The 51,024-nt window shown below is 39.4% G+C and overlaps 2 protein-coding genes across 11 annotated transcripts in view; one reads left to right on the top strand and one right to left on the bottom strand.

Moving 5' to 3' along the window:
* The first annotated feature begins 11,457 nt into the window (after positions 1 to 11,457).
* On the top strand, positions 11,458 to 38,457 carry LOC129764887 (uncharacterized). 6 transcript variants are annotated; one of them, XM_055764453.1, is made up of 6 exons: positions 11,517 to 11,713; positions 11,990 to 12,094; positions 17,201 to 17,964; positions 18,017 to 18,645; positions 18,706 to 18,818; positions 37,697 to 38,457. In XM_055764453.1, exons 2-6 carry the CDS (start codon positions 11,992 to 11,994, stop codon positions 37,930 to 37,932), a joined length of 1,845 nt encoding a protein of 614 aa, XP_055620428.1. In that variant the 5' UTR covers positions 11,517 to 11,713; positions 11,990 to 11,991; the 3' UTR covers positions 37,933 to 38,457. The 6 variants fall into 6 exon arrangements, 4 of the variants coding, with proteins under 4 accessions (XP_055620431.1, XP_055620428.1, XP_055620429.1 ...); XR_008741276.1 differs by lacking the exons at positions 11,517 to 11,713; positions 11,990 to 12,094 and adding exons at positions 16,146 to 17,094; positions 18,998 to 19,118 and having other exon boundaries at positions 37,697 to 37,835; XM_055764456.1 differs by lacking the exons at positions 11,517 to 11,713; positions 11,990 to 12,094 and adding an exon at positions 11,458 to 11,509.
* A 9,956-nt stretch (positions 38,458 to 48,413) lies between these two features.
* LOC129769560 (uncharacterized) overlaps positions 48,414 to 51,024 on the bottom strand; it is a 21,207-nt gene continuing 18,596 nt past the window's right edge. For all 5 annotated transcript variants that reach the window (XM_055771908.1, XM_055771907.1, XM_055771911.1 and 2 more), the window contains one exon: positions 48,414 to 50,064. In XM_055771908.1, the coding sequence (XP_055627883.1) occupies positions 49,008 to 50,054 (1,047 nt within the window). In that variant the 5' untranslated portion in view covers positions 50,055 to 50,064 and the 3' untranslated portion in view covers positions 48,414 to 49,007. The remainder of the gene's footprint in view (positions 50,065 to 51,024) is intronic.

Below are 51,024 nucleotides of genomic sequence, written 5' to 3'. Positions count from 1 at the left end.
TAACGTCAATGTGTATGACTCGCCTTGTTTCTTCTCGTTCAGCCATCGCAATCGCTCCTTGGTTGTCTTCATAAATCGGTACCGGAAACAGTAGTCCATCTTGTTGGAGGTCGGTAATCAAACTAGTCAACCAGATCGTCTCACTTACGCAGGAACTCATGGCAACGTACTCTGCTTCAGTAGAAGACATCGCTACTGTAGGCTGTTTCTTTGATGACCAGGCAACAATGTTCCCGTGAACCTTCAGCAAAAATTCGGAAACACACTTGCAGTCTGATTCACCACTTGCATCAACGTAGGCAGATAATGTCGCTTCCTTCGGTAAACTAATTCCAATTGCTTCGTTGCTTGTTGATATCGTAGGACTCGTTTTGCATGTTTCCAATGCTCATCTCCAGCAGCGTTCTGCAACCTTGCCAAATATCCAACGATGAAACATATGTCCGGTCGTGAACCCATCATGATATACATTAAGCTACCGATGAGCTCACGGTAAGGGTGTGCACATTTTGTATCTTCCCGCTTCAACTGCAGTCTTGATTCGGCGAGCGTATCAACAGGATTGCAGTTCTCCATGCCGAATCGCGAAAGTATTTTATCGATCTGTCCTGTCTGAGACAGTCTCGTCGTTCCACGATCCAGATCCCTGTTGATTTTGATTCCAAGAAAGTGGTGTAGCTGCTTCATATCTGTCATCTCGAATTCTCGCATCAGCTTGTTCTTCACACGTTCTATATCGTCTTCATTCCCAGCAGCAATCAGAAGGTCATCTACATATACCACGATGTATATCTTACTGTCTCCACGAGCTCGAACATACAAGCAATAATCGTGCTTTGATCCCGTGAATCCAAAGGTAATCAGGAACTCGTTGAAACGGCTGTTCCAACATCTAGGTGATTGCTTCAGGCCGTAAAGCGATCGATGCAGCAAGCAAACTTCATCAGAACGCTGCTCTACCCCCTCTGGACACCGCAAACCTTCTCTGTGAGAATACCATTCAGAAAAGCCGTCTTGACATCTAGCTGGTGAATCATCATTTTGTTCGTCGTTGCTAATGCCAGTAAAGTCCGAATTGTAGTCAACCGCGCCACAGGTGCAAATGTTTCCTCGAAATCAACGTGTCTCTTTTGTGCGTAACCCTTCGCTACCAACCTAGCCTTGTAGCGTATAGGCCGACCATCAGCATCCGTCTTCACGTTGAACACCCATTTGCACGGTACGGGTTGAACGTCAGCAGGGCGTTTAACCACGGTCCAAGTTTGGTTTTTGCGTAGCGCCATTAGTTCGTCTTGGATTGCTTGCCTCCATTCACGCTCGTTCGGATGATCTTCAACATCAGAGTAACATTCCGGAACCTGTAGGGAATTTACACCAGTAGAAAGGGCTCTAAATGGAATATAATCGGAAAACCAACCTGGTCTCTTGCACTCTCGACCACTAGACCTCGGAACATCAGCACTAGGTTCGTTCCTTCCTGATTGTGGCGAGAGTGCTGTTGTGCCTTCCTCGCCGACTTCTTCCTTTTCAGCATTGGAGCCGCCTTTTCGAACATCATCATGAGCGTCCACAGTCGTGCTCACAATTTTCTGCTGTCTTTCGATTTCTCTCTCTTGCTCGGGAATTGGTGATACCTCCTCCGGAATAATCAGTCCAGAATCGACGCCTTCGATTGGAAATGCTGCTTCGTTGCACCGGACATCGCGAGCCACAAACATTTTTCGCGATTCCTGATCCCAGAGACGATATCCTGTTGGTGCGTATCCGACAATAACGCGCTTTCGTCCGGTTGGATCCAGTTTACCTCTTTTCTGTATGGGTATCCAGGAAAACGCTTGACATCCGAACACTCTCAGCTTAGTGACATCTGGCTTCTCTCCATGCCACCGTTCCGCAGGCGTTTGGTTACCTCTAATCGCTTCAGTTGGGCTTCGATTGGTAATATACACTGCATTCAGGACCGCTACTCCCCAGAAATATTTTGGTGCATTCGACTCCGACAGCATTGCTCTCATCTTTTCGACAATGGTGCAGTTGAAACGTTCCTCCACACCATTTTGTTGAGGTGAGTATCCCACCGTTGACTCTACTTGAATTCTTGAAGTAGGCCAGCTGCTCCTTTGAGAAATACTCCCGTCCAAGATCACACCGCAGGTTTGCTATTTTTGTTCCGAATTTAACCATCACCATCGCTTCGTAAACCTTCAAATAATCGTATACCTGATCCGTTTTCTTTAACAGGTAAACAACTCCGAAATGCGTGTAATCGTCTACGAATGATACAAAATAACGATAACCATCCGTTGTCGCTGGGGTGATCTGCCCACACACATCTGTGTGTACACGCTCCAGTGGCCTTCGTATCTGGGGTCTCGTGCCGTTGAACGGTTGCCTTACCATATTGGCTTCAACACATGCATTATAAAATTTGGAATCGCCTTGGACATCGCCCAGTCCATTCACCTTTTTGGAATGCTTCAGCTTGAGCAAATTCTTGTAGCTAAGATGCCCATACCGCTTATGCCAAAGCTGCAGCTCCGCGTTGCTATCGGCCGCTAAAGCCGATCAATTGGGTAAACAATTCATCCGCAAATAAAAGAGATTACCCTTCAACGTCGCAACACCGATGGTTTCATCATCTTTTGTCAATATTGCACGATCAGGCTTGAATACGACGTGCACTCCTGCTTTCATAAGTCTCACCAGCGATAGCAAATTGTACTTCAGCTTCCTTACGAACAATACGTTTCCGAATGACAACGTATATCGATTTCCTCCGACATTCAGCTTGCCCTTCACAGTGCCTTCCTTATTGGCATCCTTCGCACTGTCGATGTGAATCGGCACGTGTAGTTCGTGGATCTCCTGGAAATATTCTTCGTTGCTGACCATATGACAGCTTACACCCGAATCCAGCATCCACTCGATTTCGTGCTGGTCATTTACCACCTTTGCACCGGAAACAAGAGCCACTTCCCTGTCAACTGGAGTCTTCGTTAATTGAGCTTTATCGGAACGATTTTTCATCTTGGGACAGGCAAACTTTTTATGCCCAACCTCTCCACAAAAGTAGCATCTACCGGAGAATTTAGCTGATTTTTCACCACGCTTGTTTCTGGATTTGGCCGCCAACACTATTCCACCCGAGCCGTTTGCAGCACTCGAATCAAATTCTCTTCCAGAACGCTTTTGTTCCTCCGCTAGAAGACGTGCTTTGACGATCTCAAGCTTGAGTTGTTGATCGTCCAAATTTTCCATTGCGGTGGTAATCGCATCGTAACTAGGTGGCAACGAAATAAACAACTGGCTCACCATGTCGAGTTCCGTTACCGTATCGCCTGCGTCTTTCAGCTGTCTTCCCAGCTCGTCGAATCGTCGGAAATGATCAGCCAGAGACGTTCCCTCCTCCATTCGCAACAAAACCATCGACCGCCGGATGTACGTCTGGGCAGCAAAACCTTTGTTCGCAAAGGTATTTTCCAATGACGTCCACATCTCTCTCGCTGTCTTCTTGTCGCGAATATACTCCAAATGACTGTCCACAATATACGCTACCAGAAGTGCTTTTGCTTTTTCGTCCTTCTCCAGAAACGCCACTTTCGCTTCTTGCTCCTTAGGGGGATCATTCGTGATGACTTCTTTCACATCGTGCGCTGAAAGCTGAGTCTCCACTCGGAACATCCACGTATCGTAGCCTTCACCGGCAAATTGCACGATTCCTGCTTTCCTGACTGGGCCCATAACCTGTTGATAACAGCGTTATACACTGGTGGCTTTATTTAACAATACTGATGCTTAACCTATTGACAACGGTTCTTTTATATACTAGTGGTTGTTATGAAGTTGTTATTTACATCATGCATAGTAACCGTTGTTGCTATGAAACTTATATGAAACAAACCTAGGAAACTAACTGGAAATCATAGCCTACCATGGTTTCCAACAGTATTCCTATTTTATCGATACAAATGTTGTAAATTATACAATGTCACCTTTTTCGGTGTAAGAATTAGAATATTGTTCGGATGTTCACAGTTAAACCATATACAGTGGGACACCACATAATTTTTTTTATACCGATATACAAAATTTGTATCGTAAGCCCTTCGCTGCTGAATATATGAACATTCTTATGTATTGGCGTCCCAAAAGTGATACAGAATCAGATTTCGCTGCCTCATCACAGCATTACTTACCTCTTTAGTACTCATTAGTACTTAGTTGAGCATAAGCGAACGCTTTGATTGTATTCTGAGCGACAAGTTCAAGGATGCATAATTTTTAGTACAAGTCGAAAAAAATCCTTTGATGAAAAAATAACTTAATCCAAACGAGGCGTGAAGTTCATCTAGAACTGGTGGCGGTGGCTTAGTACGAGGTCTTTTTATATACCACACTGCACTAGAGACCCACCCAGCAAACATTAAACCGTATAACTAGCGTAAATACAGCCTCCCCAGCAAACATTAAATCGTATAATTTTGCACGTGCCAAGTCTTACAAGAAATCAGAATAAATCATAATCGCATATAATATCAATCAAAGTATGTATCGTGTATATTTGAAATCGCATAAAATGTAAAAACTCGATTTTATATACCATTATCAAATTAAGTCGCAATTCGGTATAATAAACATCAGTTTTATGATGTACATTGTCGTAAAATATATTTAATCCGCATCATATGCGTATATTACGCTGATGCAGTTTCTGTGTCGTATAAGCGTATAATTTAAATCGATTCAGTACTTTAGTAAATCGTGTTACATGCTGAAGAAAATCATGAAACAGTAAATCATATTAAATCCTAATAAAGAACATATTACATCATATTGAAATGTCATTGAAATGCTGATGCACTCGAAAGTTTTAACCGCTGTTGAATTAAATTTCAGATAGCCGCGCGAGGTAGCTGGTGGATGGTAATCCAGACGACCGGAGTTCGAACCCACATCGGAGCAGTTTTCACCAAACATAAATCTGTGCCATTTCAAACATTCATATTCCACTCCCAACACAAGTTAATCAAACAATTATTATTTCTACAAACATAAATACTCATATATAAAAATGGCAATTCATGAGGTTGTAATAAACATTTCACGAAAATATTTTGCGCCATTTGTTTTTTTCTATGTCTGTAATAGATCGTATATAAGTATGGCAAAAGTCGTATTTGGTGCTTTGACAATTCATGAATATATTCATATTAGAGCGCATTTCAATTCCAACATAATCGCTATTTTTTTTTTTTTTCCCAAAATATATTTTTTATTAAGGCACATGTGGCGTTAGCCTGACGGGGCCGGGAGTCCAATATTTTGAAAATTTTTGTCTTACAACTATGTTAGTAATATGTAACCGATTACTCGCGGTTGGCTCGAGGTTAGTATTACAAGTGTTCTCATAATTGGTATGTTGCAGTCTTCGATGCTCTATACGTGTGCCCGACACGGGCTACTTCCTATTGGGATGCAGCTGACCATTAATCAGCAACGCTCCCTAGTCTGTACCCTATATCTAGCGTGGTGCGTCTTTCTCGACTCGAGGAATCCAGGATAGAATGGTCACTAGCCGGCGCAATCATCAGTTCGTGTAGAGTTGTCATGAGCGGTACAACCTTCGGCTCTTGTTGAATGATCAGTGGACTGTACAACCTTTGGCCCGTGCATCTGTAAAGAGTGTGTGTATGTATTGCCGCGACTAAGTAAAAGTTTATCGATCGGATAGGAGGGATATGAAACGGGGACACAACGAAGGAAACATCATTAAACGTTGACATCGGCGTTTCTGAGGAACAGGTATAGATGAAGCAGAAGATCAGGATCACGGCTACCTAAGATATCCCGGACGGGGATATCCGATTGTCTGCCTTTTGCTCTCAGTGCTCTAGAGAGCTGAGAGCGAGCAGCATGGAACCGGATACACGACCAGACAACATGCTCAATGTCGTGGTAGCCATCGCCACAATCACAAAGATTGTTTGCTGCGAGCCCAATGCGATAGAGATGCGCGTTTAGGTTGTAGTGATTGGACATAAGCCGAGATATCACGCGAATGAAATCACGACCTACATTCAATCCCTTGAACCATGCATTCGTCGAGACCTTAGGGATAATCGTGTGTAACCAACGACCGAACTCATCTTCACTCCACATGCGCTGCCAACTAACGAGTGTGTCCTGACGAAGAATGTGAAAAAATTCATTATAGGCAATTATAGGCAATAATCGCTATTATAGCCGGTCAAAGTTGCATATTCATCCAAACAAATTCGGTAAGCATTTGCCATGTGTGTATATGGCCTCCACTTTTGCATGCATATCCCAGTTAGGCGCATTATATGCCAACCAAATTTTAGGGCATATGATGTTATATATACGCTTGCTATGCGATTTAATGTTTGCTGGGTCATCTACCTCATATGTTGGGTGGTATATGTTGCGCTGATTATACATGCTTATACTGACATATACATGCAAAAGTGGAGGCGGTATACATATACGACAGTTGCTTGAGAATTCCCAGCAAACATCCCAGCAAAATTATACGATTTAATGTTTGCTGGGATTAAATCGTATAATTTTGCACGTGCCAAGTCTTACAAGAAATCCGAATAAATCATAATCGCATATAATATCAATTCAAGTATGTATCGTGCATATTTGAAATCGCATAAAATGTAAAAACTCGATTTTATATACCATTATCAAATTAAGTCGCAATTCGGTATAATAAACATCAGTTTTATGATGTACATTGTCGTAAAATATATTTAATCCGCATCATATGCGTATATAATAGGGGGTCTTCGTAGCCACATTGGTTGCGCGTTCGCTTAGTAAGCGATCGATCGTGAGTTCAAAACACAGGGCCCTCATTGACCATCTTTGTGTTGTTACAGAATAGCTACGTCCACGCAACAATCATCAGCGATGGAGATCGATCCACGGTCGAAATAAGATCGATTCATCCATACAACTGCTCTGCTCTGCAAGACACATAGGGCTGCTGTTCTATAAATAACTCAACAATGATCAATCAACTGTCTCCGCTGTCCGGTGGTCCAACTGGATAATGGAAGAACAGAAAGAATACTCTTACGCCTAAATGGCTACTCTGTGAATGTACCATATGTAATGGTATAGAAGGAATACTGGCGAATGGCAACTGTGTAATGTGCTAATTATAGATATGATAACCATGTGACATGTACACGATTAAAATTCGGCTCTGTTACAGCTAGATTGCTAATGAGCCTTAAATAAATAAATGGGATAAAAAAAAAATATGCGTATATTACGCTGATGCAGTTTGTGTGTCGTATAAACGTATAATTTGAATCGATTCAGTACTGTAGTAAATCGTGTTGCATGCTGAAGAAAATCATGAAGCAGTAAATCATATTAGATCCTAATAAAGAACATATTACATCATATTGAAATGTCAATGAAATGCTGATGCACTTGAAAGTTTTAACCGCTGTTGAATTAAATTTCAGATAGCCGCGCGAGATAGCTGGTGGATGGTAATCCAGACGACCGGAGTTCGAACCCACATCGGAGCAGTTTTCACCAAACATAAATCTGTGCCATTTCAAACATTCATATTCCACTCCCAACACAAGTTAATCAAACAATTATTATTTCTACAAACATAAATACTCATATATAAAAATGGCGATTCGTGAGGCTATAATAAACATTTTACGAAAATATTTTGCGCCATTTGTTTTTTTCCATGTCTGTAATAAATCGTATATGAGTATGGCAAAAGTCGTATTTGATGCTTTGACAATTCATGAATATATTCATATTAGATCGCAATTCAATTTCAACATAATCGCTATTATAGTCGGTCAAAGTTGCATATTCATCCAAACAAATTCGGTAAGCATTTGCCATGTATGTATATGGCCTCCACTTTTGCATGCATATGCCAGTTAGGCGCATTATATGCCAACCAAATTTTAGGGCATATGATGTTATATATACGCTTGTTATGCGATTTAATGTTTGCTGGGTTAGTTTTAATTAATATACGACTTTTACATGTATCTAGTATGACTATTGTCATATGTATATACGATTTACTACAGGTAAACAGAAAAACGAATGGCGGTAAATATTCATGAGTTTATAATCTGGGTCATGCGGATAGATGCTAATTGGTTGTCTTAAAGAAACCAATAGATTTGTCAAAAGAAATCCAATAATCAGGAGGGGAAAAAGTGATACTTTTCATATAATAATCCATTACATAGAATAGAAAAGAAATAAAATAGAAAAGCATTGTTGTTAAAACCAAAAATAATCGAATTCATAAAAATGAAAAAACAATTTTTTCAATCAATTAATGTTAGCGTATAAAATCATAACCGTATTTCAGTATTAATCACTTCTGAACTCTTCCAAACTCAATTATAATTCAATTTTACTTCTAGCCAAACGGTTTTTATGAATTACGATAAATTAGAATAAATTCACCCCGCATGACCCCGCATGACCCAGGTTATATTTACTTTCACAACCTCACGAACCGCCATTTGTATATATGACAACATTTATGTTTCTAGAAATAAGAATTATACAATTGACTTTTAGTGGGACGGGGTAGGGTAAATTATTTTGGTTCGCCCAGTTGAAAATATGGTCTTGGTTTATCCACTTTTTTGAATGCTATAGTTCAGCGCACCTGTATTAAATCATATATTCAAATGTTTCCAAACATATGAATTAAATTGTCTTTTTCATGATTTACAGTAGTTTTATAGAATATTTTTAAAGATTCACATGTTTTAAAGGTTTATAAAATCCACCTTCTATTGGGGTTAATGCGCCCCTCATTGAGCTAACTTTTAATCAATCAACAGATGATTATTTGGTACGTATTCAGACCTTTTTCTGGATTATAACACTTAAAAATATTGTAAACATTATGCTTGCACATCATTTGTATCAGATTTATATATCTAAATCATGTAATGAATGCATCTCGAAGACCCCACTTCTGGTCATGGTTTGTCAGAATCACTGATGTTGGTTAGTTCACATGATTACTATGGCAACCGCTTGACGCGCTGCAGTTTGTTTATGTTTGTTTATGGTGTGCTTCGCGCATAGCAGAAATATAGTTTCTCTGTGTTTAGCGTTCGCCTTTAAAATACCCAAAAAAAAAAGCAATATTCTGAAGAAAACCTAAATTATGAATGGATCCATATGATGACAGTAAACTCAAACAATAAGAAATGCAGCATCTACATGAAAATTCAAATTTTTTCATTCAAAAATGGTGATTTCTAAAACGGACAAACCTTGATTATTTTTCGGATAAACCATCATCAGAGGTGGACAAACCATGATCATAATTTTTTTTTGGAGAAAATCGTTAAAAACATAAAAATTTGGATAATTTGAACGCCTTAGCAACAAGAGGCTTGGGACTTTTTAACAAACCCGTCTTGATCAAGTGTGATTTTCATGAAGAAAAATCGATTTGCATTCACTAGTTGCTTGAAAACACCCTGAATCAGACAAACCAACATCATTTACCTTATAAATATTTGAAATGAGTGATGGCGATGGTTAGGAAAACTACCCCGATGGGATTCGAACTCCGGTTGTTTGGATATTTCGCACGGCTATCTGGAATATAATTCTAGAGCAGTTAAAACTCGTAGATATAATACGAAATAAATGCAATCGGATATGTCATTTCTTGTTTTTTGTATTTTATTGGAAATGTTACAAAATTTATATAGAAATAGTTAAGTGAGGTTCAGTACTACGTGTTTTAAGTTATCAAATAACATGAAGTGAAAACTTTCAGTCATATTTCAACAATTTGAAGCTGATTTCTAGCCAGCGGTTCTGGTGGAGATTTATTTGCCTCTCCAAATCACCGTTTCACCACCAGAAGTCGACACAGTACATACGACATTGCGGATCTTGATATGTCAAATTCCTAATATGATGTAATATGACCTCCTTTACGATCTAATATGATTTACTTTTTCCTGATTACGGGATATCTTAGACAGCCGTGATCCTGATCTTCTGCTCCATCCATACCTGTTCCTCAGAAACGCCGATGTCAACGTTTAATTATGCTTCCTTCGTTGTATCCCTGTTTCATATCCCTCCTACCCGATCTATAAAGTTTTACTTAGTCGCGGCAATACATACACACACTCTTTACAGATACACGGGCCGAAGGTTGTGCAGCCCACTGATCATTCCAAGAGTTGATTGTACCGCTCATGGCAACTCTACACGAACTGATGATTATGCCAGCTAGTGACCATTCTATCCTGGATTCTTCGAGTCGAGAAAGACGCACCACGCTAGATATGGGGTACATACCTACAGAGCGTTGGTGATTCGCAGTACTACATTGATTTAATTTGTATGTTCATGCGACCTGGCATGATTGCTCCATAGCAAGCTGTACGAAGCGTATGAACGATAGATTTTAATGAGGAATAAAATCATGAAGTGGGATGGAATTTGGAATAAATTGAAGAGCGACACAAAAAATGTTGCAAGTCTTGAAAGCAATGTAATAATAATTAAGCTGTCTCGAAAGATGGCACTGAATCGAGAGTTTGCTGAAATAATTTCGCCACATTGATTTACTACTACGTGATATGTGGATGTACCCTTAGAGGTAAAGAATTATAATTCGCGTTGACGACGGAATGGTGTCGACATCTGGATACGATATTAGTTTGTATGAGGCCAACTATTCTCTATCAGATTAGTCGGCCCTGAGGCAGTTTTAAACTGCTAAAATTGGTATGAAATTTTTTTCTTGGCGTTATTTACCTACAAGAAGTACGTTGTACCGACCCTAATTTAAACTATTTTGTATGAATTTTCAGATATTCTCACAAAAACTTACCATTATAATATAAAATTATCTTCAGTCACAATTTTTGTATGATATTTTTTCGCTAATGCAATCAAAAGAAAGTGATTTTCATTTACATTGAGTACTAATTTGATTTGGGAAAAATAATTTTCATTCATATTTTTTTAAAGTGTTTTCATTTCTTCTGCAAACCCATATTGTCATGCCTACTCCCCCATTTCTTAACACCAAGCCTAATGTCGTCCAAGACGGATCTATGGTACTAGGTGAGGCCGTTTCGTCACTAAGTTGGTTAGGGGAGCGGTATATGAAAACAGTACGGAAGAAAGCAGAAGGGGAATTATTTCCTTGAAGCGTGAAAGAGACAGACTGATCAGGAGCGAGCTTCGGCACTAGCGTATTGTGTTTTGTTTACAAACAAAACACAGTAGATTTCCAAGATGGCTGAAGAGTGGTTTTAGCAAGTTGGCCCACCTTAGGATATACTTCTACGCGCCTTGATGCCGTCAACGCGGATTCGCTTGTTCTAAAAAAGCATATCTCTTTTATAGTCACCCTATCAGTTGTCAGTTGTTTCGTTGCGAAAGAATTGGTGTTTCGCAGCAAGATCAAAACAAAGAGAGAATTAATACTTGTTTTGTAAGTTGCCTTCTCAATGCACTGCTGTTTTTCCGATTTTTACTCTGGAATATTAGTATTCAACGCTAGTTCATAGTGAAGTGAAGCTCATAGTATCGAATTGGATGTTGATGGATTGACTTTAAAAAACAAAGAAGTTCGCCAGTTGTTAATCAATATTTTACAACTAGTTGCAATATACTGTAAATTTACGAGAAAATCAAGGTAAAAGTTTGATACACAGTTTGTGCGTACTTTAGTTTCTGATGTTTACTGATCATAAAAATTCCAACTTGATCACTCAGCCTTGAACATGTATATACAGATGCAGAGAGAGGGTATTCGTATGGAAGCTGCTCTAACAGTTTGGAGGTCATTAAAGTAGAAAAAAAATTGCCACTGTATATAATTTATTTTCGCGTTGTTTCACAATGTTTTTGTGTTTTTATGGTTTTTACCATAAACCATTTTACCATTTTACTGAGAAATATATTTTTTAAGCAATGCAATCTGATGATCACGACCTGCATCGTGAAGAAGCTGGCGTGGAAACTAGTAATCTGCAGGAACCTTCTAGTGAGAATATTTCTTCCGGTTCCACCAACGGTTTGTTTTCATACCTCTATACGTTCCTCAAAATCTAATCTTTCTATTAGCTTGTATAGAAGCACCTCGAGCATCTGCACATTTCCATTTTTTTTATCATCTTCCGTGTATATCTATTGTAGGAGCAAGTATAGCGCTCACTAAACTCCCTTCGGCGAATTCCGCCTATCCCCCTCTCTTTTGATATTACTGTCACTTTTTTTTTGCTCAAGTGTTTATGAGATCTTGGGATGTTTGAATCAATATTTTTAATTAATGTTAATTGATTATTTATTATTTACCCTTCTCACTATTGTTTACCCCTCAATGTGATTCCTCGGGGCTGATTACATGCTGTGATTTGCATGATTAGTGGATCGAACTTTCATTCCTGTGGTAAACGCGTGATTCATTCGTTGGGTTCAAAGGATTGGTAATGTTTCGTTTTATAACTTATTGTACCCATTCATATATAAAACAAAACAATATATATACTATGGTGAGAAGTTTTGGTATTGCTTCAACTTTATTGTGAAGCAGAGTTCAAAATGGTCATCCTGGAGAGATCACGTGCGTTCTTATTTCCTTTTCGTTCGCTGATATCGTAATGCATCGAAACCCATTTTGTGTCAAGCGTTCGAAAAATCGAACAGCAATTTTGATAATTGTCCATGTCTTTGGAAAGCAACCATATGGTCATGTTTTTGCATCAAAAGATAGTTTTATTTATTAGGGACCACCAACCATCAATTTTATTCTATTTTGTATAACTTTTTTGGGAAATAAAATTAATTTAAAACAAGTATGCATGGAACGTGTTTATTTGACTTATCTGAATACGAGAAGAAGTCATCATCTCACATTGCATTTTTAATTTTTTTATGAGTTTAAAAAGCTATCTTGCCTCGGCTATATTACCATTGTCTGAAACATTGCCTGTGGAGACTCGTAATAATTATATATATACAGGTCGGACTCGATTATATATAGTCAACCTTTTTTTTTCAAAAATTATTTTCAAATCCTATACAGAATTAAATCTCTAGAAAACAATTTTTTCATTAATTTATGAATGTCACATATTAATAGAAAAATTGCTTTTTTGTGATTCGATTATGTATTGGATTGGAAAATTAACGTTGAAAGTGAAATTGCGATTATATATAATCGAGTCTGACCTGTATATATATTAATTTTAGTGAATAATCTATCTATCTAGAAGATATAGAAGATAGATATTCTATATCTTCTATTCTTATACAGTGTTTTTCAGATTAAACGATCACGCAAAAAAAATCGAATATCTACTCGTTCAGTCTGATCGGATGGTTTTTAGTGTCAAGATGTACAATTTACAAGAACGTGTATTTTTAGTGAAATCGTATTACGCGAGCAACCGAAGCCTGGGGGTACGTGAAGGACCATTGCTATGTTAATAAGCCACAAAATTTGGGGGAACTTAAGAGGAAATAACTCGAATTTTCAACAGCATCGAAGTGGCAATGCTAGAGTTGTGCATGAAGAATTTTGTTCACCGTTTAAAACGCGTTATCGAAAAAGGGGTGGTTACATCGAAAATGTCCTAAAATAAGCTTCATTTTGGATTTTTAGGAATAAAAATCGGTTCACATTTGTGGAAGTTATTAAAATTTGTCGCGTTAGCGTTTAATCTGAGGTCGCAAAATATATATTATACCACTAGGGTACCAATTACTATATATTTGTTACCAATTAGAGTGGCCCTATGCAGAAAACAAATCAGAACAATTTTTTGTTGTGTTTCATCGTTAAATTTGGCTTCAAAACTACATATATCCCTGAATTTTTATTATCATTCAGTATTTTTAATCACGATTGTCTTATTTTCGTATAAAAAAACTCTGTTAATTGACAGATGGCGCTACAAAATCGAACTTTCATCTAAACAACTAACTAGCGTTTCTGACGTTCGCCGTAGCGATTCCTACGAAACAATCAACAGAAGCGACATGAGGAAGTATACATTCACTCTGCGAGACGCTATTATGAGCAACGCCGACACAGCCTTTGATATCACCAGGCCAAAACGCAATGCATTGTCATGACATTACGGCTCGTGGATCCAATTAAAAATTAAGTCTTTAATAAACTTCCTCACAACATTGACTTTGACGTTGCTCGATGAATTCGAATGAATGGCAAAAGCGAGGATTACCTCATACGTACATTTTTAGTCGACAAAATACGTCCGCAATTTGGTAATTCAGCATTCTGTAATACGTTCGACTCAGATACAAACGAGTTGGGCAACTGTGACAACCTTGCCATGCAATTCGCTATAGTCAACATTGAGCTTCGTTTTCCATTTCTGTGAAGCGAAAATGGTAATGGGTTTTCTGGTGGAAAAAAATATGCTTTTAACCCATTAGTGCCCCGCGTATGAAATTTAATACGCAAAAATGCACGTTTTGGATGAAACTGTTAAACTGTTAAGTGTTAAGCGCATTTTAAATGATACCACATGACCATTTAGGAGTGTTTTTGTGTCAGTGTCATTTGTTTTGTTGTGTATTGAAGCTTGAAAAGTTCGACTTTTCCGCAAAAGTCGCAAAGTAAACATAACCTACACCTGGGCAGTAATGGGTTAATACAAAAAATATAAATGAAAATTAGTTCTACCATATAATATATGTCTTTTATGTCACAGAGTGACACAATATCTGCAATCGAGGGAAAATTTTGAATTAATTTCTGATAATATTTTTATAACAGTGTTATGAATAAAGTGTTGACGGAAATGCAAGGATAATTACAGAAAATAGTTAAGTTAGAGTGAGTCTTCTAAGTATTCACATAACATCGAGTAAAATTTTTCATCCCAATTTTAACCATTTGAAACTAGTTTCGGGTATGCTGGCCCATGCGATGATCTGAAACTTTCATCGCCTTGGATGCACAATGCGTAGATGGAAAATGTGCAAAGCATTTTTCTAAAGATTGCACCAATGACACGATCAAGTGTAGGCGCATATCTAATATATCAACGAAGAAATACTGGTACTGTCAGACAATCATCAATAAATATCAACAACTTCGACTTCGATATCGACAATCGTTGGGTGGTGACACATTCGTTTCCGTTAAGCAAAACATGAAAGACCATTTTATGATGAGTTCTACAGTATGGTGAAGAGCAATAAATATATTCGCAAGTTCATGAATAAAAGACGCAATATGGTAGTGTTTCTAATTCAGAATACCGATCATTGATTGAATGACAACGCCATGAAATGCTTGATTCAATATTTCTGAACTTCTCTGCCGCGACACGGTTTTTCTTAATAGAACACAATAGTTACGAAGGTTTCACGTTTGTTTATCGAATGTCAAAACGTATCGTCATTTCAAACAGCAGAAATGCCAAACAAACTTTCGTTCTAATTGTTTCATTCGTTCAATTTAATCGAACATGTTCGATTAATTTTATAGATCGTTTAAGGGGGAACACCGGTCAGGAAGGTTGAAAAAACCGAATTTCTGTTTTTTGCATGTTTGGGAACCATATTTCTGAAGGGATTTTTCGATATTTGATTTCGTTCGAAAGCTACAGCCAAAAGTATGAGGTCACCACAAGGGATACAGTATTGCTGTACGATTTTTTAAACAATAACCAAAAATATCACAATAGTTCACTTTATTCTTAACATCCGAAAAAAATCACGAAAATTCGATATTTTTTTACCTTCCAGACAGGGGTCCCCCTTAACCATTCAAACACACTTACAAAACATTAGTAATATTTTTATTTAACAACCAAAACGTTCAGTAGTAATAGTTGCTATTGTATGAAGCGATCACTACTACTAATGTATAAATAAAACATTTTTGAACAAATTGTAAAAGTTACATTTGAGGTTCAAAGTTTTCTGCTGAACGAAGCCGATGGAAACGATAGCAAATACCATTGTTAATTGAACAGGTAGCTCACCGTGTTTGTGAGTTTCTTTCAACATCAGCTTTCAGTGAAGAAGATCGACGATATGGAAAAATATGAAGGAAGGAAGGTATTGAATTAGAGAGACTTTAAACTCTGAGAGTTCATTCGTCTCTGGAAAAATATGAATATTCGACTAACCATTTTATGGATAAATACGGAGTACTAAAATGTGGAACAGATTTCATGCTTAATTTCGATCGATTCTCTTCATCGATATTCGATAAAACGTTGAAATTCTCTAACGTCAGCGGTGAAAATATTTCCTGATGTGTTTGACGATCTGGATTCTAGAAGAGAATCTCGTTTATCAAACTACCTGACAAAAATACCGTAAAATTCGTTATCTAAAGAGAAAGTCAATACAAAGAATCGATCGAAACAGATAGGTCATATAGAAAAGTTGAGTATGATTTCATTTATTTCTGACTGAAGATCTGAATGTATAAATCTGTTAAACGTGTCCACGTGCACATAATCTGTACCGGCACGCACCTCCCCGTGGACAAGCGTGGGCATTGTCGTTAACCATACCTTCGATCACCCTCTACCACTTTCTAGATGTAGTGCAATGCATGTTTTGAAAACAAATCTCCAACAACACTGATTGTGTTTCGATTGAAGTACACATGACTTCCGCATGTTTACATTTTACTATCTCTGAAAATCTTTCTCTTATTCTATTTTCTATCACAGTTCCTTCTACTTATCATTGAGTCATCTTATAAAAAAATATGTTGTTTAATGTTTGTCTATTGTCAACAAAAACCAACAAGGTCTGTGTGCAAATCTTTCCGTTCACATCCATCAGTTTGAATCTGAATCTAGAGCTGTACAGTATCTCTTTTGCCACTTGCGGCAACTCTGTAACGTCTCTTAGAGGAACCACTTGTGTAGTTGTAGATTGTGCGTTGTCTAATTGGAGTATTTGTCGGAAAAATGCTCGTAGAGCACCCGATTATCGCAACGGTTGAGATGGAAAATCTCATCATGTTCTTCAGTTTGCTTGATGCAAAGCAGCATTGGCACAACATTCACAGGAATCTATGTACGTCCTGTTCGTTCTCTTCTAAATGTGTCACTTCACCCAATGATTGTGCGCTTTCGGTACAGAGCAAAGTATTAATCACTTCTTCTTGTGCATTTGTACACAGTTCGTTCCCGTGTCCGTTATTGGTTCAACGACATCGTCGATGAGATGCGCAAGAAGAGCCCCGCTTCTGTCCAAAAGTGGGTGGATTCGATACAGATCCCGTCGGGTGGAGCCGATGGTGCCCAAGAAGCTGGCCCATCATCAACGGAGCTAGCAGAGCAGCAGCAAAGGATGCATCATGCCTGTTTGATCGAATCTGCAGAGCCAACTGAGAGTGCCGAATCCGGATCCGAGATGGATCACGAGAGCAACGAAGATGCAATCAGACTGGGAGTTCCGATGTCACATTCTGATGGAGAACAAAACCCAACCGGTGGCGCTTCCGCCGGAGTGGATCAAAAATCTGAGGGCTCATCGATGTCCATTAAGAACTTGCTATCGAAGAAAACATTATTAGAGAAATTCAGTCGCAGTAGTACAAACCTGGAACAGGCGGCAGAACAGGAAATAGGCCTTCAGGAGGACGACACGCGTAAAACGTCCTCTCTTGCATCAATTGGCAAGATAAAAATCAATGAGTTTTACGACAAACTTAATATGAATAAGGCAAAGTACAACCTGATTAAGGCGAGGAATATTGACATTCGTAACATGATCGGGGCCAGTAAAGATAGTATAAATCAAAAGCTACAGCAACCCCAACAGCCGCCAAATAATTTTGAATTACCACCGAAATTGATAGTTGCTGTCGAAGCGAAGGATGAACCTATGGTGGAACCTATTGTTGTGGAGAATGAAGGAGGGACTAACCCCGAACGATCGGAGGTAAGTTTTTTTATCCCACGATTACCGAAGATAATTGTTTTTCTACTTATAGACAAGTGGCAAACTCAGCACCGCTGATATCTATGAGTTTTCATTCGATGAATCGTTCCCCAAGGATGATGACGTTCCGGATCCGAGCGAAGATGATGAGAAGGAAAACTTTGAAGTGTCCCCACAGCTCTATGACATTTACCTGAATCCACCAAAAACCTACCAGCGGATGGGCATAGGAAAAATTGGTCGCAGCTCGAGTGAAAATCCTCGTATTAGCAGACGCTTCAATCTGATGGAAATCGGGCGTAGCTTTAGTGAGATGAATGATGATGACAATTTCATTATTGGCGAGGGTAACAACAGTTGTCCCAACCCATCGTCGTTAAATACCAGCTCCAGTATCAACAATAGCAGTACCAACATTCTTGCTCGCTCGGTTCCGGTAAGCCCTATCCCGCGGACGTCCAGTAAGCTTAGTATTCATCAGGAGAATTCTCTCTCCGATTCTCCTCGGCGGCGGAGCACGATGCTGATGAAGGACAGCTCCCTGCAGTCTGATTCAAGTCGATGTTCCAGCGTGGAAAGTTTACTGAATGCAAGAAAACCCGATCCCGAACGAATATTGCTGAATCTGGGTTTTGGTCCAGCGCCACACAGTACTGATGTTCTGTCAAAAATCCCGAAAAGGTAACAGGAATCGTCTACAACTATGCTACAACTATTACTGTAACGATCCGTTGCTTCCAGATTTCTCAAGCCCTCGCAGGTTCGGGGAGTCGACACGGAGGCCTTCCTGCGGCAACAGCAATTATCCATGCATATACACGAGAACAGTGTCCTCGGTTACCGTGGACTTGTTGGTGAGTTGAGTCTTAATACGCACGCATCCTATTGGTAACAAAATTCTTGCTTGGAACAATCGCTCCAAATCATGTGCATTTATCCGAGGTAATTCTGACATCATTAACCGACCGTTGTTTCTTCCATTTCCTTCTTCACCCGGATCGATTACAATTGATGCATTAACCAAAAATTCTAGCTGATTATGAGAGGTTACAGATTCTTCAGCGCTTTCAGTCGCGACCAATGTAAGCTAGAATATTTACCAAGGATATCCTTGATAATAGTTGAGCGAATCACAATTTGGTAACACATTAAAGGTATAACAAATGTTTATGCATGTTCCCTTTTGCTTCGTATTTCTTTCATTCGTTAGTTACATTGGCGTTCATAATTTGAGTACTGTGCACGGTTTACAATTGCGATCTAAACCAATTCCTGTTTCTCATATTTCGATAATTTTCTCTCATCGCAAATATAAAATAGGCATCTAAATAATCATGTGTATGCTATTTGTTAGCTGAAATCGTGTGTACATTCCTATAGTGTAGTGTAGGTTAGATCTCGATTTTGTTATTAAACGTTTTCGATGAAATGCGCATAACATTATATAAAGTCTATCAAACATACTCGTGTGTACCGCCTGTGAGTCATAGTATCATAATTAAACAATATACCGGAAAACGATTTAACTCGGTAACTTTTTTTTCGATTTTCTACTCATCTTCGTAGAACTCCATAGAACTACATCTTTCAGGAAGGGTACCAAATTCTGATACCAATGGAATCAGAAATTCTGTAAGATTCGTTTGATATACTTTGCAGTACAATCCACTAATGCCTACACAGTTTAATTTAAAGAAAACTGGAAGCATTCTCATTTTCCCATACATTTGTTCTGCCGATTTGTGTGCATTCCCGAACAGAGTTGTTAATTGACGAATTTACGCAAAGCTGAATCAGCTCATGCGACATCTACATTAGAGCTCAGAACCACAAAAGTGAGGGTGTTTGTTTATTTTACGCACTGAAAAGCAAGATTCGGTGGTGATTATTCATTTTATTTCAATTTAGATTCATTTCAGCCATTGAATGTCGTCAGTATATGGTAAGAAAGTTGGAGTTTTGTATATTTACGATGGTTTCAACACGTGATTTGACCAAAGTCATAGATAATCTTCGAAAATTTTAAGTTTGATAATGCATACCGGTTATTGATACTATGGATAATTGCGATGAAACCGATATCATATCAAATAGGCTGATATCTTTGATTATGTAGGGGCCGATACGAGAAGGATTTGCAGTATTTTTAGCGCAAAACGGAAATTACAATGCTATAATCATAAAAGATTATTTGATTGCGATGAGTTTGGAAGAAATTTAATTATGCGCATGTTTATATATAACATGTTATTTATTTACCTCTTTCAATAGTGAAAATTGTAAAAATGTTGACAATGGTTGAACTAAAGAAGGAAATTCGAGAGCACAAGCAAACACAAGTAGAAAAATGCACGATTCGTGCATGTGAGAACTACCTTGGAAAGCCCGGAAGTAAAATATACGTGATTTGTTTTTGAGTTTTAGGTTACATTATCATTTTCTTAGTTTAAAACCAAAATCCAGATGTCTCACCGATCGTTTACGTTTTGCGTTAGATCGCCAATTGGCGGTTTGTAGTTCTTTCCATAGATTACAATGTTATAATCATAAAAGATTATTTGATTGCGATGAGTTTGTAAGAAATTTTATTCTGCGCAATTTTATATATAACATGTTATTTATTTACCTCTTTCAGTAGTGAAAACTATAAAAATGTTGACAATGGTTGAATTAAAGAAGGAAATTCGAGAGCACAATCAAACACAAATAGAAAAATGCACGATTCCTGCATGTGAGAACTACCTTGGAAAGCCCGGAAGTAAAATATACGTGATTTGTTTTTGAGTTTTAGGTTACATTAGCATCATTTTCTTAGTTTAAAAACAAAATCCAGATGTCTCACCGATCGTTTACGTTTTGCGTTAGATCGGGCTTTCCAAGATAGTTCTCACATGCACGAAACCATGCATTTTCCAACTTGTTTTTGATTGTGTTCTCGAATTCCTTTTTTTTTTGTTCAAACATTGTCAATATTTATACAGTTTTTACAAACGAAAGAAGTAAGAAAATAACATGTTAAATATGAAACTAACTGACCCGGCAAACGTTATTCTGCCATATAATGTATTTCTAGAGAATATTTTGGTTGGTAAAAAACGAATATACTTCAAGAGAGTTTGTATGTTATCGTACAGATCTGTCAAAGTGATCTAAATGATGATTTTCCCAGCGAAACATACATATGCGTACCTATTATTTTCGAATTTTCCCTTTTATTTTAAATATCCTTCTTATATATAAAGGTGTACATAGTCAATTTTTTCGAATTTTTCAAATAATCTTAAATATTTTCCAAAGTACTCTATCATTCTAATTTGGGTGAAGACAAACTCACAAAATATATGGACGACGTAGATCTGATCAGCCGTGGAGAACAGCGTGATGATGAGTTATACGTACGTGGGAAAAGGTCTCTTTTATATATAAAGATTGTGCAGAATTAAATTTCTTCCAAACTCATTGCAATCAAATAATCGTTTATGATAATAATAGAATAGTCATTCGACGAATTTACGCAAAGCTGAATCAGCTCATGCGACATCCACATCAGAGCTCGGAACTACAAAAGTGATGATGTTTGTTTATTCTGCGCACTTGAAAGCGCGATTCGGCCGTGATTATGTTAATTAATTTTTATTTAAAATCATTTTAACCATTGAATGTCATCAGTAAAAAAAAAGTAAGAAAATTATATTTTTGTCTATTTACAATGGTCTCAACACCCGATTGAACCAAAGTCAAAGATAATCCTCGAAATGTTTATTTTTGATAGTGAATATAGGTTATGAGTACTAACTTCCGGACATTTTTCAGAAGCTCAAACTGTGAATAATGACGATGCAATCGATATCATATCAAGTTGGTGGATATCATTGATTGTGCAGGGCCATCCTTCCGGCCGATACGAGAAAGATCTGCAATATTTGAAGGGTAACAAATGCCACCCATCATTTGCTTAGAGAAAACATGTGAATTATAACACTTGTAACGAATCATTCGTCATATGTTATGAATGAAAAAATGTAAAATGATGATTTTCTAACCTTTTCAGCGTAGAAAGAACACTTGAAACCGGGAAATTTGCAGAAAATTTCTGATTTTTCAAAACAGGTCCAACCAATTCCACACAAAAAAAACAAAACGTCATCATTTTATTCGCTGCGCCATTTGGTTGCAATTCTAACGTAAATTCGTGAATACATTCGTTTTTGCCCGTTTTCAACATATTTTGTTTAAGGTGAGGTGGAAGCTAGCCACAAATGGCTGCCACAATGGCGCTCATTTCTTTCATCTCCCTTCCTCACCCCTCGCCCGAAAATCAATAATTTTGCGAAACAGTGTGAAGAAAATGATCGTTTTCGCAAACTTCCCATCAAGTAATATCAACCAAACTGTAATCGATTACTCACAAGATATTAAATTTTTATCTGCTGTCGTACTGTATAGTGAAAAACGTCGGAAAACTCGAGCAAGTGCTCTGAAAGTTAAATTTTCATTTTTCAATGTTCGGCACTGATGCCAGACAACATCGAAACAGCTATCAAAACCACTCAATAAAATGTTATTCCTGAGTCATAGCGTTTCATGTCATAAAAATCAATAGAATAAAATTGTGTTGATATCAATACAATTATTATTTTTACGTTTAATGGGTCTATAATGTAAGTTTTAGTAACTTTAACATTGGGGAAGAAAATTGTATTGCAGAGCTCGGAACACTGCCACGGCTGCCTATGCTTTCAAAAACAATAAGCGGAAAAGTATTACATTCAATCAAAATGTCTCGGCCAACGAAGAGAAGGGTTAAGGCTCTCCAACGTGAATATGTGAAAACAATACGACCAACGAAGGAATGAATTATCAGCATCGAGTTACTATGCGGAAGAACTTGTTAATATCAAAAGAGCCCCAATCCGCATGTATTATAAATTTGCTCATTTTGCTCATGTTACGCTCGCGTATAATCAGAATTTTACTTCATATGCAAATGCACCTTCTATATATATATTTGTATTTGCATTTGTTCATCGGAACATATCGTTCATACATTTAACTTCAGTATTGAATTTTTATTTTTTTTTCAAATGTATTCAAAGACTCGTGTCAATGAAGCACCACCCAGTCTGATAAGTGAATTGATCTATTTACATGTGCTCTACTCTTCTCTCACAAACACTATTACCCCATTTTTACACATGGGTTTACCTATACTACTACAATGGCTAGCTTCCACCTTCACCTTAAATAAGCCATCCGCGATTTGAAGCCACACTAGAGGCGAATGAACTGCAAAGTTTAAAGCCTCTTAAAAACAAAGAATCAATCAATCAATGAAGCCACACCACTTCTCGTTTGGTGGTCATCGAAGCAACATGGTTGCCGCAGATAGTCGAGCGGGAGAGGATTGTTTTCTTGTCGGGAGAAGGAAGAGTATGGAAAAGAGTTTCTTTCCACAAGGGTCCTTCTCAGGGCTAGAGGCGGAACCCAAAAATAGAATAGAATGAAAACACAGATGCGAGTGAACTAGCATAACACAACGAGCGAATATCATTTATGCCTAATGCTGAATTCACACATACACACAGCTCGATACAAGGAGAAGAAGCCCTCTGTATCGAGGTGTGCTACGATAAAGAAGAGTAGCATACGAGAATTTTTTGTACTATTGCGGTATGGAATATAGATGGTCGGTGTTAAGTTAGAGGGGATTGAGCTTGTAAAAATAAACGAATTAATAAAAAAAAATCAGAGGGGACCAAGTCGCAAAATTAAAAAGTTCGAGTTATTGATTACATTTGGTTAAGCATTATGTAAGCTACATACCACATTTATCAGATTTGGAAAATAAAGCATACAACAGGAATAATGCAGTTAGAGCGGACCATGTACCATTTACCATGGCGAAATGGCTCTATATCCTGCGCAGACAGAGTGGACCATGTGACAATGATTTGTATGTTGAATTTAAACAATATCCAAGCGCCGAATTCAAACCAACAAAACATTTTCTTGAAGCTAATAGGTACCTTGTCGAAATGTGCTTAAACCCGTTAGTGTAAAATGTGCACATTCTGAGTATATTAAAAAATAAACTTGGTCCACTTCGACTGAACGGATCAGTGAAAAACGCTGGTCTTCAGGGTGAATGTTCGCAAATGTATTTTTCAGAGTGCGATTCAGGCTGTAGCGATGAGAATGAATTCAAATTTAATGATTCTATTGACGAATACTGTCTAAGATGAAAATGGGAAGTTTATGCTTTAACATGTTTGCCGGCAATCATATTCATGCCAGCAGTAGATGGCAGAGACTATTATGCGGAACGCAATCAAATGCTTATGCAGTTCCAAACTAATAATCCTTCTCGCTCTAATTTTCATAGTCTGACCACCATAGTCATAGTCATAGGCACACTTTGACTCACAACTGGTAATTGATTGATAAATATTTCGAAATTGTTCAGTCATAGTGAACCAACTCTTAAAAAATGCTTCATTAGGTTCAGTCAGAGCGGACCATGTACGTATAGGCATCCAAATAACTGCCTTTTTGGCATGATACTTGATGTCTTGATGTCAACTATCATACGTTAAAGTATTGCCAGAGAGTAGCTAACATTTCTGAGAACAATATTGAACGAAAAAATTAAATGTTTTGAAAATTGCAGAGCATTAAACTTCATGTTCGTTTTTCTCGAAGTCATAAAAATGTCACATGGTCCGGTCTGACTTAACACCGACCAGATATACACTGCATTTATTTAGATAAACGTATATTTCATGAAAGTATGCTTTCAAATTCCAGCAGGGTAACCTTACTGTTGCATGTTGTGGGGTTCGATCACATCTCAAGCGGAATATAGGAGCAAAAAGGTTCAAAGTTTGTGATCGATATCTGAGTGGGAAGGAGAAAGTCTGATGCGAGTTGAACCAAATAAACGAGAAGTGCTGATAGCTTTCGACTCTACTCGACTCTTTCGAGTCTTCTGAAGTAATAAAAAATTAAATAGCTAAAAAGATATTACAAAAATTTCGATGCATTCTAAAATAATATCCGAAGTGATAAACAAGTGGATTGAATAATATAGTTCCGTAGTTCTACGTCAAAAACTGCGGTCGTGTCCTAGATACAACCCATTACAATTTTTTTACTCTACATAAAATTCGATAACAAACGGCTTGGTGGGGTTGATAAAGGTGACTCTTCAATCTCTAACCGTTCCCCGTCAAATATTCAAATGCGTTTATATCGCTTTAACTGTTTGAGTGCGGAGTAAATTTTGTGACCATATGCTAAAAGAACGGATGAATTTGGGTTTATTTATATGGACTGATGGACTGGTGCAAAAATCTCTAATATCCATCCAAATATCGATAAGCGATAAGCGATAGAATCCTGCTTTCTCCAATTTGTACACCCAAAATGTTGAAATACTACATTAAAAGATGTCAAGTCAAAAATAAAACATAGAACACTAAAACGGTTAAGGTAGAATATAGGTTTTATTTGTATAAATCCATATTGCTTATATTTCTTTTTCTATTTTCTTTTCTTGTTCCTTTTACATGAATTGAATTTTCTCCGTTATTTTAAAGTAGAATTCAGCTTGCTATACGTTCACTTTGTTTTTGATGTTTATTTCTACACCTGATGCTTTTATGATACATCGTCGCAAACGTTGTTGATTTGACAGTCCTCGGGAAATTATGTGGCTGTGTGATTTGTCCGGTGGTTTATCCTCTTCACATTCCCCGTAATTTTGCTGGTAATTTCTATCCTTAATTTCGAGTTTAAAAAGCGGGCTCTGTGAATACAGCTTGAAGTATGTACGTCTTTTCTATGAATGCAATCATTCTCTTCAGGATACATCCTAATCACCCACTGGACGCGGGCATCTATTTATCGCTGCTTCATTACCCATCAACAGTGCCTCCTTCTCTTCCTCTAGGCAATTTCTTCGATAAGTTATCGTTAAAAGATATTCCTTAATCTAGAGCAGGGTTTTTCAAAGTGGTCGATGTCGACCCCCTTGGAAACTTGAGATGGGTCGCGAGGGAAAAATGTTTTTCAATTTACTAGCTGACTCGGCAAACGTTATTCTGCCATATAAATTATTCCTAGTGAATAGTTTTGTTGTTCAATAAAAGATAAGAAATGTAAGTGTGTTTGAATGTTTTACGGATCTATAAAATTATCGAATGTGATCGATAAAATAGTTTTATGTTTATACTGCCGGAAAAGATGGTGCGCGTTGTCATTCGATAAATACATATGAATCGTTCGTGGCTCTTGTGTTCTACTAAGTGAAAAATGTCGCACCGCTATATCGTTGCGGAGCAATTCAGAAATATGAATGCAATCAATCTTTTCATGTCGTATCTTCCCCCTTCACGTTCTTCAATGTATGTGAAAAATTAAAAATGTAAAATAAATTATCCGAACGGATTGCATTTTTAAACGGTTCTATTCAGTTTGCTCTGTAATTGGTATGTTTGTATGTTTGTTTGTTTGTATGTTTGTATGTTTGTAACATGTTTGTCTGTAGCGCTTTATCACATTAATAGAAATTTGAACCCCTTCTTGTTGACCGATTGATCTGAAATTCGGAACACACTTTTATCTCTGCAGTCATTATAAAACTGCGTATTTCATGATTTTAAAAATCCAAGATGGCGGATTACATATTTTCTCAAAACCCCATCAATATGGGTTTTTCCCAAACCCCATCAATATGGGTATCAAAAGAAAGGGCTTGACTAGTAGAACACAGTATTTCAAACCCCGTTCAAAACCCCATCAATATGGTTGTCAAATGAAAGGGATTCACTAGTAGAACACAGTTATTTATGAAAAATGCAAATCCAAAATGGCCGCCACCACAAAATGGCGGATAACATATTTTTTCAAAACCCCATCAATATGGGTATCAAATGAAAGGGATTGACTAATAGAACACAGTTATTAATGAAAATGTAAATCCAAAATGGCCGCCACCACAAAATGGCGGATTACGTATTTTCTCAAAACAAACCCCATCAAAATGGGTATCAAGTGGAAGGGATTGACTAGTAGAACACAGTTATTTATGAATAATGCAAATCCAAAATGGCCGCCACCGTAAAACGGCGGATTACATATTTTCTCAAAACCCCATCAATAAAATCGTGGGGCACATCGGATTTCCATTATCCACATTTAGTTGTTTCATCATATGCCCACGATTTTATTTTAGTCTCATCATTCCCCTAGATTAATGAAGGAAGGGATGTGATAACTACTAACTGCTACGTGCCTAATTTTTTTTAGCTTTTAGTACATTAACTTTAACTTAACTTAAAAAGTTTTTTGAAACTTGTTTTCTCTAATCGAGTTGTGCCAAATATTATTCCAAATATTATGCCAAATAAGTATTCAAATACTTAGAAGACACACCCTAACTTAATTTTTATTTGTTTTGTACCGCGGGACCCTGGACTTGCACTGGGACAATATCACGACAGGGTTTTTGAAACGCGCACGGTACAATTAATAAAAACGTTACTTTATTTGCTACGTACTAGACGGATACATTTAGTGATGGACGATCAACAATTGACTCGATCCATAACAATAACAATGCAAACGACAACAAGTGACAACCACAATAAAAACACATGTATGCGCATCTCCAGCATCGCTCAGTGACAGACATGCTGTCATGTGCGAGCCCTGCGGTCTAAGCTGCGTCGGATGAACAACGTATCCGAAGCGCGGCAAAATAGAGGTGTCCACAATATCTCCCCTTTTAATAGAGGTGGTACGGGTCGAACCTTACTGGCGGTCTTCGTAGCCGTGAAGAGCGCCTAGCGATATCCACCACCGGTTCCACTTCGACAGCGGACTTGAACTCGGTCGATGTTGACGTTGTTGCTGGTGATGATGATGGTGCTGATGATGGAAGCACAGCTGAGACCTCGTGACGTGTCGTAGACGTCGCGCGAGTTTGCACAGAACCTATTATGGTTCTTTCAGCACTGGAGACAGACTCTGATGCGGGTGAAGATGGCGCTGGTGGTTGACTTGATAGATCCAAGGCACCCAGCAGAATGTCCAGCGGCTGCAAATGCTGGTTCGAGGTGGCATGCTCGGCACAAGCTACCGAACGCTTCGAACAGATGACGGATCGAACCTGTTCTTTCATCTTCAACTTCGTTTTTGTCTTGGTGCACAAGTCAAGCTTCTCGCTGGAGACCTCTGGAAAAGATAACTTGAGTGCACCTGTCGACACTGGCGATCCAGACACGTGGCAGCAGAAGGTGTCCATAGGTATTGACCATAGATTGAAATCCGAGTAACTGCAGCTGCTTCTCGGTGACACGGATGAGCTCACGTCTTGTACTTGTACGTCTTGTATGTTGCCAGATGCCGTCTTCAGCTTCACCGTTGCCGATGATAACGCAGGACTGCCAATGCTCCGCCAAATCTCCCTGCTGATGACGGTGATGTCTGAGGCGGTGTCGAGTTGCAGGAGGATATTTGTTCCGAAAAAGCCCGCGGAGACAAATCTACGTCTTTGCTGCACACTGCACCCATCGACGACCACCACCTTGGCGGATACTGCTTGCTTCCTGCGCCTCCTTCCAGTTTTTCTGTGTTTGGCACTGGCACAGTACCCCTCACGATGCCCGAACTGGCCACATTCGGTACATTTGTGACTCTTGTACCTGCAGTCCTGAACATAATGAAATCCGCCACAGAACCAACATGGCGAATTTGGTTTCCTGCCGGTGTCACTGGAAGGATGCTTCGGTGACTCAGGATCATGCTTTTCATACCACTTTCCACCAAACTTTCGGATCGCATGTACTTGGTCGTACGTGGACGTAGATTCAATCATAGCGCTGTCGTGCTTCAGGTTGTACAGCCGCTGACACTCCTCCGAAAGCTGCTCCAGCGTCACATCGTTCCTCTCTTCGATTCTCGTGAGGAGGCGGTGCCGATTTCAAACCACACGTTTCGATTTCAAACCACACACGTAGACCAAGCACTTGAACTGCTCCTCTGAGAGCTTTCCTAGCTCGAACTCCACGCAAGCCTTGTTTACGCGGCTAGCGAATGCCACATGGTCACGCCACGGTTTCCAAGAAACTAAAATTTTTCGGGAGTTTCGGTAAAATATAGCTTACATACCGTTCGTGCTCCGATGCACCCAGCTTTCGCAAAAGAAGACGAACTTTTGCTTCACCGTCCAATCTAGCAGCATCCTTCTCGAAGAGATCGTCGTATCTCGAGTACCAAGCCGCAAACATCACGTTGGAGTCGGTCTCGAACCGGAATTCCTTGATGTTGCCGGCCAAAGAGTCAAAAATCTGCTCCGGATTCGTTGGTACCTGCACGTTGATGGACGAAGCGATTGTACGGAGAAAGCGCTCATGCTTTTCATCACATTGCTGCTGCTGTTGAATCAGCTGGGTCATCATCTCTCGGTGCTGCTGCTGCATCATTTGCAAAATTTGCACGAACACGTCGCTACCATCTTGTACATGCAGTTGGTGGGGCGGGAAAGGCGCGTACTGCTGCTGCTGGGCGGCAGAGACGGGAATATATTGCTGCTGATAGTGGACCGCCGGCACGGGGATAATCGGCTGATTCTGTTGCCGTTGATTATTTATCACACCCGTGGGGTCAACACTATTCTGCCCGTCGTCGTTGCTCGCCATCGCACTTTCACTCTTTTCTTACGCGCGGGGGGCGAAATGTTCAGTGTGTTTTTCCGACGTTGAAAAACAACACACTCGCGATTACTCGTCGCCACTTTTGTACCGCGGGACCCTGGACTTGCACTGGGACAATATCACGACAGGGTTAATGAAACGCGCACGGTACAATAAATAAAAACAAACTTTTTTTGCTACATACTAGACGGATACATTTAGTGATGGACGATGATGCAAACAACCACAATAAAAACACATGTATGCGCATCTCCAGCATCGCTCAGTGACAGACATGCTGTCATGTGCGAGCCCTGCGGTCTAAGCCGCGTCGGATGAACAACGTATCCGAAGCGCGGCAAAATAGAGTTGTCCACAACAATATGAATTTCCTTGCATTACAATTTCCGTTTAAGATTTTTCTCCACATGCAGATAATGTGTTATTCTGTAACAGGTAACATACACTACAATAGATCAAACTAATGATCGCAGTAGTTCAATGCTCCTACAGAAGAACATTGCACATATATTTGATACGGGAGAGCTAAATTTCATTCATAATTTTTGTTTCAAAAGATTGTTAAGGTTGTCACATTTGCACAACTCGATTGGGCTCTTACGCAATAAATCTACACACGTGCTCTCCAGCAGGTGTTTTATTAGGTTTGATGACAATAGCGTGAATATCATTTTGTAACCAGAGTAAGTGTGATATAAAGAATTTCAATAATTCATTGTGCTTATTCAAAAAGACTTCCAGCTCGCCGGTGATGCGGCTGGCTTTGAACGAATTGAGGTTACTTGCGTATGTGTGAATTGAAGTTCGATGAAGCGAACGTAGCAACATCTGTAACGGTTAAATTATTTGAACATTGTTCAAACAAACATACTAAAATTCCGATTAGGGCATAGAGGTTGAAATTTGAGTTAATATGTATGACTTAAAGCCAAATTTAAGAAAAAAATGTTCAAAAAAATTTATTTATTAAATATATGGTAATCGGTACCCTAGTGGTTCATATATAGTTTTCGAACTAACAGTTCAGCTGAAAAGTCTATAAGATCTAAAGCACAGTAAAACTATAGTTAGTTATAGTTATAGTCAATATAGTTGCCTTCGAGGGCGATATAGCGATTATAGCAATCTTGCAACTTTCGATACCCTTTTTATAGTACACTAGCTGACCCGGCAAGCTCCGTCCTGCCCAAATATTATTTTTTGTTATCAATACCTCCAAACATTCACGTTTTCCTACTTACGATTATGGGTTCAATCGCAGAACTGTTCATTGATTCATCTTCTAATTGACCCTTCTCTTTTAATATAAGATTACTAGGACTTCTACCAAAACTTGGCATTATAATATCAGATTATTTTCAGACAAGATTTTTCAATCACTTGCAAATAACATGTTTTTCCGTTACATAGAATAAATGTTTGATACAGAAAATATGATAGAATAAAGATAGCTCTAAGTCGGATAATTCCTCCTTCGAGTTTTGCTATTATCAACACATTCGGCGATCCATTTTTATTTATATAGATAGAAGAAGATATAAGAGTGCGTTTCGTACAATTAAAATCCATTTCAACCTTCGAACAAAAATCAATTTCGTTGGCGCAAACATCAAATGGACTAACAACGTACTTTCGGTTTTTCCTCAAAACCAAAAGGCTCTTGCTTGGCAAGATTTTCAACTTTTTTGAATTTGTGTTTCAGCTGCAGGGTGACGACCTCAACTTGATTGAAACTATATCAATAATATCGGCCTTTCTGGCAAAACTTTAAAAATAAAATTTAGGCAGGAAAGGATATTCACAGTTTCCCTAGTATAGTAAATATAAAGCATAATATAAATTTGTGAGTGAGTGGCTCTTGCTCTTTTGGTTTGGTCATGGCTTTCACATTATCTGTCCTCTGGTATAGAAGACCTTACAGATGGACAGTTGAATGATTGCTGTATTGATAAAACATGCTGAAATATCTTTTTTTTCGAGTTTGCACTTCATTTTTAGTCCTTTATTGCCTTATCCGCGATTTTCGTTATCCGAGGTGACGTTGCCAGACTATTCCGCGGATAATCGTGGTTCTACTGTATTTTCAAGTTCCTCAATTCGTACTATATCACAGCCATGGTATGAGCCAAGGCAACACAGATGCGGAGCTCAAGCAGAAGTACAACCAAGGCTATCATAAGTTCTGGTTAAACCGCAACATGTAAGTCTCATCATCCATGTTGAGACAATGAGGCTTCGTCAGCATCTGGGTGTACAGTTTCCGGGCCCATGACTTTCCCACCGTGTTTTGCCGCTCGTCACGATTTGGAGCCCTCTGCGCTTTGTACGTATGCAGTCCGTCGCGGTCGTTGGCTCTCTGAAGGAAGGTTCGGACAGATTCAACTTTTTGACCACATCACTGACCGAAGCATTGGGATTCCGCTTAAACGCTTCCACGACACGCTTGTGATCCTGATCACGGATAGAACATCCATTCTGAGCGCTTTTCTCATTCCGTTCGATGCTCAGAGTGGTGCTTGCGCAAAGTTAATTCGCGATGTTGCTTTTGGGAGACGCCATTTTTCCAATTTCTAAAAAACTGACAACGATAAAAATACAGTGTAAACAATACACTCTAAACTACTTCTACCCAAATGCTTAAGAGAAAATATCTGGGTAATTTTCTACAGCGTTTTTTTTTTTGTTTCGTGATGCAATTCCATGGGGACACCCTTTAGTCTTAGACGCATTCATTCCAAGCCTAATCGGTCCTGCTCCGTATTTCAGTCGAGTGTACAAGTCTGCTACCGTCACATGTGTTTTTCCGTTCTTCTGTCCATGTCGTCGACGAAGCAGAGGAACTGACTGGACTTGTTGAGAATCGTGCCCCGCATGTTGAAGCCCGGGTTGGTAAATGAGTTGACTAAGCGTACCATCAATTACTTCGCGAACCCCACTCGTGGTCCGTAGTTTCCTGTCCAGTAACTCCTATCCCTACCTCCCCGTGGTGCCGGCTGGGGTACGAGTAACCATAGTGAAGATCAGATAACCAACCCCGGTGGGATCTTGGTCGTATACTGACAGGGAAGGGGGCCTATCCGAGCGTCTGTTCACCATGGAGGTCCGCATCAAAACAGCGTCTGATCCCCACGTCTTATCACTGTCTTCGTGCCAGCGGGGACTATAAAAAGAGCTGTGCACGCCGGTCCTCCGACAAGACAGGGGGTTGGTGCAGGCCGTGCAAGCCATCTATAAAAATGAAACGCACAGGAAAATTCACAAAGAAATCGGGACAGGACAATTGAACTAGACCCACACAAAGAACACGGACTAGAGATTCAGGGTGGCCACTCATTCGGGAAAAGCGGGAAATGCGGGTAAAAGTCGGGAATCAAAATACATCGGGAAAAATGCGGGAAAAAGTCGGGATTGTTCCACGCAGTCGGGATTTTTTTGCGCAGTGTTTTTTTTCGGCTCTCTAATAAGTTACTGCATGTGTTTTAGCGCATTACGACTTTCTAAGTAGTGTGAATCTTTGTTTTTAAAAAAAAAACCTGTCGGCGAGGTAAGGAAACAAGAGAAGAATAAGGAAAGGCATCCAAACTTTAAACGGAGTTTTGCATTAAAGGGTGTGTCACATCAAATTGCATCACGGAAAAAACGCTGTAGAAATTCGGCGAGTAGACCGATCCGTTTGAAAATTTTAGACAGTAAAATAAAAACTATTAAACAACTTTTGGCATTTTCTTTTTATTCATACTTCGAGCCCAAGCCCGTATGCTCGCACCTTCCTCTTTACCCCGTCCATAAGGTTCTGTACAACGTCAGGTTGTAGTTTTTTTTTGAACAGAAATCCATTTTCTCTTGAAGTCCGCCTCCGATTTGACAACTTCTGGGTTCTTCCGGAGGGCCTGGTTCATAATCGCCCAATATTTCTCTATTGGGCGAAGCTCCGGCGCGTTGGGCGGGTTCATTTCCTTTGGCACGAAGGTGACCCCGTTGGCTTTGTACCACTCCAACACGTCCTTTTAATAGTGGCACGAAGCGAGATCCGGCCAGAAGATGGTCGGGCCCTCGTGCTGCTTCAATAGTGGTAGTAAGCGCTTCTGTAGGCACTCCTTAAGGTAAACCTGCCCGTTTACCGTGCCGGTGTATTTTTCAGGCTTTATTGGCATTTATTGGAAGAAGAGAGTATGATTGAATGAAAAAACTCCAAAAAAATATGTTTTCTTCATCTTTATTATGTTTTAATAGTCATCTAATCCAGCATCCTCGAAACAGAATAATTTTTGTTACTCCAACATAAATAACGAAATTCTATTTTTTTACTGTTATTCATTAAAAGTAAGCAACTGAATATAATTTATGGAAGTATAAAGAGCTATAAAACAACATAAAATCGTATTAATCGATTGTGGTTTCATTGGGGTAAGAATCAGAACTGCATGCTCGAAACAAACATATTTTTAAGAAGTTTAACAAGTTTGCATCTTCAATATTCTTTGTCTCTGTATTCTTGGTAAACTAAGAAGTAATGCCTTTTTTTAGATGTAGCTTAAAAAGATGATATTAAAGGATTTCTAGGAACTTCCTTTTCTTTTTTCTTGTTTTCTTGTCGATATTGTCCATTATAAAAAAAATATCCCCGAAACTGTAACTGTTAAAAATTACCATAAGCCACCGATTAGTTTATAGTTTACTGTTTACAATTCTTCCACAAGTGAAATTCGAAACGAAACGACACAATATTATTAAATTTCATTTTTGTGAGTCGGGAATTTCGTGAAATCATGCGGGAAAAAGGCGGGAATTCAAAAATTGAAATTGGGTGGCCACCCTGGAGATTGGAAACTCGGAACATGGAACTGCAAGTCAATTTTCTTGTGAGTACTCGAATTCTTTTGGAAATATTGAGAGCCCGCAATTTCAACATCGTAGCGCTACAGGAGGCGTGCTGGAAAGGTTCGATGGTGCGATCGTTCCAAGGTGGGTATACTATCTACTAGAGCTGCGGCAACACACACGAACTGGGTACAGCTTTCATTGTGATGGGGTAGATGCAGAAACGGGTGATTGGCTGGTGGCGGGCCAACGATAGAATGCGCAGACTGAGAATGCGAGGCCACTTCTTCAATATCAGCATTTTAACGTCCACAGCCCACAGCACCGATGACGACAAGGAAGAATTCTACGCGCAGCTGGAGCGTGAATACGATCGCTGCCCAAAACATAACATCAAAATCGTCATCGGTGATTTCAACGCTCAGGTCGGCCAAAAGGAGAAGTTCAGACCGGTAATTCTTAGGTTCAGCGCCCATCAGCAAACCAACGAAAACGGCCTCAGACTTATCGACTTCGCTATCTCCAAGAACATGACTATACGTAGCACCTTCTTTCAGCACAGCCTCCAATATGGTTACACATGGAGATCACCACAGCAAACAGAAACACAAATTGACCACATTTTGATCGACGGTCGGCACTTCTCGGATATCATCGGCGTCAGAACCTATCGTGGCGCTAACATCGATTCAGACCACTGGTGATGGTCAAACTGCGTTCTAAACTGTCAGTCGTCAATAACATAAGATACCATCGCTCACCACGGTACCACCTACGACGACTGCAGGAGCCGAACGTTGCTTCAACATACTCGCAGCGTCTTGAAGCTGCGTTACCGGGGGTAGACGAATTGGATGCTGCTCCCCTCGATGAATGCTAGAACACCTTAAAAGCAGCAATTAACAGCACAGCAGAGACCGTCATCGGGTATAACGAGGACACCGGAACGAATGATTTGACGACGAGTGCCGAGCGCTCCTGAACAAGAAGGATGCAGCGCGCGCAGCCATGCTGCAACGAGCGACTCGACAAAACGTGGAACAATACAGACTGAAGCGAAGGCAGCAAACTCATCTCTTTCGGGAAAAAAGCGCCTCCTGGAAGAGAAAGAGTATGAGGAGATGGAGCTGCTTTATCGTTCTCAAGAATCGCGGAAGCTCTTCAAGAAACTAAACCCCTCGCACAAATGCTTTGTGCCGCGGGCCGAAATGGAGGCAGCACTACAATGAACAACTGAAAAGCGCGCAGACAGGAGACCAAGACGGCGTTAAGGAGGACTACACCGGTGCAGTGAACAACGATGACGTACCACCCCCGACGATGGGTGAAGTTAAGGAGGCCATTAATCAGCTAAAAAACAACAAAGCAGCCGGTAAGGATGGCCTCGGAGCGGAGCTCTTCAAAGGAGGTCCGGGAAAACTTGTAGAGTGTATGCATCGGTTGATAGTCAGGATCTGGGACACAGAACACACCACATCTTCGTTGACTTCAAGGCCGCATATGATACAATCGATCGATGACAGCTATGGAGGATCATGGACAAACACGGCTTTCCCCGAAAGCTGACAAGATTGATTCAGGCAACGATAAACGATGTGCGGATCTCAGGTGAGCTGTCGAAATCATTTGAGACTCACAGGGGACTTCGACAAGGCGATGGACTCTCCTGTCTGCTCTTCAACGTGGCGCTGGAAGGTGTTATGTGGAGAGCGGGCTTCAACATGCACGATTTTCAAGTCTAGTCTGTTTATCTGCTTCGCCGACGACGTAGACATAATCGGAAGAAGACATGCGACGGTAGCCGACTTGTATACCCGACTGAAACACGAAGCAGGGCTGATTGGGCTTGGGATCAATGTGTCTAAGTCTAAATGCATGTTTGCAGGAAGGGCTGATCGCAACAGAGTTCTTCTTGGTAGCAGTGTTGTAATCGACGGCGAGCTCGAGGTGGTAGAGGAATTTGTCTACCTTGGCTCGTTGATAACAACTGACAACAACAGCAGTCGTGAGATTCGAAGACGCATAGTAGTCGCATGGAAGTCGTGCCTACTATGGGCTCCGCAAATCCTTGAGGCGGCACTTTTGGGGGATCTGCTTCAGTGTATAAATCTGGTCCCTTGTCGAACAACAGGCATGAACTCGGCCTGATAACTTCCCACAAATTTATTTACTATAGGCGATAGACGTCGAAAGAGGATTTGAGACAGAATCGTGATTGCACGGTAGTTCCAAAAAGTCGATTTTAAACGATTTTTTTTTTTCGAGATCTCGACGTTTTATGCATTTTTAAGTCATTTGGCATTGGAATAAAATTTCGATTTTCTAAATTTCCTTTCCTCCCCCCTTGGAATATTTTCGTGTATCAAAAAATCAAAACTTTGAATTCTTTGAGGCACCCGTAAGTTATGTCCGATTGAGCTGAAACATTGCACAGTCCTTTTTTTTGGGCCAATAAACAAAAAGTACATGGTCGGTTTTTGGAATTTGAAATGACCATTTTCGCTGCCATTCTAATGTATATAGTTCACAAAAAATTATAAAAAATGTTTATTTTTCACAAGCTTGCATGTATCACTGCTTTTTCAAGCAAGAAAAAAAGTACCAGTACGATACCCATGCCCAAGTTCAACACAACCGCAAAGGGTTAATAATTTATCATTAATTTATTATTAAGAAAATTATGTATTTTCTCCATCGAGAAAACCGAACAATTTCAACTCGCACACCTATAACCATTATAATTATATAACCATTCAATACAATATGGAATGATTCTTGGTGTTTATAGATCATCATATCATTGAAATGCGTTAAACATACTCAACTTTGACCTGATCTGATCTACTTTAATTAAATGAGAGAACAATTTTCTTATATATTTATTTGGATTGTTTTTATTTTTTTCACTGTGTTGCATTTTATCTCTGGAATGTTGACACGTTCTTCAAGAAAGTAGAATAAGTCCTACGCAGAATTGTATTCTGGCTACTACAAGATGAAATTTTCTTCTGTGTTTTGCTTGCTTTGAAGACATTTTTATTTCAGCAAAATTTTTTATCGTCGTATATTAGAATAGCTATTATTTTTTTTACATTGATTTTTGCATTTTTAGTCGATCGTTGTTTGCATTGTTCTATATTGGAATCCAATCTGGAATAAAAGACCAATAAGGCTCCGGTTTCTATTTTCCACCACAGGCAATCCTCACATCCCTCCATCTATGATAGTAGCAAAAATAATGGAACGATTCCAGGAGAACGAACGGGGCCGACTGGAACGCAGCAGTACCATCAGTGGAGCGATCGAAATGTCTACTTCAGTGCCAATGGCAGCCCAGTGCGATAGTCAAACTTCGTCCAGCACTTCCACACATATCTTAATTCCGCGCCACTCATCACTTGCCTCTGAAGGACGATTATGTTCTGAAATATGATAGCTCTGACTGTTTACCACATTGGCATATCATAAAGAACGCAATTAATTTATAGACACACGTTGAGCTTAAAACCTGTACTTTATTTTTTATAGACAAGTCTACACTAACATTCCTCCGGAACGAATTCGTATTCTAGTATATATTTAAAAGTGAACTAAAAATACATTCCTCTTTGAAAGAAATGTTAGAAGGCAGTATTCGATATCCGAAATTTTACAACACTTTATCACACTTTTGATAGTGATTTTCTTATAAATGTGATATGAGTCAGGATACGTAAACAAAAAAAAAGAATAATAACATGGAAATGAACGAATAATTGAATATAATGTGATGTTGAATACCTACTGCGACTTAACCTGAGCTTCTGGTGAAATATTTTGTTATCATGTTGAGAACCAATCTATCCCATAAAAAAGTTGATTATTTTGACTGTTGATTAATCTTGTAGATCAGTGTTTATGTTATATTCTGGAAATTCACGTAAATACAGAATGAAGCGTTATGCAAAACATTGGCTGTTTATTGATTACTTAAATAATATCACAGACTTTTTGGAGAATAATTCAAAAATCGCTCTCAATTACTCTTGGAACACTAATCGTCCGGTTTCCCCTCTTCATGGGAAGGTATTCATTAGAAAATGAACTAAGGCGTCGCTAGAACGCCTTAGAAATGAACAAATTACGTAACGCTAAAAATCCGGTCAATCACAGAGAGCAACTACGAAGTGTACAGTCTACCCAAGCTCAAGCTCAAGCACTGATGTGTTTCGACTGACACTTCTGCATAGAAATGTTCATTTTGGTCAGGTGCTTCTTCACCATTTAACCGGTTGACTCGACCTTCCGGCCCAAGTTGCGGAACGATCAGGCCACCTTGCTTTCGGTCTTTTTTTTCAGTTTCTGCTGAGCTTTACAGTTGAGCGTCCGGAACCAGGCTCCCATTCGACGCTCTCGCGTTCCGCCTGAGAGAGAGATGGCTGTAAATGCCGGATCCGCTAGATCCGGCGGACACCCGATGTCCAACTTCTTTTCCCCGGGGGTCATCTAATAAGCATTTTTGTAGAAAGCCTAATAAACGTCGAATTTATGGAAAGTTTGTTTCATTGAATTATATCAAACTGCGTCCCGCTCAAAATGGGTTTTTTGTTATGATTACATTCGAACATTCACGTTTTCTTACTAAGCGAACGTTCATTGATCCAACGATCCAGAACTATTCATTGATTGATCTTCTAATTGACCCTTTACAATTTCCTTTTACTATAAATTTCCTAGTACTTCTACCAAAACTCATCTTCTATATCTATAAAAATGGATTTCTCTCTGCCTGTCTGTCTGTCTGATTTTTATGGAATCGGAAACTACTGAACCGATCGACATGAAAATTGGTATGTAGGGGTTTTTGGGGTCGGGGAAAGTTCTTATGATAGTTCGAGACCCCTCCTAAAGGTGGGCTGCCATACAAATGAAACAGAAATTTCTGCATTACTCGAAATATAATCAAGCAAACGAAACCAAATTTGGCATGTGGAGGTTTCAGAGTGCAATAAATGTTTCTATTTTGGTTAGAATAACTCGAGAACTAATCAAGCGAATTGAACCAAAATTTGCATATGGAGGTTTTGGGGAGCAATACTAATTCTATGGTGGTTCGATTCACCCACCCCCTCTCTAAGAGCAAGGGCTTAAACCCCGTAGTCCGACCCTTATGCAACAATAATAATAAATAGAATAATTCTTTCAACTAGTCGCGAATGATTTTCATTCCGAAATTTGGAGTTAAGAGATATGTTGGCATAAAAAGTACAGTAAGTTACTTATAAAACGATATGCTGAGGCACCACTCAGTGTCGCATTGGAGTCGGTTTTGACCAGTAATTGGACATTTGCGACTGGTGGCGACTTTCAATGTGGGGCCATAATTTGGGCCCCGAACTCAATGTTTACAAAAATGTCCAACTAGAGGTAAAAATGCCTAATTAAACGTGTTGCATCACAGATCTGTTCAATTAGCTTAATGTCGATGTAGATGTAAATTACTGTACAACCAAATCAAAACAAAAGCCGAGACACAAAGCCCAGACAAAAACCAAACGAGCCGTCCGTCTCCGTCAATTATTCTTTTCTACAAACCCTGCCGGTCGTTTTCGTTGAACGTATGCTGACGGGTCGTTACGTTGCTGGTGTATGTGAATGTTTTCGTGAGAATTGCATGGTAGAATCATTGACGTATCGTGACGTGACGGGACGTGAACGTGACGTGTATGTTGTATGTGAATCGCACTTAACTCGAGAACTAATCAAGCAATGGAGCCAAATTTAGCAGGTGAGAGTTTTTGGGTACGTAAAATGTTTCTATCATGGTATGACGTTGTTAGTCCATTTGATGTTTGCGCTAACGACATTGGTCTTCGTTGGAAAGTGGAAATGGATTTTAATGTGATAAAACGCATGGATCGCCGAATGTGTTGATAAGAGCAAAACTCTAGAAAACTCTTTTCTGTATCACACATTTATTCAATGTAACGGAGAAACATGTTATTTGCAAGTGGTTGAAAAATCTTGAACGAGAATTGTGTCTGAAAATAATGTGATATTATAATGACCAGTTTTGGTAGAAGTACTAGGAATTTCATAGTAAAGGTAATTTAAAGGGGAGAATAGAAGATCAATCAATGAACAGCTCTGCGATTGGACCCATGAACGTGCGCTTAGTAAGAAAACGTGGATGTGATAACGATAAATAAATTTTGGGCGGGACAAAGTTTGCCGGGTCAGCTAGTTATAATATAAAATTATTTTCGGACATAATTCTCGTTCATGATTCTTCAATTACTTGCAAACAACATATTTCTCCGTTACATTGAATACATGTTTGATACAGAAAATATAATAAAATGAAGACAGCTCAAATCAGACTATTCTTTCTCGAGTTTTGCACTTACCAACACATTTGGTGATTCATTTTTATTTATATAGTCAGAAGATACAGGAGTGCGTTTTTGACGTAGGACAACGTCTTTCATTTCTGTACCGGGGGGTAAGTTCAAAGTTTCGAAAACGAAAGAGTGACGCTGGACTACAAGGTTTTGAACGTTAATACCTTTTTTCCGGCTGAACGGAGTGGTTTGATAATCATTTCATTCGAAAGACAAAATGTCCACGAGTTATATGATTGTTAATTATTGACCCGAAAACTTGTTTCAATAGCTTAAAAATAGCTTAGAAAACAGGTTATTGAAACCGTATATAAACTCTCATACACTCTCAAAATCCGTTCAGTTGATGCGGTGATATGAGATGAGGACGGTCGCACTCAGACGCCTATGCATTATGGTCTTCATTTCCAATTTCATTTCTCTTCTGCAGTTGAACCGAACGGAGGGCTATAAAACATGACGGTTCCTTTGCTTTCGTTCATTTTTACCTCTACTCTCGTACCGCGAGGACTCGTTTCATTGAGACCAAGCAGACAGCTCGTAAATTTACCGGTGGTAAGGCACCACGAAAGCAGCTCGGAAAAGCGCACCAGCCGCAGGAGGTGTGAAGAAGCCACATCGCTACCGACCGGGAACCGTCGCTTTGCGTGAAATTCGTCGCTATCAGAAGTCAACCGAATTGCTAATCCGGAGGTTCCTTTCCAGCGTTTGATTCATGGAATTGGCCAGGACTTCAAAACCGACTTGCGCTTCCAAAGTTCCGCGGTTATGGCACTGCCTATTCGGGCCGCAAAGGCCTATTCGAAGATACCAATTTTTGTGCTATCCAACCAAAACGCGTCACATCATGCCCAACGACATCCAGCTGGCCCGTCGTATCCGAGGAGAGCTATTACCTTAGCATATAATCATATTACCTTAGCATATAATCAACGGCCCTTTTCAGGGTACCAAATTTGATAGATTAGAGTTCAGAAAAGTTTCTGCAGACCGAACTAAAAGGAGCATTTGGTGAAAATCATGGTGTCGATAATAATTCGATACCGATGGGTGCCATTGACTATGGATGTGATAATGAAGAATACGAAATATATGAAATGATGTAGTGGATATTTCCCCGTATCGAAGAAATCACTTCGATGAAAGCTGTATTATAAAATTATTTGTGTGTGAATGCCGCAACCGTCTGTCGTTTCAAATTGTTGGGAAAAGGCATTATTTTTGCTGAGTAATTCCAAGGAGGAATCCATTCCTTTTTAAGCGTAAAAATAAAAGCTTTAATCATTCGGCTTCGGATTAACGGAGTGGTATGATAATCATTTCATACAAAAGATAAAATGTCCAAGAGTTATATGATTGCTATTTATCGACTCGAAAAATAGTTCCAATAGCTTAAAAATAGCTTTGAAAACAGATTATTGAAATCATCCGCATCCGTATATAGCGTAAGGTGGCATCGAAAATGGTCATGTCATATTTCAAAAACCGACCATGTACATTTTGTTCATTGGCTCAAAAAAATTACCTGTGCAAAGTTTCAGCTCAATCTGACATGATTTAGGGGTGCCTCAAAGCTCTTAAAGTTTTGATTTTTTCATCCTCTAAAATCTTCCAAAGGTCCGCTTCCAAAGTTTTCCGCCGTTATGGCACTGCAGGAGGCAAGCGAGGCATATTTAGTCGGCCTGTCCGAAGATACCAATTTGTGTGCTAAGCCACGCAAAACGCGTCACCTCCAACATCTCCCGTTTGTCGTTTTTCAATTCCATTTCTCCTCTGCAGTCGGAGCATTTAGCATTTAGCAAAAACCAAGTTATCGATGATAATTCGATACCGATGCGTGCCATTGACTATGGATTTGATAGTGAAGAACACGTTATGATAGGGTGTAGTGGATATTATATTACATATCAACATTTGTTTACGAATGCTGCAATCGATCGTCGTTATTGGGGAGTTGGAATTGTTGGAAAGGGGGTCTTATTATTTTTTACATTCCCTCTCAAGTGTTAATAATCCTGCCCTGGATCAACGATGATTCCAATTGTGGATACTATTTGGGGAGTGGATACTATTGGATACTATTTGCGCTGGGTATTTCCGAGGAGGAATCGATTCCCCTTTTGAGCGTTAATAATTCTTTTCCGGCTAAACGAAGTGGTATGATAATCACTTTATTCGAAAGATGAAATGTCTAAGATTTATATGCTTGTTACTTATTTATTGCTAAGTCAACGTTAGTCCTACGTCCTCTTTGCGGTTATATCAAAGAAGTTTTTCACCCGAAAATCAATTTCCACTTTCTAACAATGAAAAATATCGATAGCGCAAACATCAAATGTACTAAAAACGCTTATCAAGATGAAATTGTAGAACATTAGGGAATTCAATTTTACGAATTTTCCTATTCTCCCTCAGAGTTTTCCAAACAAAATTCAATTGTCATGCTTAGTTAACAGCTTCTTCCCGTATTATTTAATACGTCACACATCAAGTGATTTCACTACTCTGCTGAGAGTTCTAGTGCCTATGTTATCCAAGTACACCACGAATGAGACTCGATGTTGTACGGGAAAGGGTTAATATAAGGAGTGTCGAACTATAATAAAAACATGTATTGTCCCCTAAAGCCTGCACATGCCAAATCTCCTTCCATTTGCTTGATTATTTCTCGAGTTATGTACAAATTAGAGAGAGGGGAGGAGTGTCGAGCCACCCTAGAAATATTTCTTGCCCCATAAAATCTCCACATGCCACATTTGATTCCATTTGCTGTAGGTCTTCGCTAGCTCAGAGGTAGACTTAACCTCAGGGTCGGCTCTTTACCAGGAAACAAAGCGGACTCACGATTTGATACGGCACGAAAGTAGAACCACTATGGAAGGATTCGTTGTGTAATAAGAACCGAAGGTAAGTTTAATTAAATACAGGGTTTTCCAACTATGAATTCCGAAAGTAAATTGAAATAAAACACACTTAGAATTCGAATTTCGATGAAACTTTTATTTCAAATTAAAGTTTGGTTTATGCCATTATGTGTGAAATACAACATCATTCAAATGTCCACCTAGGGCTTCCTCGCACACCTTGATCCGGAACAGGTAATTTTCGATGACTTTTCAGCACATATGGGGCGGTATCTCGGTCATAACTTCACGAATGTTGTTTTTCAAATGTTCAAGAGTTTGCGGAGAGTTGGCATGGACACGGTCTTTCACATAACCCCACAAAAAAAGTCTAGCGGGTTCAAATCGCATGATCTGGACGGCCAATTGGCATCACCAAAACGCGAAATTATGCGTCCCTAAAATTTCGTTCGCAATATGGCCATGTTCGGTCGTGTTGTGTGGCACGTGGCGACGTCCTGCTGAAACCACATGTCATCCGTATCCATATCTTCAATTTGTGGCAAAAAAAATCGGTTAACATGCGGCCATAGCGCTCACCAATCACAGTTACCGTCTCACCGTCCTCATTTTCAAAGAAATACGGCCCGATGACTCCACCAGACCATAATGCGCACCAAACAGTGACTTTTGGCGGATGCAATGGCCTCTCAACAATCACGTGTGGATTTTCTGAGCCCCATATACGGAAATTTTGGGTGTTCACATAGCCACCGAGCTCGAAATGTGCCTCATCGCTGAAGAAAATTTGATGCGAAAATTCAGCATTTTGCTGCTGATGTTCGTTCACCCAATCGACATATGCCCGACGCATTCCATGGTCACCACGCTCTAATTTTTATACCAGTTGGACTTTATATAGATGTAGGTGCAAGTCCAAATGCAAAATTCGCCACAATGATGTGTTTGACAAGCCCAATTGCTGAGCACGCCGTGGAATCGAAACATTCGGGTCATCCTCCACACTGGCAGTAACAGCAGCAATATTTTAGGCCGAACGCACATTACGATGATGCACAGGTTTCACAATATCCGCTACGGATCTAGTTTGTTCGAAATCCGTCCGTAATGCTCGAAAAACATTTACCGGTTTTTCATCATTTTTATAGTATAATTTAACAAAACTAACACCATGTGCGATGCTAAAACGATCCACATTGTAAAATGGCAGACATTCAACTAACGATATGACGCTTTGGTTGACAGTTATGTCAAACGGTTGTCAGGGCTGTATACTTTCGGAAGCCCGAAATAGAAAACCCTGTATATATATTTTTTATTTCTTTTCAGGTTAGGGTGTTAGTAACGATGCGGCCGAACAGCAGGTGAACAGGTAAGATGGCGAATTGGAGGAGAGAGAGGTAGGTTGTAGTCTTTCTGGGTTTACTCACGCAAGGTGCCCGCAGACGGGAGTCGATCTCATCGGTTCCAGTACGGTCCCCGCCGTACTGTTACCTCAAAAGCTTCCGATCAACTCACCCGAAAGCGTGTGGAGCAAAGATGACTTTGGGAGCTCGCTGACCACCGGCACTCAGTTCGAGGTACCTCCACCGTCGGAATTTCACTGCGAGGAGGGTGGATGTCACTCGACGCGTACGATTCCCGGGAGCTGCGACCTTCCAGCCCCTATTTTCTCTCGCAATTTTGGTTCACTTTTCAAAGAAACTTGAACTTCCAATTTTACTGAATCACCAAAAGATTCCTTCGACGGTCCGTGAGCTAAGCACGAGTCTAGTTGTCCTCGCCTTCCTTCACAGCTCGAAATCTTTCTTTTTTCTTCCTTGTTCTCTCTCTCTCTCTATCTTTCTTTCTCTCTCTCTCTCTCGCTCTCTACAGGTTTCCTTCCGTTACTTCGACGTCGTTCGGGACCGGAAATCTCCCTAACGACTCTTGTGATTGTTGTTAATTGTGAACAATTGTTTTTATTTTTTCTTCGACAGCGTGCTGTGCCTTACAGGTGGGTAGTTCATTGGGAAAGGTATTAGTGGGGTGTTCTAAACTTATTTTTGAAATTCAGTTCTTATTATACAATTTATGGATCTTTCTTGTTTCGGTTATTAAATTGAAACCGTAACATTGCTTGATCAGTTCTCAAGTTATATAGCCCCCTAGAGAGGGGAGGAGTATCGGATCTTTGGTTCTATTTGTTTGATTAGTTCTCGAGCTGTGCAGAAATTTGTGTATCTTTTATAAGGCAGACCACCACCCCCCCCCCCCCCACCCCCCATTTAGAAAGGCGGGAGAAGTGTCGAACCACCATAGAAGCATTTCTTGTCCTCTAAAACCTTCGCTTGCCAAATTTGGTTCAATTTGCTCAATTAGTTCTCGAGTTATTAAGAAATTTGTTTCCGTTATTATTTATTGTATTTGTTTTTCATGGTTTTCATGGTCTCGGGACCAAGGGCACTATAATTTTTCATTTATTTTTTCTAGAAAGCTGAGGATTTTTTACACAAAATATCTCAAAATCAGACATGTGTTATTTTTTGATTCTAGGTTATGATTTTTCGAATTTTACCGATGGTTTAAAAAATTATTTTTCACCTTTATCCACAAAAATCATAACTTTTGAACTACTGTACGGATTCAGATGATTGACATACCAAATTGAGGCACTTTAACTAGCTTTCTTTTAATAAATAACACGATAGCGAATAAATCCGATTCTAGTTGCATAGAGCCAGTATAGTCGAATAGAAATATTGAACGAAGACTAAAAACATGTTAACTTTGAAAAATCATAACTTAAAAATGAAAAGAACACATCTCTGATTTTTGGATGTGTTATATAAAATAAACTCAGTCTTCAAGAAAAAATATAAAAAATATATACAATCGATAATCACGAAAATAAAATTCATTTTCTTCGCAAATGTGGTATTTTTCCAAAAAAGTTTTAGCTCATTGGCTTTAATTTGATTAATATAAATTTGTTAATCTAAATCGATCTAGAAGTTCAAAAGTTATGAATTTTTGAGAATAGGAAAAAAATGATATTCCAAACTATTGGTTAACTTTAAAAACCATAACTTAAAAAAGGAGAAGAACACATCTCTGATTTAGAGATATATTATGTAAAAAATACTCAGCTTTCTAGAAAAAATATAAAAAAATATAGCGCCCTTAATCCCGAGATCATGAAAACTATTGAAAGACAAATACAGTCAATAATAACGGAAACAAAATAAGACTAGGTAATTTAACATGCCGATTTTTAGAATCGGTCCAGTAGTTCAAAAGTTACGAATGTTTGAAAAAAGTCATTTTAGAAAAAAAAAAGTTATTTTAAAAAGTTTGAGTTTTTTTTTAAATTGAAAAATCATTCAAGGAGTAAAGGAAATCAGGGTTCTCAAAAAAAAAATGATGCCCATTACGGACCGCTCACGAGTTTTCTCGTGTTTCGCGTTCCGTCTGTTAAAGATAGATCATGAAATAATCCGTTTTTTCTACACTTGATGGTTAAATCCTTGGTTTACCAAAATCTAACAAGGCCTACCGATGGCTCGCCTTCGTCTTATCCACACCGAAGGAAACGATCTCATTCATGGAATCCGAACAAATAAAGCGTTCAAGTTTGCCCCAAAATGTGCGGTACTTAACACTAAACCACGAGAGGTGAAATGACCCGTTTTAAGCTTTTAGTCAAAATTTTCTTGCAACTTACAGTGTCGCAACATAATTTGCCTACACTTCTTTTCTTGAAACATACATCGAATGTATTTTTCATATGGCATCGAAAAAGATTTTTTAAAACTCCGATTTCCGGTGATTTTCCGGCTTTCGAAAAACCCAAATTTGAACGTCTGCGGCACTGTGCGGACTCTGGACTCAGGAGTGTGGTAATGAATTCCCGTTTCATCCATGGTCACAAAACGTCGAAAGAAGTCCACTCGAATATGCTTCAACAACGCCAAACCGGCTGTTGAATCAGCCGGTTGCTGTTTTTGGTCGACGGTCAGCCAACGCGGATAGCTTTTTCATGTCTAAAATGTCGTGCAAAATCTATCTCACTCGTTCTTTTGAAACGCCTACGGCCTCAGCTAACACGCGTAATTTCACTTTACGATTGTTCCAAACGAGTCGATGCACTTGTATTACGATTTCTGTATTCGTAGACTCTTTTGGCTTTCCAGAGCGAGGTGCATCTGCGGTGCTTGTACGGCTCATTTAAAATTCACTAAACCACCGATAAACTGTTGTTCTCGAAGGAGCAGATGTGGAATAACATTTCGTCAACCACTGCGTCGATTGTTCAGGAGTTTTTCCAATCAAAAAACAATGTTTGTTCAAAATACGACATTCCTCTTTTCCATTTTTTTATACGAATGCTCAGAATGCTCATTTAAACAACTGTGGTTTGTAAACAAATGAGCGAAATGTCATTAAACTTCACACATAAGCTAGTGACAGATGAAACTTTCGAAATGAATCTTGTTCATTTTTAGTGGCGTCATCTGTTGAAGAATTCCGGGACTTTTTAGCCCATGTAGTATTTCTTGATATAAACTGACCCGGACTCTTGGGGAATGTCAAACATGTTATTCCGTTGAAATCTTTGCAATCAACCAAAAAACCATAAATATTTACAATAAACATCAATCCACTCTCCATTCTCAGTAAAACGCACGGTCTTCTTATATATTCATGTATTGATGGTTATGTAATTATATTTCACAGCAAATGCCAATTACAAAAAGGTCTGCGAATAAAATATGTTGGCATAACAACTTACGTCTCGGTTTCACAAAAAAAATGACACTTTTTCACAATGCATGGCTTATTAGCCATAATCAGAAATACTCGGTGCTTTCCACAACGTTTGTAGCGAACAATGACAACGCCTTCTTCGAGTTGGCAGATAGCGTTCAAAGTTCTTTTTCCATTTGGTGATAATCATAAGCTCTCATAATGTGAAATAAAAGTGGCGAAACATGCTTATAGATGCTTAGACATGCTTAGACGAACATTACGATCAATTTAGGAAATATTGTTCAATTTCCAATCTTATTATAGACGGAACACTAACCGCTAAGTTTGAGCCTTAAAATCCAATTCATGAGTCTAGGTTGCAGCAATTTTACACGATAGAAACCAGCTCATCAGTTTTATTCAGATATACTCTCTTACAAGAAACTATTCCTCTATGACTCAGTTTTTTCAAGCCTGCACGTGTCATACGTTCTGGTCGCGAAGGGACTGGAGAATTTCTTCTGATTACACACAAGTTAAATGTACATCATCTCCGCCATGCTGGACATCTTTTTCGGTATGTGGACCAATGTTTCGAAATAGCTTGCCATTTCATCGATGGTTATATCACAGGGCATCGAACTGTTCAGTCGTGCCTGAGTTGAACAGGATGCTGACGATGTAGGCGATGAAGAACTCGGAGATTGGTGCTGCTGTTGATTCGATTGTGGTGTCTGTTGTTGTTGTTGTTGCGAGCTAGCAGCTGACGGTGACGTATTCGACGGTCCGGGGCAATTACCAAGAAGACCACAGAAGGGAACACCACTACTGTTGCTGCTACTGTCCGATTCCAACGATGAAGTGCTGTTGTACCGTTTGAGTTGCTGTGCCCTGCGATTTCTGCGAAAATGTTTGGCGTTAGGGCGGGCGCTTGGGGAACCGGAGAATTCGGGCTGTCGAAGCGATTTGAAACTGTTTTGAGTATAGTGAACACTATCTGCCATCTTACTGCAAGATGTAGACAGAGTCATCTCGCTGCACTGAGCAACTAGTAACCTGAAGTCCAAAATATCATCGTTGGCATCATTGATGAAACATTTGGCGAGATTATTTTCCGAGAGTGATGGCCTCAAACCAGCTTGAGTGGGAAGTAGTGTGCTTGCTGTTGACTGTTTCTGTTTGATCGTTTCTTTCGCGTTGTTATTCTTCGCAAGGTTTTGGTGTACACATTTACCGATATTTTTCAACGTTGATTCTCGTACGATTACTTTCTTCTCACCCTTGGCCTTATGCTTGAACGCTGTCGGATTGATGATGCTGTGTTCAAGATTTGTGCTGCCCTGCTTACTATTTGGTGTAGCCAATCTATCGGCCCCACACTCACAATGCTTTCCAAATATCTGCGTCACAACAGCTTCGTTAGTCTTGAATTTGTCAAACTCGTCCGACGCTATTTGGAACGGATTGTTACACGCTGATGGTGCTGCCTTGGAACGCATTGGATCAAGCGATAGAGATGTAAGCATCTGAAAGTTTTTCAACGTTTCCTCGAAACTCTGGTCTTCTGATGACTCGGTCGACATGATGAGGAATCTGAAAAGGAATGAATATAGCAAATGTATGAGTTTCGTTTCGTATCTGCATGGTACATTCATGATCATTTCAATTTCATCACTTGGTTTGAGTGCCTGATATCAACAAATTACATTCGAGATCAAGGATGGAAGACAAGGGAGCATGATGTGATTTACGATTAATCGCAAACTGCACAGATCGCAATCTGTGCAAACTGCGACTAACTATTAATCCTCACCCATCTAACCAAATGATTTTCTCTTGGTAACTCTGAATCGACCAAAGCATTGCTAGACTGAAACTAGTTCGAATAATTGAGTTACTCTCCTTCCTCGTTTTGTTTTCAACTCCTAACAAGAATTTGCTCCATGGGAATGAGTGTCTCTATGACGTACGCTTAACGATTCTCGCTCTTTGGTCCGGGCGTTCAATTTTCCTTTCCGAGCGCGTTTACTTCGATGAAACTGGGTAAAATAAAAAAGACGGGTGGGTAATGTCGGGGACATAACCGAAGTGACGTAGGACTATACAAAGGGGACAGCTTTTGTTAAATATATATTTTAAATATATTGTTTTATTTTCTTCTCCTACGTGAATACCTACCTATCTACCTTAAAAATGGATTAGTTTACTGTTTACTCTTCATGAATATGTTGATGGTTCTGAAAAGAACCTTTGGTGTTGTGTTTTTGTTATCACTCGATATTCCCATCTTGTTCGGTTAAACCTTCCTGTTTAGCTATTGCGTTTGCCACTCGCCACAGCTTTCACAGTTGGAAAATTTCTTCCCATCCAGCTTGTGACATGTTGTTCAGTAAATTACATTTGATGCGACGTGCCGGAGAAACACTTTGCCACTCACAGAAACTAATTGTTGCCTTGATGAGCGCCGAACCGAAGCTGCTCTGTTCTTGATGCGGGTTTCCTGATTGTCGTGAGCAGCTTTGCAAGCCAACTCGAGCACTCCGACGGCCGAAA

Source organism: Toxorhynchites rutilus, chromosome 2 (assembly GCF_029784135.1).
Source record: "Toxorhynchites rutilus septentrionalis strain SRP chromosome 2, ASM2978413v1, whole genome shotgun sequence".
Taxonomy (NCBI): Eukaryota; Metazoa; Arthropoda; class Insecta; order Diptera; family Culicidae; genus Toxorhynchites; species Toxorhynchites rutilus.
The sequence above is the reverse complement of the archived record's forward strand: the minus strand, read 5'-3'. Positions and strand labels throughout refer to the sequence as shown.

Bases quoted from the DNA above. Each gene is read 5' to 3' on its own strand.
- LOC129764887 (XM_055764452.1), top strand. From the start codon at position 16,986: ATGCTCGTAGAGCACCCGATTATCGCAACGGTTGAGATGGAAAATCTC. The intron at 17,095-17,200 runs GTACGTCCTGTT...ATTTGTACACAG, and splicing joins CAACATTCACAGGAATCTAT to TTCGTTCCCGTGTCCGTTAT. The intron at 18,646-18,705 runs GTAACAGGAATC...CGTTGCTTCCAG, and splicing joins CTGTCAAAAATCCCGAAAAG to ATTTCTCAAGCCCTCGCAGG.